Here is a 60,948-nt window from a genome sequence, read left to right as displayed (position 1 = left end):
TGAATGAGAAATATATACTTGAATTTCAAATATTTGAATTAACCCACGTAGTTGATTAGTGATTGGGGGACAAACTTTGAGTGTGCTTTGAACATAGGACCCATTTTTCATATCACAATACTATCGAGTGTCGTAGGTCACCAATGGCGACGAATTTACACTATGCGCCCCCATCCAATTCTTTGTAGTTGTGAAGACAAATATTTTGAACCACCGGCCGCGGTGGCTCCGCTGGATAAGGCCCTGCTGATCCTCAGCCCAGAGGTGAAGGGTTCAAAACCCAGGGGAGGCGCTAGGTGTATTAAGTGTGACTCGGGGGTGGTGGGTCCTCCTGCTTAAGTGTCACCTGGAGGTTTACTGGCGCGTCGACTCAGTTCTTCCTCCACATAGACATATATCCAATACACACACACACACACACACACACACACACACACATATATATATATATATATATATATATATTGTCTTTAAGGTCTTCTGAGTGATTTCACACTGTTTTGACTTTTAAATTGAGTTTAGCCTCCATTTAATTTAAAATAAATAAATGTGGATATTTTATAACGAGGGCAAACTGCACTCACAAATCGATAACGGTTAATAAACAATCTTAGCATGCAACAATCATAGATATACATAACATTAATTTTTATCGTATTTGTTGGGTGTAAGAACATTCCTTTTACATCTAAAGCAAATGTATCTGATTTTCTTTTTTAGCAATTATGGATCGTATTAGCACCCCATAAGAAAAAGAAATATTGATTAGTGTTTGACAATCGATTTGAGGTCCAGATGATTCCTTACTAGTCCATGAAATTAGTAGGGAATTTCATAAGTTGAGGTTTATCTTTTTGGGGATAGCCTTCTTGTCATGAAAAGAAAAATCTATTGATTTATGTCGACAAGGGACCCGATAGCTAGTAAGGGGGCTACCTCTAGAGCTGGACATATTTCATTAGTCCACCCCTCCGAGATTATGTTATTGAAAATTTTAATCTCATTCACATCATTATCATCTACCAATTTTCAACAAATGTCTTCTTTTTTGACATCGTGAGTTCATGAACTTAAAAATGTTGCATATCATCTAGTCGTCTTTGAATTTTCAAACATCTGCAGCATTATTTGCAAATGTCAATTAAATCGGTTAAGTATTTCTTTAACAAAATACATGTGCTTATTAAGATAGCTTTCTAAAGACTCACTTGCTAAGATATTTGATCTTGAATTAGTAACATGCCCAAATTAATTCTTCACATATCAGAACTTTGAGGGTGAATGTTCTTATATACTAAGAATATTTCGAACTATTTAAGATGGTTGGTTTCCAATCCTATGGAGGAAATATCATATGGCGGTTGCACGTTACTTGATCACTCAATTGCATCATGTTGAATGATGTACTGGATCCTTTCTTAAGATATCATAAAAGCGTAATTCAATATCACTAACATATGCCTAATAGATAGATAGAGTTGAGACATAGGCAACTAACTAAAAAATTCATCCCAATGGTTGGCGTAGTCCATCAGGGTTTCAGGGATTCTCAACTCATAAATTATAAGGTGCCTGTTTCAATCTTACAAAGTTCTCGACTACTCCAAGTTAGAGTCACTTGCTCAAGCCAAATTCTTGGACTTCACCGGTTTATGCGAGGCTGGCTCATATTCCTTAAATTTTTAAGTAGTCATGTCTCTGGGCTCGTTCCTCCCGATTAAAGAAAAAGTGGAAAATAGGGTTAGCTCACATTAGATCGGCCCCATTATATGCGGCAATGCCATGTCGTTGTTGGTTGTGGCTGTGCTTGATATAGCCATGTACGGCTTGCTACAGCTACATCACTGTATAGGCATACAGGACGAGAGAGTAAATGAGCCAAACGTGGTGGATGAGACACATTTGCCAAAGCCGGGGCGATTAATAAGTGTGCGAATTGACCTTTCTCAAACAAGACATTTCTCCCTTTGCCGTGTCTCCAGCTTTGCATTGGCCGGAAACAGAAGCCCCCATAATCAACATGTCAATGCTCCTCTCTTCTTGAATTTCACCGCGCATTACGCTCTATAGCCCCCGGACCTGAGGGCAATCGTTTCGCTTTAGTCTGGCTCCATGCGGAATGAATTGGTCCACATATTATACTCCCCGAGATAACGACGTGGAAAATTGAATGTGACATCCCAATCATTTTGCAGTACGCTGTCAAGTATGATATACTAAGTCAAGTGAATTGTTTGAATACTGATTTTGTAATGGAAAACACAGCGGACTGAAGGGTTTGTGACGTATCGTAGTTTCATGTGTTCATAGCAGTATGCACTATGCAGTAACATGCATAGATTAGAAAAACGTAAGTTTGACAAACATGTGAGATGATCTTATGAACCACCACCTGCTATCAATCGGCGCCGGGAAAAGTGGGTGTACAAATCTCCATGGCGACATCACAATTCACACCACATCCCGATTCCTGGTTTCAACAAAATCAGGGCGACACAAACCGACACGTACGAAGAAATGCCGAAGCTTCTTCCGATGTCGTTCTCAGGAAATGGTCTTTGATCTAGATCAGACAGATAGGAAACAGAGGGTTTGGGTTGTCAATTAAGCGATGTACTTTTTTGAACACTAAACAACCCTTTGATTGAAAAAGGTGGTACTGGGGTCACTGGTAATCGAGGTTTGTTGAAGTTCAGAGTGTGATTCCAAACACTCACTTTCAAGTGCATGAGAGCACAAGATTTCGAGAAAGAATATCAAATCAGCTAATTCATTTCGATTCGCCAGATAAAATCAATTGTACTAGGAATTTTATATCCTAAAGTAAGATAAAATTAGTCTCGCTGGTATTTGCCGAGAGAAGAAAAATACTTCACGTAATAAATATAGGTTTCATTTTGAATTATTGTGTGACATGTCTTGAATTAAAAATTTCACAGCAAGATAACAGGATTTTATGTTTTTTTGGTAAAGCAATACAGTGTCTTTTTTAACATATTCACAAGCCTGTGTAATTTTCATTTTAAGGGGGCAATGAGCCAGAGTACAATGTGAGCTCTCCAATTCTACCTCCTCTCTCTCTCTCTCTCTCTCTCTCTCACGCACACATACACACAGAGACAGACAAACCCACAGACGCAGAGTGAGAATGGACGGTGGACTTCCAATGCTGAATTGTCTGCTGCAGCATACATTGAGGAGCTTATGTTCGTATTCATCAGATCATTCTAATTCCTCGAAGTGGGTTTATGCTGTTTTTTGGAGAATCTTGCCTCGGAACTACCCTCCACCAAAGTAGAGATGCACTCATGAATCATCAGTTTCTGTCGCGTAAAGTTTCGTACATTTCGCTGTTTCTTGATCGATGTTGCTCTGCTGCAGGTGGGAATTTGGAGGGGGTGCCATTGACAGGGCCAAAGGGAACAAAAGAAACTGGTAACCGTTATGTGATTTGAGTGACTTAAAAAAGAACTGAGAGATCCTGTTCTAATCTGCCGTCGATTTTTGAGCTTTTTCATCTGGTTTCTGAATCAGGATTCTTGTTTGGGAAGATGGGTTCTGTGATTTCTGCGAGTGTGAGAAGGTGGGAGGTGGGTACACGAAGGGAAGGTTTGGACCAGAGGTCTTCTTCAAAATGTCTCATGAGGTCTACAGTTTCGGTGAAGGGTCGGACTTTAATCGAACTCCCCTCGCATTGTCATCTTTTCGTGTCTCTTTCCGGGGCAAGAAAGAGTGATTTCTTCCCATTCTTGTTGCAGATTGGTCGGGAAAGTGGCAGCAGACAACAGTCACAAGTGGGTGTCGAGAGATACCGGGAGCGAAAGCGATCCGAACTTGGTCTCCTCGTGGAACACGTCGATCGAGCCGGTAAGACAAGTAACGCAATTTCACTGTTTGAGTAACCACAGCAGATGCAAGTCTCAGTTTCTATAGTTCTCCTTCAATCTTCATTTGCATGAAAGTTTACTTCCTACATGGCAGCAACCGAGGGCATGGGAGGTTCAATTCGATACCGGCATTCAGGTCGGTGTTTCCCGGACTTAAAAAGCAAAACAAACCCAGTTTTTCTTTCTCCCTTTACAAATGCACCTGCAGCTAAATTGTTTGAATTGCAGACAATTGCCATTATTTCGGTACGAGAAGGCATAGTTCAGCTTGGATCATTGGATAAGGTCTTCTTCTCTCTTCCTTCTCTTTTCTTCTTGCCTTCCCTCCTGATCGTTGTCCATTATGGTCATTTGGTTTCTCCAGATAGCGGAAGATCTTAATTTGGTGATCGGCATACAGAGAAAATTCAGCTATCTCCAAAGCCTTCCCGGTGTTTTCTCGATACAGAGACCATACCTACCTCTCCAAAATCCCTACCTCCGGAAATCCCATATCTCCATCACTGAACACCACGAGACATTTTACTTGGAGGATGAGAAACGCCAATACATTCGCGCCAAAAGGTTGTTCGAGGAAGCACCGGACGGCAGCCCGGTCAAGTCCATCAATCTCGGTTGGAACACCCCGCAATACGGTCTCCAGGGCCCATCCATGTGGCCGATCCCACCTCTTCTGTCGAAGCTACCTCCGGTGATCCCGCCGTATAACCCCATCGAACCTCCCAATCCAGCTGTCCAAGACAGGAACAGTATCAGCAATGGGTGCCAGAGAGCAGAAGCGAATGAAAACCAAGTTCAGATTGGTGATGTGAAAGTGGAGCCTTCATGTCACCTGGATGCTATTAGCGAAGAAAAGCCAACGCCCCCGAACTGTGAATTTGACATGAAAGATCAGGTACTTGTTGGATTTGAGCCTGTTAGAGATGGAGAATAGTCGCCAAATCTTAATTAATTAGGATAGCCGAAACGCCACATAATTATGAAGTAGACATATAGACAGAGCACTTTCAGGCTCCGAGCAGTCAGTCGGTAGTACATTAGTAGTTCTGCAACCGTTGTCCATCTGTTTATAAAAAATGAAAGTACAGTTTTATATGATAAGCTCAGGCGTTATGTACGTATGCGAAGTCTGTTTCTGTGAAGCCAAATTATGCTTCTCGTACGTACTGAATGCTCTGCATATAGTATGACAAACTTTGGAGCCTTAGCTCGATTTAGCACCGCCTTGTTCTGGATCACGGTCAGCTAATCTCGTGGCTGATCGTATGACATCCACCGGCCAGGGTTGAGCCGAACAACTGGGTTGGCCCGATTCCCTTTTGTTCCATCCCTATCGTTGTGGGATACATGACCTCCACCATTATGTGATGGTCCCCCTGAACATGCTGATAGGAAAAGGACATGGCAAATTGTCAATAGGATGAAGTTGGGCGCAACGATTGAGAACTTGCCCGGGACACGCTGATTGGTCCCCATTCTCAAACCACTTGATTTTTTTTCCCTGCTGAATGAATTCGAGAGAGAGAGAAGTGCGATTCATGTTTTGAGACAGATGCAGAGTGACAGGTTGGAAAACAACGTTGTCTGAACTCGTGTCGAGTTCTGTAATCAGGCTGATTTTCTTGAAGGCTAGAAGTACCTTTCTCATACGTGCTACATAATCAGACCATGTTACTTCACTCCCCTTCGCGACATGATCTTTACAGGACCCCATCACATTGATCTTATGTAGGCATGGGGCCAAAAGTCTGCACGGCGGATAGGCTTTCTAAGTAGACTGTCTCAGAACCATCAATACATACAGGGTATAATAATAACGTAGCAGCAAATTTTGCTTGAATCTCTGTAAGGACTTGGAAAGCAGTAATCAACTTAAAAGAACGTGCATATTTTGCTCGAGAATGTAGGTGGATCCCGAGACTGGCACCTCGACTGTTAGTAATATATGCTTGCTCTCTCTTCAAACACTTAATTTTGAATCATCAGCAACTCACAATGATGTCCGTTATCAGAGAAAAAATGCTTGGTCTCTCTTAAGAGTTGTTTCAATGAAGGGTTGCGATCCGTTCAAGACAGACCAAAGAGATTAAACAGAGTAAAGCAGTTTTCCCATCATAAAAAGAAATTAACCCACCAGAGAACAGAATAATCAGAGGCGTGGACTGAAACAAAGCATTCAAATTCCATTAAAATAAGGGAACTATTCGAGAACCCCTTGCTGAATGAAGCCTAGATTTACAGAGGATGCTTCAGAAACTTGCAGCAGCAAAGTCTGCGAATCTCATGCTGCATAAAATAATTAAGTCTATTTACAGAACCAGTTCCTAGACATACTTTACGAACGATTTAAGAAAGGGGCTCTGTGGATCTGCAGTTTAATGAGAATGAGGAGAAGATGAGTCGCTGTGATTTTCTTGACTCTCCTTAAGAATCTCCATCTACAGCATACAATCCCAAGTTTTTTTTTACGCACTGCTCTTCTGTCCATCACTTCCAAAAGCCCAGTGAAATTTAGCAGGAGTGCGCTTCAATGCCTTGACTCCTAGTGGATTGTCTTTGCTCTGTCGCACAAAAACAAATTAGAAAGAACACAAAGGATTGTTAATGAAGGAGGCACTTTGAATTGACTTTTATATGTTCAGGTCAAGTCAGATGCATCCCCAAATTCAGGAAGCAATTCATGATGAAATTGAATTGACTTGGTCGTGCTTACCATCTGGCAGGTCCCAGCGTTTACATTGCAGACCGGGAAGTCTTGAGGGCAGCAACTATAGTGGTCTTCACAACAGGTGGCTGCCTCGAGAGGGCAGCATCCCCAGGCAAAGCAGTAGTTTGCATACTCATAGACACAGCAGCAGGTGTTGCTCTCAGGACAAGAGTAGTAATTGTCGCAGACAGTTGGGGGCTTCACTGGAGATGGAGGAGATGGGCCGGGATTAGGAGGATTTTGGCCTTTCTTGATGGGGTAGGAGGCCTCCATTGCTATACCACATTTGCCAGTGGGGCTATTGGCCACATTTCGTGCCATTTTGATGTACCCTTGCTCTCCCCAGCTACCGCCCCATGAGTTCTTCACTATCCAGTAATCAACTCCGTTTTCTGTGCCATATCCGACTGCAGTAACCCCATGATCCAGAGCTGTCCCACATTTGCCAGTAAATATACCCTGTAAAAGCCAGAGGGCACGGTTAGGGCCATAAGCCCTTTGAAAATCATCTGCGCTTGCTCCAAGAAATTTGTGTTCAACAGTAACTTTCCAAATTAGCTCTCACAATTTGAAAAGTAAACATTATCATGACTATCATGCCGTAGCAGTCACAAAAAAAGGGCATAGTAGACCTATTTTTTCGAAAAATTTTAGTTCATATGACCATCGAAAAAAGGCTTTGTTAGCTTAGCATGGTTGGTCTCATGCAAGGGCATTCACAAAAAAGGGCCCAGTAGACCTATCTTTTTGAAAATCTAGTTCATATGACCATCAAAAGGGACTATATCTGCCAGAATTTCATTACTCCACAGAAGCTCATCAATTCCTCTACGTGATAATTTTTCAGGTAACTAGAGTAGTTGACACTCAAGCTGCAGATGGATAGTTTTTAGAGAGAAATTGCAAGCAACACTCCTCCATGATTATTACGCCAAGGCTAAAGCTTCTTATGATTGAGCATGCAATATTTTTAGGTTGATGGACCAACTAAGGAAATAAGACTATAAAGTAAGGATATTACCGAATCATAAAACTGGAATTCCCGGCCTCCTGCTTCAATGGCCACACTGACTGGTTGATTAGCAACTGCCTTTTGCAATGCTTTCTCATCATTTTCTGGAACATCTTCATAATCGTCAATCGTCACAACCTTTGCGTTCTTCTGCAAAAAGATGGCATAGAGGGAATGACATGTTATTACCTTCGTGATCATTATTATGCCCATTAGACTATTAGATGATTAACTGCAACACAAACCCTGTATTGGTCACAAGTGCTATCTACAGCTCTATAGGGATAATCTTCCTCGGTATCAATGCCTCCGTTGTTGATAATGAATTCAAAGGCATAATCCATGAGCCCGCCATTACATCCTTCATTGTAGGATGTATCGCAGTCCACAAGTTCCTGCTCGGACAGAGAGATCAAATCACCAGTCACAAGCTTGTTTATCCCCTCCACAGCAGCAATTGTAGAGAACGCCCAGCAACTCCCTTCAGTCAAAAATAAACACCGAATCAAGCAGGTATAGATAGAAGAATCTCAAGCCCATATTTTCTCTGAGTTCCCTGTTACATTCATCAATAAGCCAGTACATCACCAATGCCTCCACGGAAATGTCTCATACTCACTATATTCATCTCTTTAGCAAATTACTTTGATATATAAAGGCATACCAATTTTATAACTCATGGAGATTAATTAGAAATAAAAATATAGAGAGAGCTTACAGTGTTTTCCTCTGGTTCTATTGGGAAAAAAAAAATCGAGTTTTCACATAATTATAAGATGTTTTTCCCTTTCCAGACTGCTAATAACATGAATTTCTTCATGAAATATTTAAGGAATTTAGCTTTGCCTCCACATGATTACTAAATAAGCTAACTTCTGGACACCCTTAATTTTTTGCATTTGGATGTCAAGTGTGAGTAGTTGTTTCTCAGCCCCACCATTAGCCTTTCCATCATCGGATTCTGCACTCAAGTTTGCTGGATAAGCTGCAAACTTGAAGCTACACCTTCCCTCCACACTTCATTTTCATTGTCCAAAGAAACAGATATGAAGAAGAATTAACAGGACATCAACTTGCTGCCAATTAATCTTCTTAAAGATAATCATGTCTCAATACATAGATAAAACACAATCGCCCCTTGCAAACAGGCGCTTCAAAGTTTGTCATCAATCGTTCGCTCATAAGCTTTTCGTCCATGGGATTTCTAACAATCCTAATGACCTTATGCACATGTATGTGTATCCACCACCACCTAAATCGATTTTGACTATTTTTTCTTCCCAAAATCCTTTCGCACTAGCAGCTACAATTGCGTCAAAACAAATTAAAAAAAAATTACACCAATTGGCTTTCTCTTTTTCCAAGTAAAGTACCATTTTCACTTCAAATCCATCAACAGTGACTTCAGAGAAGATTGTGCACGAATGGCATTTTATTTTGGGCCAAATTGGGGTATCTCAATAGCTTGATCCTCCTTATTTAACTTAAAATTTGGCGCATGTAGCGACAGCCCATGAAAGCTCCCTCAAGCTGTGAACTTTGTAGCCACAAAAATGACTTAGCAAAAATAGGAAAATTCAAATGAGAGCAAAAAGATTCGCATACTACACCTTCATATGCTTTCTAAATTTCTAGGAAAAAAGAGAACAAAAAGATTTTTTATTTCCCGTCTATATCCTCTCTTAGCAATTCATGCTATAATCGAAAATAGAGTGTACTTATTCTACACGATCGATACAAAGCAAGTTCAAATATATGAATAACAGCCGATAGATCTTCATGAATGAACCCTATCGAAGCCCATAAAGGGATGTAAATCACGCGATCAACACAACGAAAACGGAACGCAACCATGGAAATCGGTCCAAAACGATGGAAGCTACCATCAGACAACCAAACGCACGAAACTTCCTAACGAGCAAAAAGGGCTAATATTTAACGCAAAAAAAAAAAAAAAAAAAAAAAATTCCTCCCACAGAGTAAAATAGCAAATTACCAGTAACCGCATCCTTGACCACAACATCTAAATTTCCACCTCTTTTTTTTTTTTTTTTTTTTTTTTTTTTGTTTAATATCATCACGGATGCGTTACACAAACGTATCGCATCGAAAATATCAAAAAGAAAATCATTAAAAGTATCCGAAGCGTTACGAAAATCAAATCAAGCAAATACATATGCGATATTAAACGAAGAACTCACCGCAGCTTCCCTGGTCCTTGACGTCAACAACGGCGCCTTCCTTCCTCCAATCGACGGACGCCGGCAGCTCCTCCCCGGCGGCCACGGCGTACCGATCGCTGCGGGCCCTCCCGAGCCGCCGCCCCGACCGATCCATCCTGGCGCCCAGGTACATGGACCGGTACTCCTCGTTAGTGAGGTCGGCGAACTGGTTGAGGCCGACCGTGTAGGTCCGGTCCCCGCCGGCGTTGTGGTCGTCGATGAACCGGAGGTTGTCCTTGAAGACCTGGAAGCGCTTCTCCTTCTCGCCCAGGGCGTTGTAGGCCTTGCCGTGCTTGGCGAGCCAGCTCTCGTAGACGGCCATCACCTCGTCGTCGGACCTCCAGGAGGAGGAGGAGGAGGAGGACCGGTCGCCGTGGGCCCGATCGTAGCTGACGATGGACATGTCGAGGGCGGAGGCGATCGTCGTCAGGGCCAGCGCGAGGGCGAGGACGGCCACGGCGGCCGCCGCCGGCGGCGATTTGAGATCCATCTTCTTGGCTTCGGCGTATCCGATCGGAGAATCAGAGGAGCGAGAGAGAAATGTAGAGAGAGAAAATGGGAATGGAGGGGCGAGAAGGCGAGGAATCGCGGTTTTATAGAAGGCGATGTAGAGAGAGAATCGGAGAGGTAGAGAGAGAATATAGGGGAAATTGTAAATTTGTGGAAATGGGAGTGGACGAAGGAGACTATTACAGGGCCCCCCCAGCAAGGAATCGCAGAGGCGAGACGTGATTGGCTGGAGGCGGGGGGGAGAGAGTGGGCCCCACGGGGAACGGGAGGGGGAATGGTCGCACTGGATATTTTCTTCTCTTTCCATTTGCGGTGGCTTATAAATGATTTTTCCCCCTTTTATTAAATAATAATAGCTGTTCGAATTCGATTTGAATACTACTCGATTCTTTTCCAACTCGAGTTGACGTCGTGCTCGGCAGATATGACAATCCGGCACCTTTGCTAGTTACGCAATTGTATGTTTACGTGTTCCAATCGCATAATTTACGATCATTCATATCGATAAATTTATAAATATAATATTTCATTCACGTTTTATTTCTTGAACAGAATTTGTATGGTTAAGTTTGAATTCGATTGAGATGCAAAAAAGTACGCTTGTTTGACTGAAAATTTCATAATTTTAAAGGAAGATAGTCAAGTTTTCATTTATTTTGTGGTTTAATAAGAGTAATTTCCTTTTAATTTGAGGGGAAGTTGTGTTCCCTCCAATCTAAATTTGTTGATTTTCAGTTTATGAAAAACATTTTCTGAACAATGATTAGTTTTATGTTGTTCAAACACCAAAAACTTGGAAAATATCCACAAGTGGATAGCCGTGATAGTTCGAGATTTACTACCTCATTGCCGAGGGAACGGGTTCAAATCTGGGTCGGGTCGGGTTTGGGTCGGGTCCCTAAATGGTCCGACCCAAATCGACCCATTAACCCATTTATGACCCGTTTATTACAATGTAAAATTTTTGACCCATACCCGACCCAATCCATACCCAACCCAAACCCGACCCATTTAACTAAACTTAATTTATTATAGATATATATTTAAAAAAATGGTATTGCTAAAATAATTTTATACAACACAAATTTAATGGACAATTTTTATAATTTTTAAAATAATTATTTTTAAAAATCGAATTTTAATTATTTCTTTTTTAAAATAAATTATTTTTTTAAATATAATTTTTCTTTGTCCTTTTATTTTTCTTCTCCTTCTTTGGCCGGTCACCGACCACGACGACGGCTGGTGGTCGGACCCACGGAGTGCACTGCGTTGAGGAGAAGTTACTGACCATCAAAATGAAATGGTCATCAAAATGATTTAAAATCAGGAGACCTTCCCCAGACAATAACAGAGCTTCATTTAGACATTTCTGCAAACACACGGAGTGCACTGCGTTTAGGAGAAGTTACTGACCATTCTAAGGCCAGAACTCAGATCTAGACTTGTGACGCCGAAGAAGTCAACTCAGTTGGACATGGAACCCTCAAGAACCGGAGAAACCAAGCCCGGCTTGTCCTTTAAACGGAACAAGGTAGAGCTGAAGGGGCTCGTGTGGGTGACCGTTCAACGAGGAAGTCCCTACCCGGCTATGAGACGACGACTAGAGGGCGAGTTCGAGGTGAACCGCGACTCTGGCTAGCTCCAAGCCAAGATCCTTGGGAAAGAGCGACTCAAACTAAACAACCAAAGAGCACTCGCGAGATGCGGGCAACGACTTAACGGAGATACGACACCCAAAACGCCAAGAGCCCCTTCCGAGATAGTGACAGTGGAAATAGAAGACCAGGTTCATTCCATACACGAAAACGGGATGAACCGTGATCTCACCTCCTTCGACCCCGTCAAGCCCCGAGATCATCGGAAGACCGCACTGACGACGACGATGATGACGACGACCAGCGATTCCTTTAAAGAGCAACCAACCAACGATTCCTTCTCCTCGAGGACGACGCCCCCGTCCTCTCTGCTGGTCGCCTCCCCGACCAAAATTCTCACTTGACAATTGCTGCCGCAGCTGCTGCAACTTTGTCTCTACTGTACAAGCATCCTTCCTCGCTCGTCTCCGCGAGCGTGAAGAAAAAAATGGGGAAAGAAAGAAAAGGGGTAGTCAGGCGTAGAGAATCGAGGTCGCAAGACGTGGGTTAATCAGATGAACCCATCTTCAGACTTTAATGGGTTTGTAAATGGGTCTTAAATGGGTACCCATTTAAGACCCATTTATTTTAGTTCTTTTATTTTTAAAACCCATCAGGGTGTCTTAAGAAATGAGGCCGGCCCATTAACGACCCATTTATTGGGTCCATAAATGGGTTGCATAACCCATTTTTAACACCTCTAGCGTCAGGTAACCCTAGTGGTGAGATCCTAGGTCAGCTTTCTCGACAGCTTCCCTGTTATGATATCGTAATTATTTTCCAAAAATAATTTTTCTTCTAACAAATGGACCCCAAGCTTAAGTTATGATATCGTAATTCATTGATTCACGTAATATGTTCTCCCAATTTTTTTTTATGGAAATTGATTTTTTTGGGGGATATTGAAAGGGGCAAAGTCCAAATGTTACGCTAGGAGTTGCCTAACAAAATTAGATCTGACATACTCATCACTTATAAATAAAGAACTCAAACCCTCCGATAAGACGTCATTTGCATTGCAAGAGCGAATAACAAAATCTGCTAACTAGTCATGAGTTTTTTTTTTCATCAAAGTTGTGCAGAAGTCCGACATGTTGAAATTACAAAAAGTTTCAGGAAGGTGTTGCGCCGTACGCGGTCGTGATAAACGTTGTATCGAGAAGAGCGCAAAAAAAAACAAGTAGCATGGGAAACTCCGATGTAAGTATGGGCGACTCCAGCACGCACGATGAGTTGCTTTCGTGCGTGCTGGGACTCAATTATTTCGTGGCCGATTGCTGTCCGAAAGTAGGGGCCGAAGGAGCCGGGGGCCCTCCCCTCTTTCGTCTGTTTCTCAGTAATTTCTAATTTGGTCGGATTCTCTCCTCCTACCTCCTACCATGATGCGAATCCTCCCAAATTAATCAAATAAGCTGCACCATCTCGATCCTCTGTCCCTAAAAATGGCGATCGCGTAAATTAATCGACTAACCACCATCTTTCGTTCCCCCCCTCCCTAAAAAATACCATCTAGGTCGTTGGACCCACAAAAAATTGAAAAAAAAAAGTTTGTGGAACGGAGAAGGTGATGTGCGCATCTTTTCTATTCAACGAAAAATAAGACATTTCAAGCGAAGAGGAGTAATGATAACCACTGTTTAAAATAAATCTCAGCAACCAAATGTCCTCGGTACACTAATTAAGCCCTCCAACACCTAGTCCCAAAGTTTCTTTCTATTGCGGGCCAAAATTTACTTACAATTTATCGAGCATGACTTTTATCTCGCTTGATGTGATTGAGAATTCTCAGCTTGGCAATGTGTTGGAGCCCTCCATTTAACCCTTAAGTTTAATTTTGGCTTATGGTGAAAGTGTGAAAATACATGATATATAACGGGGAGGCCAATAGAGGATCTGAAAAAATTCGAAATTTTGAATCCACCGCTTTGATACAATGTAAAATACATGAGAATATTGCAAATCATTATAAAAATTAAAATTGATAGATAGATGCATGGTTTAATATGGGTACTCTTAACGTATTGGAGTGTAATCATCACTTGAATAATGGTTCTTCGGCATCTCTAAACCGCAATCACATTTGTCAACATTGTGAAGGTTAGCCATATAATCCATAAAGGGTGAAAAATATAGTGCAAAAGTAATCAAAAACCCTAAACTATATCTATTGTGGTACATTTACCCTCACTTTTTTGAGAAGACATCAAAAGTCTCGAATTTATACTTATGTGGAATATTAAGAAGCAAATATTATTGATATGGACGCCAAAAAGCAAATATTGTTAGCATAACGTAAGCTCAGAGTAAATGTGTTAAGGTGGGAATGACTTGAAAAATTTTCTGGTTTTTCCCTGAAAATATAAGAAAGGAAAAGTAGGGTCAGAAATAACGCAAAGACGAATTAATACGAGCAAGGCACCGATCGTGGCAATGGACGCTCCACAGAAATTATAGCCTTTGGTGGTGAGTGGGGCCCACACCACGGATTCCGACGAATCTTTTGGGCGTTTACGAAGAAAGTGTCTTTAGTAATTATCATTGATGGAGAAGGGGACAACTCCAGGATGGCCACTTCCTTGACCATGACCCTGTCTTAATTATTATTATTACTTTTTAATTTTTAATCACGGGTTCCTCTCAATTGCAACATCACATCGACCTTACCCGCACGCTAATTACACCTGACTTTTTCCCGATCACCCATAACCAAAAAGATAAAATAACAATAAAATGCTTTTACCCTTTTGGCAATAATCTGGAAAAAAAAATACGTGGCCAGGAGAAAAATAATCTGGAAAATGTCAATCGTCCGAGTGGGTTCAAGAAAAAAATAATAATAAATATTTTTGCTTCCCAGGCTACCCCCGATGACGTGGGCGCCTCTTTGTAATGTACCTTTTTCAGGACAATATTAACTTTTCATTTTTAACCAAAATTTAAAACAGTATTCGAATAATAGAAATTATACGAAAAAACGTATTAGGGTTTGCATGTTGAGTGATTACGGTCTTTGACAAAGTCAAAATGCATCCGCTGCGAGATTTAAAGTAAGCGAATAGTTATAAGGAAAAGTTCATTTAGAAAATTCTGTATTTTCATTTTTTTTTCTTTTTAAATAAGAAAGGTGAAAGACAATGCAAAATTAGATAGGACGCTGTGCATTGCTATTATAGAAATAAGTCTTTATCCAATTTTTGACTTGTGAAGAAGTGTCTCAATATCAAATGATGTTATATTTGGTACTTTTATTCCCCTCGTTTGTTAAGGCAACAAATTACATAAAATGCTTCCCTTTTCATTTGGAAAATGCTCCGAATAAAATTATGGAAATGATTACGCACCTCTATAAAGTCATGGGTGTGATTACACATTAGTATATCCTCTCTCACTCTATGCCCTCAAACTTTGTTTGGTAGCAATGATAAAAATCAGGATATAATAAAATTGATCATATATTGTGTTTGATTCTTGCCCAAAATATGATAAAGTCAAACAATAGGCAGATATAATATAGATAAAAGTATCTCATAAGAAGGTGGATAAATGTGGACATGATTTTTATGTTCATAATATAATATATTTCTCGAATAATAACTTCATAAATTAATAAAAAATTAAATGTGGATAACAATTGTATTCTAATATAAAAAAAATATAAAAAAATATTTTTCATTTTAATTTATTCCTTTTTAAATTTTTCGTATTTCTTTCTACTCTATAATATATATCTGTGTATATACATATATATAATAGCATCATTTTTTTAATATATATTTTAGGTATATTAGTATAGTTTATTATTTAATAATAATTTTTTCTAAGGAATGATGGAAGGGAATTAAAAGAAATAAAAATAGATGGAAAAATAGTAAAAGTATAATTTAATAAAGATGAAGTAGGATAACCAAGATTTTAAATGAACAAATTCATATTCGAAAGGGATCTTTCTAATTCTCCAAGAATGAGAGGCAATGAGATTTCTAAAAAAAAAACTCAGTCTCATTCTCCTTGGTATTTCTAGTTCATGTTGAAGTTTCACGATTCCTTCGTAATTCTCTAGTTTATGTTAAAACTCTGCAAAAATGATAAGAAAATCGAAACTCTTTTTCCATAATAACTCTCTAATTCACGTCAAAACTCCACAAAAGAAGTAAGAAAGTAAGAATTCCTTCTCCTCCCTAGCTTTGCAATTTAGGAGTTTCATGAAAGTGATAAGAGAGTCAACGCGCTATACTTTTCCCCAAAAAAAGAAGGTGAGTGATCATGTTTTCTCTCTTTTTCTAGATTTAGCACTTGTTGGCTAATCTACCTCATTAGTGTTGTTGCAGCTTGTTTACATCTCTTATTATAATCGAACCTATGGCACTAGAATGCTTCAATGAGCTCCTTTGCTATTTAAAATGTAAATCATACGATAATCATGGATAGGTTGTTTCGGATTACTTTTGTTTGTACGGATTTATAATTTCTGTAGCAATGAATCGTGGAAGATTCTTACAAATACCATTTGTGCATTTTTAGATTCATTTGCATTGATATATCATTCACACCAAATAATTGACATGATAGAAAATGAAATAGTTCGATTTTAATATCGCGATTCACCAAACGATGGATATGATATTAAAAAATTAATGAATTTTATATCATATCCTATCTAGTCATATTCTAATTAAAAATCAAAGTAATCAAACACAGCATCAATGCTTGCACCGATTTACATATCAAAGAATTCTTGATGAACGAAAGTCGAAAGACTTATTTCTTCACAATATATAGATTGGACAAGTCTGGACCTATTGTAGCCTAACAATGTGCACTGACAAATTCATTTAGCCTAGCAAGTCAATAAATCAACTTGAATCCGGTGCAATTGTTGAACCTAACCTTGCGTAACAAAGAAAGAATATGTAATTTATCATGCGAAAAACCAGATGCAAAGAGTTTGCTCCTAGACAAACGTATTGATTATAGAAAGTCAACAGTCTAGTAGCTTGTAGCAAAAGAGTTGGAATGTCGCACGTCTTGTACAGTCAATAATAATATTTTATGGAAGCATCAAGCCGTTCTTATCATATGTCGCTTGGCTTACTCAATGACGAAAGGAACGACTGGCCACGTTCGATTTGTCCAGAGTTCTTGTCCTATTTCGATTAGGAAAATTATTTTGTCTTGTCCCTTAAAAGTTACACGTGTGATTTTTGGATATGTCACACGATATTTCTATTCATCATGCGTCTAATGGGTTCTCGTTTTACTAAGAAATTAAACAATTTCACAATACTTTGCGCTTGGAGATTTATTTGAATAAATGGAAAATCCATGTTTGGGAACGCATAGAAAAGTTGCACCACGAGGAGGAATCAATGGATGGACTTGCATTTGAAGTAATCTTGCTCCTTAGATGACATTCCTTTTTCAATTATTAGGAATTGTAAAAGGCCTCGGCCTTCTAAGAAAGAACAAATTTCACTGCTGATTAAAGACGGCCATCAACCGGCGATGGTCTCGGCGATTGTGATAGAGTTAGGATTTTTTTTAATTGTTTAGTGATGTTAATTGAAATCTCAACATTAAGTATTGCTGGTACACCCAATTCCGCTTTTCGGGGGACCGTATACCATGTGGAATCCAATTTCACATTCTGATTTCTCTGGGGACATGAAAAATGTAGATAGTTAAATCTCAATGCTTAAGAACTCCAATTCTGTATCGAACTAAACAACGTCAAGATTATTATTATCGGGCTGTCAAAATAGGGCAAAATTCAGGGCTAAATTAAGCCGATGACACTAACTTATTAATGGTTTGATCATATATTTGCGTACTCAATCACACAACAGTAATTCTGCATCAAGCCCCGCTCTCTCTTATTTTAGATTTGATGAGCCTCTTTTTCATTTAAATTTTGGGGCCGAGCAGCTAATTCGAGCCCATCAACACGAGTCGAAAAGTAAATCTAACATGCGTTTAGTGAAGGGAAAACGTGTACGGATCTGCTAACTACTTGGGCTTTTTCACGAGGCCGATGTCCATGGCAGTAGTTTTCTCGTGCATCCTGCTGCGGAACTTTCGCCATCGTTGTTGTCTTGTCAGGGAGTCAGGATTGATTGGCCTCGCTGTACCAAGAAGAGTCGTCTTGCAACTCGCTGGCGATAACGTGGGGGCCTAAACGAGCCTTAGAAATTTGATGACTGGAGTGATTGGTTAGCAGAAGCGGCGTTGATCACGGACGACGTCCTCCCTCTCCGCCTGTCTCCATCTCCATCTCCACCGCCGCCCCTTTTCCACCCTCTGGTCTTGCGCCTCATCTCCAATTCCTCCTCCTCCTCCACCACCCCGCCCGTCCCTCTTTCCGCGGCCCGAGTCATGGTCTTTCCAAACCTGTGGCCTTCGCCTGTGGCTCGCCTTTCGCCATGTCTTCGCCGTTGCCCAGAACCTCCAACCTCTTCCTCCAGGGCCAGGGCCAATTTCAAATCCTCCATTACTCTCTTTAGTTAGTTCTCTTCTGTGCCAGTAGTGCTAGACTGTATAGAACATGCAATTTCTTCTCGTCCTTCGCCGGAGAAAAGTTAGGGACCCATCCCGTCTTTTGTCCCGTATCGAAAAGTCACAACAACTATCTTCTCTATAAATCCCAGTGTCAAGTGCTGATCTCTTTCCTTCGGAGACATCCGATAAAATTGGAATGAAACAGAAGATTAACATGACCTCTACACAAGGATAACTCGTACAAATCAAGAAATGGTCCAATTTTTCTTTTTCTTTTTTTAATTTTGTTTCACTTCAAGTTTCGTAGCAAGTGCTAACTTGAAAATTTAAGTTATTCAGATTCATTATGCTGGAAATTTAGTATGAGTTAAGAACTTTTTTTTTTTTTGGTTATTTTGTTAAATATTAAAGAAAGATTGTACAGGAAATGAAGTTTCCTCGATAAATTATTCTGGAAAATTAGTACGAGTTAAGAACATTTGTGTTTTTTTTTTTGGGTTAAATATTAAAAGATTACACAGGAAAATGAAGTTTCCTCTAACATGGGCTGTGAACCATAACAGAATTTACTTCATCACTTGCATGCATTTATTGGTGCAGTTATGTTCAAAATCTGGGATAATTACTAAGAAAGTTCTAAACCTATTATATAATTGCTAATTTAGTCTTAAATTTTCAATTTAGCTACACTTTTGATGATTTGTAAATATAGTACTTCTAGTTAAAATTGGCCAAAAATCACTAACATAGATGCCGAGTATGCTATGCAGTATGGTTGGTATTGACATAGACATTATTAATTTTTTTTTTGAATTTATTCTTTTCTTTTCTTTTCTTTTTCCTTTGTTTGCCCTCATTTCCCTCCATCGATCATCGGGCCTTGGCGATGGCTGGCAAAGGTCTCTAAGCATAGGCAAAGGCTCCAACGCTCTCATCAGATTTGGTGAGGGGAGCCCTTGTTGGCCAAGGGGGTGAGCTGATCCCCACATCAACCTCTAATAAGGCTCACCTTTATTGACAGGGTTGGACAACAACTCTTTTCAGCCCTACATCCAAAAACCCCAAAAAATTTAAAAAAGAAGAAGAAAAAAACATAAAAAATTCAAAATATTATTAATATATTATTTAAAAAGTGCCACGTTAATGCCAACTCCATGTTAGTAATTTTTGACTAAAATTAGTCGAATGGACTCAATTGGGAAAAAGTAGAAATGTTTATGACTCAATTGGCAAAATTAAAATATTTAAGACCCAATTGGTAAAAGTGCAATAGATTTAAAACTTTTTAGATAATTTTTCCTAATGAACTAATGTGGCTTCAAACTTATATTGCGCGGAATGAACCATAATTTTTCTCTATCAGGAAAATTGTCCAAAAAGTCCTAAACCTATTGTACCTTTATCAATTTAGTCATAAACCTTTTAATTTTGTCATTTTAGTCATAAAGCTTTTCATTTTTTTTCCAAATAAGTATATTTGACCAATTTTAGCTAAAAAATGCTGACATGGACGCCGGTAGTGCCACATAGGATTACCGTTGTTGATGTGGATAATTTTAAATAATATTTTATTTTTTTGAATCCTAATTATTTTTTTTCTTTTCTTTTTGCCTTTTTTGGTGGTCGGCCGGTTGGCCTCGCCTAGTCGAGCCTTGCTTGCCACAGGCTAGGCCTGACTCGATGAGGGCGAGCACTGGCAAGGGTCAGCCTCGCTTGGGCGAAGCCCCAACAAGGGCTCCCCTCGCCTAGCGTTGCCATTGCTCGGCTGACGCCTTGCAAAGCCGCCCTTGCGTGGCTTGCGTAAGGCCGGTCTTGTCGGGCCTTGGCTGGGCTCGCCCTCACTTGGCCGAGCCTCACTTGTGGCAGGTGAGGCTAGCTAACTGGCCACTAGAAAAGTGAAAGAAGAAGGGTAAAAAGAAAAGAAAGAAAAGAACGAGAAAAAAAAAATTAAAAATTAGAAAAATTAAAATATTATTAAAAATTGTATACGTCGGCGTTGTCCTACGTAGCACCGCTAGTGTCCACATCAACATTTTCCGGTCAATAATGACTTTTTGGATATTTTTCCTTATTCTATCTCTCAATCTTCTGATGGTCCATAGATACAATTTTTGGTAAATTAACCGTGACATTCCCTCCATTTAGTCCCAATTTAGCACATTTATCGCATATACCATCTATAGATTTTGTCCGATTTGGCACGGTGTCATTATTTGGCCCAATTTTTAATTAGTTTTCGTTTTACTCACTCTCTCCAAGCTATGACATTGAAATAGAGATTGAGTGCATTTCGAAGAGGATGCGCAATCAGATGTCGAATTGCGAGAAAGACTCAACAGAAGCAGATGGATGGAACCCTACCGACGACACTATTTCCTTGTTAACGCGACAAGATCAGAGATGGAGAGAGACGGAGAAATAGAAGGTGTGAGCTCACCGACATTGTTCTGGAAAATAATTTCTTTTCATAAATAGTCTTTTTCTATTTTTATTTTTTGGAAAATTTCTGAGTAAAAAAATGTGTTTGATAATTATGCAAAATTTTTATTCTCGAAATAAAAAAAAAGAGTTTGGTATGATTCACAATTTTTTTTTTTGTAATGTATAATTTTTTAAAATTTTTAATAATTTTCTTAGAATTTTCTTTTTCTCCTCTTTTCTTCTTCTTGCTCCTCCTCTAGCTGGTGGTGGCAGCGAATAGCAAGTGGTGGTGGCGTCTGGCAAACGGCGGCAACCGATGGTGACATATGGCGGGTTGTGAGTGGTGAGGAAGAAAAAGAAAAGGAAAAAGAAAAGAAAGAAAATGACTTATTTCTAGAAATTATTTCCGGGAATAAGAAATCGCTTTTTTCTACATTTTGTTTTTGTTCCAAATCTATTTATCGACTACTTTTTTATTCTAAGGAATAGAAAAATTAGTTGACATTACCAAATGAATTAATTTTTTATTTATTTATTTCGAGAAACAAAATAAGAGAGATTAGGAGAAATAAGAACGTTATCAAATGGAGCTTGAGTGCTTTGGAAATGATTAAGGAAAACTGGAAAGTCTACTCGCTTTCCCTTCTAGTGGTGGAAGATCACCACCGATAGGAACGCTACAGAGTGACTTCGTGTATCTTTAATCATTGGCTTTTGTCTAGATAGCAATTTTTAGACTTGATGTTTAGGCTCTTTCAGACGATTAAGGAAAACTGGAAAGTCTACTCTCTTTCCCCTCTAGCGGTGGAAGATCACCACCGACAGGAACGCTACAGAGTGATTTCGGGTATCTTTAATCATTGGCTTTTGTCTAGATAGCAATTTTTAGACTTGATGTTTAGGCTCTTTCAGTCCACAAATTATTCGAAGCCTACCTTGGACGAATTAATCTAATTATCTTTTTCGACCGATGCGGGTATGTGGCACGCACATACATTGAGGTCGAGTTACTTTTTTTTTTGGGTAACCGAGGACTCCACTACGGGCCCTCCATGCCTGGACGGCACCGAAAGGCCGGACTCCTATACCTCAGGGGAGACTAGCATAGGATCACAACACCATGACCCCCCCACTTATAATGCTAGCAACTGCGGGTTTCGAACTCTTGACCTTGGCGATGAAGGAGAGACTCTCAACTAACACAGATACCTATGGTTAGGTGAGGTCGAGTTATATTCGTGTCTCCTTCAACAAAGTTTTTCATAATCGCTCGACATGATTTTCACTTGAGATAATTACTAAAAAAAATTTAAACCTAGTGTATGGATATAGATTCAATCTTAAACTTAGTCTTTCTAAATAATTTAAGCCGAAAATCACTGAAATGGATGGCACGACTGATATTGACAAGGATAATTTTTGTAATTTAAACATATCTATTTTTTTTTCTTTTTTGCATTTTTTCTTTTTCTTTATAAAAATGAAAAAGTTGTTAATGTTAACATCAACCATGTCACAGAGGATAACTGGTGTTTGCGTCAACAATTTCCGGACAAAATCGGATGGAAAGACTACATTAAAAAATTGTCAAAATATTTATAACTAAATTGGTCAAATTGAAAATTTTAGAATTGAATTAGTTTCCACATGATAGGTTTAATTGATTTTTTTTTAAATATATATTTCTCTATATTAGGTCCTGTTAGATGGAAAAATGACTTAATTTTTTCCTTTTAAATTAGTTGTCAAGAGCAGCATGACATAACATAAAAAGCCCCAAAAAAATAAAATGAAAGGGCCCTACATGTACATGCATCGAATGATTTGTGTCCCAGTCCTAGTCACGTTTAACAATGATGAGTTGATGACCAATTGGTCGAGCACAATGCCGTGGTTGTGGCAATGCAATCGATGCCGAAAGATAAGCAGTTTCACTCTCCCACTTATAAAGTCGAATCTAGTGTTAGTGCTAGATTATCTGGTACGTGCAATTTTCTTCTTTGCCATCTTCTAATTTTATTTTTTTTAAAATAGAGAATGTGTTTCACGTCATTTGGCTTTTCAAGTGGGTGATTATGTCAATCGCATTTGTGGAACTGAAAGTAATCCCTGCAGGAAAAAAATAGAGCAAGTAATGCCATATTTATCCCATTTTAAAAACTCACGACAGCTTCCTTCTATATAAAAACAAACGTGTTAGGTGATAAGGTTGTCTCTACAGAAACGTCAGATAAAATTGGAACGATCTATAGAGAAGATTAATAGTGCCCCTGCACAAGAATGATGTGCACAAATCAAGAAATGGTCCAACCTAAGATAAGTTAATGATATATTTACCTTCGTCTTAATTTTCATACATCAACACAAGATGAGTAAAATCAAAACTTAGCATCCAATCTCCAAAGCAAATTGCTATAAAAGGCAAAAAAAAAAAAAAAAAAAAAAACAATGCCAAATACCCTCTCAGTCTATACATACATTATCATATGAGGATTTATTGAAAAGATCCATAACTGGACATAAGTTTTGAATCTTTCACCTATAAAAATCAAAGTTACAGCAAAATCATTTAAGTTCAATGACCGCAGATTGCATCCGATAGCAATCATAGATCCACCATGTCACTTACTATACTGATAAGCAGTGCAGATGGAGACCCCAAGCTCCATGAACGTGCGGTACAAGAGAGAAAATGGTAAACCTGTTGAGGCAGCCTGAAATCTTCCCTTTCTGTCATTAGGTTCCTAGTTTTTGAATTCGTCGATCTTCATAGACAAGAAAATGCAATGTTGTTTGCTCATGCCTGCTTATTTGATTACTATAATTGAGGGTGGCCCATGCGCGCATCTAGAAGGCACTGTGCTAGGCGCGTGGACCTCACATGCCATGGTGAACATTAGTATCTCTTCTCTTCTCTCACTCTATGCTCTCAATACTTGCACTGATTTACGTATGGAAGGATTCTCGGTGGATGAAAGCCGAAAGACTTATTTTCTTTACAATATTTAGATTGGATGAGTACGGGTCAATTACAGTCGAGACTATGTTTATCAATAAATTTATTTCAGCCTAACAAGTCAAGAAGTTAACTTGAATCAACCGTGACTGTTGAGCCTAACCTTGCTTAACCAAGAAATGATACGTTATCTTCTCATGTAAAAACCAAATGCAAGAATTTGCTCTTAGACAAATATGTTGACACATTAGAAAATCAAAAGTCTTGTAGCTTGTACTACAGCAAAAGAGTTGGAATCTCACACGTCTTGTATAGTAAATAATATCTCATGGCAGCATCAAGCCGTCCTGGTCAAACGTAAATTGAGTCACGGAAGGACGAATCGTCAGGTAAGTGGCCAATTGCCAGCATTTCTATGTGTCCGAAATTTTTGTCAGATTTCGTTAGGAAAACTATTTTGTCTTGTCCCTTAAAATGACACGTGTAATTTTCAGTGCCTCCCACAAACTTTTATTTATTTTTCTTTGGTTACTTGATATTTTTAGATATAACATACGGGATAATATCACAAATAGTCTTTAAACTTTGGTCTAAGGGACAATATGACCTTGAACTTTGAATATATTTAATGTGATACCTAAATTTTAATTCGACGTGGATGTTGTTCTTGGATTATCTATATATATATAATGTAATTCTTGAATTAAATGATAATGTTCAATGTTATCATTTCATTAATTAAAGATCATGGATAACAATGATTTTTTTTTAATGTAGTTTGAGAGTTAAAATGAACATGTACAAAAATTCAGGAATCACATTGAACAAATTAAAAATTCAGTAAATCATATTTCACATTGGTTTGAAATTTAGAGACATTTTATGTCATTTTCTAATGTTATTGGAAATCTATTTCATTTGTCTAAAAGGGTTCTCGTTTTAGTAAGGAATTAAAAAAATCACAGCATATTGGGCGTGGTAATTTATTTGAAATAAATGGGAAATTCGTGTTTGGGAACGTATAGAAAGGTTGCCTCATGAACTTTCCCTCCTCTCTAAAGCTGGAGTTTTTTTTTTTTTTTTTTGTCAGTTCTACTCTATGCCTACTTTACACTCACTCTTAGACTTTTGCTCTGCCTCTTGCAGGGCGTGGGAGTCGAAACCCACTCTTGAAACTTACTCGTCCCCACCCCATCCCTCCCTGAGAATGTGAGGATTTGAACTCCTCACCTCCCCCTTCCATGTTGGAAGGGTGGCCACTAAGGCGAATCCCAGTGGTTCTCTAAAGTTGGAGTTACTTTTGTCACATTTGCAGTCTCACATTAAATGGTTGCTGAAGCCTCGTTTTTCCATGACGAGAAATCGACGGATGGACTTGCAATTCAAGTAATCGAGTTCCTTGGATGACATTCCTTTTCAATTATTTGAATTGTAAAAAGTCCTGGCCTTCTAAGAAGGAAGACTTTTCACCGGTGATAGCAGACGGCTAGCGGCCGGTGACTCGCAGTGGTCTTGATAGATTTTTGATAGTTTGCTGATGTTGAGGAAGGCAAAATTACCAAAAAATAATAAATTAAAAAAATCAATTCAGTGCTAAATTTTCAAGTTTTCTAATTTAGTTGTAAATTTTTTTGATATATTGTTAATTTATGCATTCGAATCAATTTTGATCGAAAATAACTGATATACAACCGACACTAAAGTGAATATTTTTATAATATTTTTATAACTTATTTATTTATTTTTCATTGTGACAGGGGAGGAATGTGACCGCATTGCCCATATCTAGTGAGGGCTTGCAGGCCCTTGTTCATCTTAGTTGGCCACAATGAAAAAAGAAAGAATAGAAAAGAAAATTTATTTTTTGAAAAATAATAATAATTATTCACATCAATGCTAATTGTTCTATATGATATGGCACTAGAATGTACAAAAGCTATTCCCGGACAAAATTAGCTAGAATAACAAAATTATTAAATTGTCAAATGATGTAGGATTAAATGGCCAAATTTAAAGGTTTATAACAAAATTTGCATATGTACAATTGGTTACAATTTTTTTGCTAATTTTCCCATGTTAGCAATGTGGGATTGGAATCTCACTACTAAGTGTTTGCTAGAACACCCAATTTCGCTTTTTGTGGAATCCTCGTACAATATGAAATTCAATTTCACACTTTGATTTCTCTACAGACATGAAAAATGTAGAAATTGTAATTTAACTACTTAAGAAATCCAATTCTGTATCGTACTAAAACCAGGTTGAGATTTTTTTTTTTTTACGGCTTGTCAAAATAGCGCTCAGTTTAGGGCTAAATTTAACTGTTGCTTGCTAGAGGACTCACTTATTTTTGATTTTATAATATATTTGTGCACCCACTTAGACAACGTCCGTTTCTCTCTTTCCACGTGAGGATGCTTCCTTCCTTTTTTCCTTTTTTGTGGGCCAGCAGCTAATTCGAACCCATCAAAATAAGTTCAGAAAGAAAGTCATAGCACACCTACCGCGCTTGAGAGAGCGCTTTTTTGCATATGTTCTCTGCTTTTTTGCCAACCCAAGATAACTTAATGATGTATTTACCTTCATCTTAATTTTCATGCATCGACACAAGATAATTAAAATAAAAAATTAGCATCCAGACGTCAAAACAAAAGGCTACAAAATAGTAAAAAAAAATAAAAATTGCCTGACACCCTCTTAGCCGATACAGACATGATCGTATGATGGATTTACTGAAAAGATCCAGAACTGGACATAAATTTTGAATCTTTTACCTATAAAATCAAGGTTGCTGCAAAATCATTTAAGTCTTTTTTTTGTCAGACAAAATCATTTAAGTTCAATGATCACGGATTGAGGAAAATTGTCTAAAAAGTTCTAAACCTATTACACTATTATCAATTCAATCATAACCTTTTTGCTTATTGTTAATTAAGTCTATCCGACAAATTTTGGATGGAAACTATTGACATGGACGGCTGATGTTAATGTGGTAATTTTAATAATATTTTGAATTTTTTTTTCTCTTTCCTTTTTTTTTTTTTTTTTTGAGCTAGGGTTGGCTAGGTTTTTAGCCAACCCTCGCCGACCACAAACGAGGGCTAGTTGACCCTCACCGGCCCCGGGCGAGGCCCCGACCGAGGTTGCCCCCTCACCTGGGGCCAACTAGGGCTGCTGAGCCCTTGCCTGGCTAGATCTGGTGAGGGCATCGCTGCCCTTGTCAATTATAGGTGAGGGCTCGCATGCCCTCACTTTGGCCGGCAAGGGCGTTGCAACTCTCGCCCAGGGCCGACAAGGGTCGATTGCCCCTCGCCTGTGGCTAGCAAGGATTGTTGGCCCTCACCTGTGGCTGATGAGGGTGGCTAGCCACACTCATCGGCAAAACTCCAAACCCCTCGAAAAAAACAAAGAAAAGTAAAAATAACCATAAAATTTCAAAAATTCTTAAAATATCATTAAAATATTATAAAAAATGTACCACATTAGTGTCGGCCATCCACGTTAGTAAATTTCTAGTCAAAATTCATAGGATGGACTCAATTGACAAAAAGTGAAAATATTTATGACTAGGGGTGAGTAGTGGTCTAGGGTCGACCCTGGACCAACCCTGGACCGGCCCAACCCTGCCGGTCCTGGTCCGGTTCCCAAGGGGACATGGTCGGTCCTTGGTCCTGAAATTCCAAGACCAACACTGTGCGGGTTGGTCCTCGGTTCTAAGAGTTTTGGGTACCCTGGACCAACCCCGCATATTATATTATATTATTTATAATTCTTTTATATATTCAAACCTAAGTAAAATGTCTGTTATATTATATTATATTGAGATGTTCTATTAATAGCACTAATAGTAATTTCAGTTTAAAACTTTTGTTGAGTATTAATTATGTGTCGTTTGTTTTGTTTTCAGGTGTATAGAAGTTCAAGTGAATTAACAAGATGTGAAGTTATATATTCATGGTTTATATTAAGTATTTTGAACTTTTTATGGTTTAATTGTATTTTACTAATGAATTTTAGCTGCACTTTGCTTTTCAATTCGTGTCAAAAGGTAGAAGTTTTTGAAGAGTAGAGTAGTACTGCCGTTGCTCCGATGATTTGCTAGTTAAGTGGTGTGAAGCTCATTTTTTGGTTGAGTGAACTTTACATGATCAAATGCTAGTCAAGTGATGTGAAGCTCATTTTTTGGTTGAGTGGACTCTACGTGATCAAATGCAGGAAAACGCTTTTGCATATGATGTTATGAATATTAAAGATAGATGATTACAAAAACTTTCCATCTTGTCCCATATCTCGATGAGCAGTTAATAGGTATGAAATTTATATTATTGTGTCATCTTAAATTTGCTAAATATGTATTGGTATTTATAGTTTAGTTGCACAATGCCGCATTGTCGATGGATATGTAATTTGAATTTGTAGGTTTGCTTTTTTAAGGAGTATAAAAAATAAGACGAAAAAAATTATCGATTGGTCCCGGGTTGACCCTGGAACCGGACCGAACCCATTGGGTCGGTCCGGTCCTTGGTCCCAAGCTCAATAGAGTCGGTCCTCGGTCCTAAAAATTGAGGACCGACACTGTACGAGTTGGTCCTAGGGTTAGGGGGTGGCCCGGACCAACCCGGACCATGCTCACCCCTATTTATGACTGATTGGCAAATTTGAAAAGTTTATGATTGAATTGGTAAAAGTGTAATATAATTAAGGCTTTTTGGATAACTTTCTTCCATGGATTGCATCCGACATCAATCATACATCCACCATGTCATTTATTATACTGATAACCAGTGCAGATGCAATATAACTGCATGAACGTGTGATACAAGCGAGACAATGGTAAACCTGTTGAAGCATCTTGAAATCCTTTCTTCCATTAGGTGCCTAGTTTTTTGAGTTCATCGTCTTCAAACGAGAACACGAAACGGTGTTCATATCCGGAAGGCGCTACTGCAGAAGGGGTGTGGACCTCATGCACCACCTGTCAAATCACGTGTGGAGCTAATAATTTTCATTATACCTCTCATGAAAAATCCTTTTCATGAGATGAAGTTTCCTCGATAAATTATTCTGGAAATTTAGTCGAGTTAAGAACGTTTGTTTTTGTTTTTTTTTTTGGTTAAATATTAAAGAAAGGTTACACAGGAAAATGAAGTTTCCTCTAACATGGGCTGTGAACCATAACAGAATTTACTTCATCACTTTCATGCATTTATTGGTGCAGTAATGTTCAAAATCTCGGATAATTACTAAGAAAGTCTTAAACCTATTATATAATTGCTAATTCAGTCTTAAATTTTCAATTTAGCTAAACTTTTGATGATTTATTAATATAGTTCTTCTAGTTAAAATTGACCAAAAATTACTAACATAGATGCCGAGTATACTACGCAGTATGGTTGGTATCGACATAGATATTTTTAATTTTTTTTTAAATTTCTTCTTTTCTTTTATTTTTTCCCTTTATTTCCCCTCATTTCCCTCCATTGATCACCGGGCCTCGGCGATGGCCGGCGGAGATCTCTCGCCATAGGCAAAGGCTCCAACGCCCTCGTTGGATTTGGTGAGGGAAGCCCTTGTTGGCCAAGGGGGCGAGCTGATCCCCGCATCAACCTCTTATAAGGCTGACCTTCATTGATAGGGTTGGACGGCAACTCTTGCCAACCCTACATCCAAAAATCCAAAAAAATAAAATAAATAATAAATAAAAAGAGGAGAAAAAAGCAATAAAAATTTCAAAATATTATTATGATATTATTTAAAAAGTGTCATGTTAATGCCAACGGTCCATGTTAGTAATTTCTGGCTAAAATTGGTCAAATGGACTCAACTGGGAAGGAGTGGAAATGTTTATGACTTAATTGGCAAAATTAAAAGATTTATGACTTAGTTGGTAAAAGTACAATAGATTTAGGACTTTTTTTTTAGATAATTTTTACTTTTGTCCAAAAAGTCCTAAACCTATTATACATTTTATCAATTTAGTTATAAACCTTTTAATTTTGCCATTTCAGTCCTAAACCTTTTCATTTTTTGCCAAATGAGTCTCTCCGGCTAATTTTAGCTAAAAAATGTTGACGTGGATGCCGGTAGTGCCACATAGGATTGCTAGCACTTATATGAATAATTTTAAATAATATATATTTTTAATTTTAATTATTTTTCTTTTCTTTTTGGCTTTTTCGTTTCCTTTTTTGGTGGTCGGCTGGCTAGCCTCGCCTAGTCGGGCCTTGCTTGCCACAAGCGAGGGCTGACTCGATGAGGGCGAGCCTCAGCAAGGGTTAGCCTTGCTTGGGCGAGCCCCAGAGAGGGCTCCCCTCGCCTAGTGTTGCCATTGCCCGGCCGACGCCTTGCAAAGCCGCCCTCGCCTAGCTTGCACAAGGCCAGCCTCGATGGGCCTTGGCTGGGCGAGGGCTTAGTCGGCCGAGGCTCACCCTCACTTGACCGGGGCTTGCCCTCACTTGGCCAAGCCTCACTTGTGGTAGGTGAGGCTAGCTGACCGGCCACCAGAAAAGTAAAAGAAGAAGGGCAAAAAGAAAAGTAAGAGAAAAAAATTAAAAATTCAAAAAAATAAAATATTATTAAAAATTGTCTACGTCGGCATTGATAGTCCTACATAGCACCACTGGTGTACACATCAGCATTTTTTGGCCACAATTGATCGAATGGATTTAATTGGCAAGAAGTGAAAACATTTAAAACTGAATTAGTAAAATTAAAAGGTTTAAGACTAAATTGACAAAATTACAATAGATTTAGGATTTTTGGATAATTTTCCTTTCTCTTTCTCTCTATGATGGTCCATAGATACAATTTTTGGTAAATTAACCGTGACATTCCCTCCATTTAGTCCCAATTTAGCACATTAATTGTATATACCATCTACAAATTTTGTCCAATTTGGCATGGTGCCATTATTTGGCCCAATTTTTAATTAGTTTTCGTTTTACTCACTCTCTCCAAGCTATGACATTGAAATAGAGACTGAGTGCATTTCGAAGAGGACGCGCGACCAGACGTCGAATTGCGAGAAAGACTCAACGAAGCGAGACGGATGGAACCCTGCGACGACACCGTTTCCACGTTAATGTGACAAGATCAGAGATGGAGAGAGATGGAGAAATAGAAGGTGTGAGCTCACCGAGCATGGGAGATGGAGAGAGTGAAGATTTGTTTGGTAACATTTCTTGTTAGTGAAATAATTTCTTTTTAGAAATAATCTTTTTCTATTTTTATTATTTGGAATAATTTCTGAGTAAAAGAACATGTTTGATAATTAAGCAAAATTTCTATTCTCGGAATAAAAAAAAAAAAAGAAAGCGTTTGGTACGATCTGCAATTTTTTTTTTTTTTTGTAATGTACAATTTTTTTAATTTATTAATAATTTTTTTAGATTTTTCTTTTTCCCCTCTCTTCTTCTTCTTGCTCCTCCTCTAGTTGGTGATGGCAGCGAATAGTGAGCGTGGCGGTGTCCAGCAAACGGCGGCGACCAACGGCAACAGACGGCAGGTTGCGAGTGGTGAGGAAGAAGAAGAAAAGGAAAAATAAAAGAAATAAAATGACTTATTTCTAGAAATTATTTTCGGGAATAAGAAACCATTTTTTTCTATCTTTTGTTTTTGTTCCAAATCTATTCCTTAACTACTTTTTTATTCCAATGAATAGAAAAATTAATTGACATTACCAAATGAATTTCTTATTTATTTATTTATTTCGAGAAACAAAATAACATAAATTAGGAAAAAAAAGAACATTACCAAATGGAGCTTGAGTGCTTTGGAAACGATTAAGGAAAACTGGAAAGTCTACTCGCTTTCCCTTCTAGTGGTGGAAGATCACCACCGACAGGAACGCTACAGAGTGATTTCGTGTATCTTTAATCATTGGCTTTTGTCGAGATAGCAATTTTTAGACTTGATGTTTAGGCTCTTTCAGTCCACAAATTAATCGAAGCCTACCTTGGATGAATTAATCTAATTAGTCTTTTTTGACCGATGCGGGTATGTGGCACGCACATACATTAGGTCAAGTTACATTCATGTCTCCTCCAACAAAGTTTTTCATAATTGCTCGACACGATATTCACTTGGGATAATTACTAAAAAACTTGAAGGCTGGAAAGAACAATTCCTATCTAAAGGGGGCAAGGAGACACTCATTAAATCGGTAATACAGGCGATCCCTTAATATGCAATGTTTATTTTCAAAATTCCTATGTCCTTATGTACATCTATAGAGAAGAAAGTTGCTAGGTTTTGGTGGCAGAACAATCATCATCACTCTAGCATCTATTGGAAACGTTGGGATGTACTTAAGGCTAGGAAAGATTTAGGAGGCATTGGTTTTCGTGATCTTATCACTTTTAATAGAGCACTACTAGGAAAACAGGCGTGGCGTCTCTTACAAAACCCGTCATCTTTATGGAGTCAACTCTTTAAGGGTCTATACCATCACTCCACAGAGTTCTGGCATGCCAACAAAGGGTCGAGACCCTCTTGGGGATGGTTGAGTCTATTGAGTGGCCGAGATTCAATTATGCAAAATCTACAATGGTTAGTTGGAGATGGGAAACAGATCTCAATCCGTGATGATAAGTGGCTGAATATTGGTCCTATTGGCGGTCCTGCACCAAGAGGAGAACCACTAAGGGTTGCTGATCTTATTAATTTGGAGAGCAACTACTAGAATGAACCCTTACTACGTAGAAGTTTTGCTAATCAAATAGTCAAAGAAATTCTGACAATCCCCATCCGAACAGATTGTACAGAGGATAGACTTATTTGGAAAGGATCTCAGAATGGTTATTATACTATCAAGAATGGCTACCATTCCCTACGATCTACTGCAGATGTCAAGGTACAAGATATTGCATCCTCCTCTTACCACCCACCCCGACAGCTTTGGGACAAGATTTGGCAAATGAAAACCCCCCTCGAAGATACGCATCTTTATGTGGTCCTTATGCCACAACGCTCTATCAACAAAGGACAATCTTTATCGCAGGAAAATAATCATTGATCCTACGTGCCAGATTTGTCATCATCACACCCCAGAGACTACGGAACATATCTTACTGCATTGCCCATGGACGCGCAAGATTTGGTCTCATTCGGCAGTTAAACTAAATCCAACAGACTTTAACACAAATCGCATGGATGCTTGGTTAGCATATTTGATATGCAAGAAGAAGGCCATACCTGATTTGGAAACCCTGGCACATATCCTTTGGCACCTTTGGAAATCCCGAAACCTTTTTGTATTTCGCAGGGCTGTTCTTGATCCACAACAGGTTATTTTGGTGGCTTTTGCCTCTGCCCAATTTGCTTGTCGATCCCATGAAGTGTGGACGCGCTCTTCCCCCAACCTCCTGACCTCAGAGCGCCTATGGAAGCCTCCGGATCCTGTCGAGATAAAGATTAATATAGATGGAGCCTTTTCTTCCACATCAAAGGAGGGATCTGTGGCTTCTATTTGGCGTGATCACTCTGGTCAACTAATCAATGGATCTACACAAACTGTTCTAGCAACTATGGCGTTGCAAGTAGAAGCTCAAGCCCTTACCGTCACCTTACACAATCTGCTGCAAAAGAAAATGGAAAGGAAGCAACTCACTGTGGAATCTGACTGCTGGGTGCTTGTCCATGCTCTGCGTAATCCATGCTCGACATCATGGGAAGCTCGCTCTCTCATCTCTAAAGCTGTGGCACTCATCCCTTGCTTCTCTAGGTTACGCATACTGTTCTGCAGGAGGGAAGCGAATAGAGTAGCCCACTGGGGTGCAAAGGCCCATGAACACTAAAGTCTAGCCCATAATTGGATCCTTTCTCCTCCACCGCCCCTGTTGGATTTGCTTTGTACTGACATTATGCCCTATGGTGGCACTTTTGGTTGATATAAGTCTTGTAGCTTGTACTACAGCAAAAGAGTTGGAATCTCACACGTCTTGTATAGTAAATAATATCTCATGGCAGCATCAGGCCGTCCTGGTCAAATGTAAATTCGGTCATGGAAGGACGAATCGTCAGGTAAGTGGCCAATTGCCAGCATTTCTATGTGTCCGAAATCTTTCGTTAGGAAAACTATTTTGTCTTGTCCCTTAAAATGACGTGTAATTTTCGGTGCCTCCCACAAACTTTTATTTATTTTTCTTTGGTTACATGATACTTTTAGATACAACATACGGGTAATATCACAAATAGTCTTTAAACTTTGGTCTAAGGGACAATATAATCTTGAACTTTCAATTTATTTAATATAATCTCTGAACTTTAATTCGACGTGGATGTTGTTCTTGGATTTTCTATATATACAATGTAATTCTTAAATTAAATGATAATGTTCAATGTTATCATTTTATTAATTAAAGATCATGGACAACAATGATTTTTTTTTTTTTTTTTTTTATGTAGTTTGAGAGTTAAAATGAACATGTACAAAAATTCATGAATCACATTGAACAAATTAAAAATTTAGTAAATCATATTGCACATTGACTTGAAATTTAGAGACCTTTTATATCGTCTTCTAATGTTATTGGAAATCTATTTCATGTGTCTAAAGGGTTCTCGTTTTAGTAAGGAATTAAAAATATCACAGCATATTGGGCGTGGTAATTTATTTAAAATAACTGGGAAATTCGTGTTTGGGAACGTATAGAAAGGTTGCCTCATGAACTTTCCCTCCTCTCTCTCTCTCTCTCTCTAAAGCTGGAGTTACTTATGTCACATTTGCCGTCTCACATTAAATGGTTGCTGAAGCCTCGTTTTTCCATGACGAGAAATCGACGGATGGACTCGAAATTCAAGTAATCTTGTTCCTTGGATGACATTCCTTTTCAATTATTTGAATTGTAAAAAGTCCCGGCCTTCTAAGAAGGAAGACTTTTCACCGGTGATAGCAGACGGCTAGCGGCCGGTGACTCGCAGTGGTCTCGATAGATTTTTGATAGTTTGCTAATGTTAGGAAGGCAAAATTACCAAAAAAATAATAAATTTTACAAAATCAATTCGGTGCTAAATTTTCAAGTTTTCTAATTTAGTTGTAATTTTTTTGATATATTGTCAATTTATGCATTCGAATCAATTTTAATTGAAAATCACTGACATACAATCGGCACTAAAGTGAACATTTTTATAATTATTTTTATAATTTATTTATTTATTTTTCATTGTGACGGGCTAGGGATGTGACCGCATTGCCCATATATAGTGAGGGCTTGCAGGCCCTTGTTCATCTTAGTCGGTCACAATGAAAAAGAAAGAAAAAAATCATTTTTTGAAAAATAATAATTATTATTTACATCAATGCTAATTGTTCTATGTGGTATGGCACTAGCATATGTACAATTGATTTACGATTTTTTTGGTAATTTTCCCATGTTAGCAATGCGGGATTGGAATCTCACTACTAAGTGTTTGCTAGAACACCCAATTTCGCTTTTTTGTGGAATCCTTGTACAATATGAAATTCAATTTCACACTTTGATTTCTCTACGGACATGAAAAATGTAGAAATTATAATTTAACTACTTAAGAAATCCAATTATGTATCGTACTAAGACAAGGTTGAGATTTTTTTTTACGGGTTGTCAAAATAGCGCTCAGTTTAGGGCTAAATTGTTGCTCGCTAGAGGACTCACTTATTTTTTATTTTATAATATATTTGTGCACCGACTTAGACAACATAATTTTGCTAAACCCCCACTCCCTTCTTCGTTGTACGAGCTGGCCCCTCCCCCGTCTCTCTCTCTTTCCATGTGAGGATGCTCCCTTCCTTTTTTTTTTTTTTTTTTTTTTTTGGGGCCAGCCGCTAATCTGAACCCATCAAAATAAGTCCAAAAAGAAAGTCATAGCACACCTACCGCGCTTGAGAATTCGTCGTTGATGAAAACGAAATCCTACGTAACCCAATTACTTGCTCCGCAATCCCGGAACATCGGATGTCGCATTTCATAATGGAAAGATAGAAATCGATCCAAAGTCTTGTCATGGAGATGGCACCACTCAGAAGATTCAGCATATCATCAAAGGTCTTTCCCGTTGTAGGACGGTAATATACGTTCAGTGAAGGAGATATTTTTGTACGGATTGGCTAGCGTCATTGAGCTTTTCACAAGGCCTATGCTCACGGTGACGATTTTGTGATGCATCGTCTTGTTGGAACTTTCGTCATTGTTGTATCCAGCGATAGTAATCTTGTAATCTCATAGGGTGTACCCCTCCAATTCTTCCCTCTCTCTGCCCGTTTCCATCTTCACCGCTAGAGCTGGCAAAATGGGTCATAAATCTATATTATGATCAATTTTTAGTTAAGTGGATCATACATGAGTCAAGTGAAAATTAAATATAGGTCAGAAATGGATCAAGTGAATATTAAATATGGGTCAAAAATGGGTCAAGTGAAAATTAAATATGAATAAGAAGTAAGTTTGAGAAAGTAAAACACAAAAAGAAATGAATCACCGCCACCCTCCCCTCTCCTTTGCTCTTCTCGCACCGTCGTTACCTCCTCTTGTCCCTTCCTTGCCCCTCATCTCCAATTTCTCCTCCTCCTCCTCCTCCTCCTCCACCCTCCCGTCCCTCTCTATTCGCGGCACAAGTCACGGTCTTTCCGAACTGTGACCTTCATCTCTGGCTCGCCTATCACCATCTCGTCGCTGCTACCCGACCCTTCGACCTCTTCCTTGAGGCCTGGGCCCAAAAATCACATCCTCCATTGTGCTAGTGCTAGATTGTCTGTTACATGCAATTTCTTCTTCGCCTTCTTGTCTATATGAAAGATGAAATTGAGGCTACTCTAATATGACCGACATCTTCCAGTGGACTGATAGAGAGGCTGCGTTTTATGTCTAATGGTTTTCCGAGTGGGTGTTTATGTACATCACATCAGCTGGACGGAAAGTAATACTTGGAGGAGGAAAGCAGGGCAAGTCATCCCATCTTTGTCCCTCGTCGGATCCTCTCCACAACTTTCTTCTCTATAAAAGCCAACAAGCCAACGTGGTCGGTCATCGTATTGTCTGTTTGGAAGCACCCAATAAAATTGGGACGATAGGAAGAAAATTAGCATGGCCCCGCACGAGGATGACATGCTTTGAGAAATGATCCATTTTTTTATTTTGTTTTTATACTTAGCAACATTACTTTCTTTCGTTAGTTCTCTTCTAAGCGAATTAATTAGACCAGTTACTTTTTTTTTTTTTCACTTCACGGTTATTAGCAAATGCTAACATGAAAATTTAAGTCATTAGGATAAAATATTTTCAATAATTTTCCAGTCAAAATCTTAATATGAATTCAAAAATTATCTGCATGTTCTCATGAAAAAACGAATTTACTTCCTTATATCGTAGCGAAAGAGCTACCTCGACAAAACTCCTATAATACCCATCTTTTGCCGTGCGTTACATCGTATGGTCATACGGATTCCTACAAAAACAATGAACTATTGGTCCATAGATACAATTTTTGATAAATTACCTCTCGAGCTCAGTAGACACGAGATTGAAACTCAAACCGAATCCATTGCGAAGAGCAACCATGATCCAATGTCGAACTGCGAGCAAGGCTCAACGGAAGCAGACAGACCAAAAAAATAACCTCACCGACGACATCGTTTCCACGTCAATGTGATACGATGGGAGATGGAGAGAGACAGAGAAATAGAAGGTGTGGTGAGCTCACCGAGTTTGATGGAGAGAACCCATGGCGAGAGTGATCGAAAAGGAAGCGCGAGATTGCGATGCTCAAGCGTCGATGGAAATGGAAAGAGCGGGTGCTCCGGAAACAAAGACTAGGAAATCTGGCAAGCGTACTCGTTTTTGCTTCTGCTGGTGGAAGATCACCTACAGCAGCACTGGGAGTGATTTTGCGTTTCTTCAATCACAGGCTTCTGTAAGCTCTTCACAACAAGCGATCCATGTTGTAAGGAGCCTTGCTCTCTCGTTCTCTCTTTTTCTCTCTCCACCGTCTTTTGCAACCGCATGCATGACAAAATTTTTATTTTTCTATTTCTTGAAACGGATTTGGGACAGAAATCCATAACGTAATTTCATTTTTCTATTTTTGGAATAGTTTTCTATTCTAGATATAGATTTGAAATAGAAATCAGAAGTTAAAATTTTTAACTTTTTTATTTTTGGAACAAAAGTGAAAAATGAAAACTTTTTTCATCATTTACCTTCGTCATCGCCTGAGCTGGCCATTGGACGTTGATACTTGCCATTGGTTGCTGGTCGCCGGACGCCGAACGCCCACCACCGATCGCCGTGACGTCGGACGTTGGCCACCTAGCAATAAACAGAAGCCGTCGCCTCTCCTAGAAATAGAAATTTTATTCTATTATAAAATGAATTTCTATTTTAGAAACAAAAATCCTAAGTCATTATCAAATACGTTTCTTTGTTGAAAAACTCATTTAATGAATAGAAATTAAAAAATCAAATTTTGATTAAAAATTGACTTATATTTCAAAATTTTGTCAGGCACACCCTTAATTATTGTTCTTTCCATGTTGTCAATGATGAGTTGATGACCATTGGTCGAGCACAATGTTGTGGTTGTGGCAATGCCTTCGATGCTTAAAGATAAGTAGTTTCACTCTCCCCTTATTGGTTGAATCTCGTGCCAGCTAAATGTCAGATCGTCCGGTAAATGCACTTTTCTTCTTTGCTTTCTTTATAGTTTTATTTCAAAAACACAAGAGAATGTGTTTTACGTCTTTTTATTTTGATTTTTCAAGTGGGTGTTTTTGTCAATCACATCAATTGGGTTGAAAATATTCCAACTTAAAGAAAAGCTGAATAAGTTATCTCATCATTATCTCATATTGGAAACTCATAACAGCTTTCTCTTCTATAAACCCAACGTGTTGGATGGCATGGCTTTCTAAATAATTTAAGCTGAAAAACGCTGAAATGGATGGCATGGCTGGTATTGACAAGAATAAATTTTGTAATTTAAAAATCTATTTTTTTTCTTTTTTGCTTTTTTTTTTCTTTTTCTTTATAAAAATGAAAAAGTTGTTAATGTTAACATCAACCATGCCACGAAGGATAACTGGTGTTTGCATCAACAATTTTCGAACAAAATCGGATAGAAAGACAATACTGAAAAATTGTCAAAAGATTTATAACTAAATTGGTCAAATTAAAAATTTTAGAATTGAATTAGTTTCCACACGATAGGTTTAATGCTTTTTTTTTTTTCATAATTTCTCTATATTAGGTCCTATTAGATAGAAAAATGAGTTAATTTTTTCCTTTTAAATTAGTTGTCAAGAGCAGCATGACATAACATAAAAAGCGACCCCCTCCCCCCCAAAAAAAAAAAAAAAAGAAAAGAAAAAGAAAAGGAAAGGGCCCTACATGTACATGCATCTAATGATTTGTGTCCCAGTCCTCGTCATGTTTAACTATAATTGACAATGATGAGTTGATGACCAATTGGTCGAGCACAATGCTGTGGTTGTGGCAATGCAATCGATGCCGAAAGATAAGCAGTTTCACTCTCCCACTTATAAAGTCGAATCTAGTGCTAGTACTAGATTATCTGGTACGTGCAATTTTCTTCTTTGCCATCTTCTACTTTTATTTTATTTTTTAAAATAGAGAATGTGTTTCACGTCATTTGACTTTTCAAATGGGTGATTATGTCAATCGCATTTGTGGAACGGAAGGTAATCCCTGCAGGAAAAAAAAATAGAGCAAGTAATGCCATATTTATCCCATATTAAAAACTCACGACAGCTTCCTTCCATATAAAAACAAACGTGTTAGGTGATAAGGTTGTCTCTACAAAAACGTTAAATAAAATTGGAACATATATAGAGAAGATTAATACTGCCCCTGCACAAGAATGATGTGCACAAATCGAGAAATGGTCCAACCTAAGATAACTTGATGATATATTTACCTTCATCTTTAATTTTCATACATCAACACTAGATAAGTAAAATCAAAACTTAGCATCCAATTGCCAAAGCAAATTGCTATAAAAGGAAAAAAAATAAAAACACTGCCAAATGCCCTCTTAGTCTATACATACATTATCATATGAGGATTTATTGAAAAGATCCATAATTGGACATAAGTTTTGAATCTTTCACCTATAAAAATCAAAGTTACGGCAAAATCATTTAAGTTCAATGACCGCAGATTGCATCCGATAGCAATCATAGATCCACCATGTCACTTACTATACTGATAAGCAGTGCAGATGGAGACCCCACACTCCATGAACATGCGGTACAAGAGAGACAATGGTAAACCTGTTGAGGCTGCCTGAAATCTTCCCTTTCTGTCATTACGTTCCTACTTTTTCAATTCGTAGTTTTTGAATTCGTCGATCTTCATAAACAAGAAAATGCAATGGTGTTTGCTCATGCCTGCTTATTTGATTACTATCATTGAGGGTGGCCTATGCGTGCATCTAGAAGGCACTGCACTAGGCGCGTGGACCTCACGCGCCACAGTGAATATTAGTATCTCTTCTCTTCTCTTCTATGCTCTCAATATTTGCACTGATTTACGTATGGAATGATTTTCGGTGGATGAAAACCGAAAGACTTATTTTCTTTACAATATATAGATTGGATGAGTCCGGGTCAATTATAGTTGAGACAATGTGTATCAGTAAATTTTTTTCAGCCTATGAAGTCAAGAAATTAACTCGAACCAACCGTGATTTTTGAACCTAACCTTGCTTCACAAAGAAATAATACGTTATCTTCTCATGTAAAAATCGAATGCAAGAATTTGCTCTCAGACAAATATGTTGACACAATAGAAAATCAAAAGTCTTGTAGCTTGTACTACAGCAAAAGAGTTGGAATCTCACACGTCTTGTATAGTAAATAATATCTCTTGGCAGCATCAAGCCGTCCTGGTCAAACGTAAATTGGGCCACGGAAGGACGCATCGTCAGGTAAGTGGCCAATTGCCAGCATTTCTAGTGTCGGAAATTTTTGTCAGATTTCGTTATGAAAACTATTGTCTTGTCCCTTAAAATGATACGCGTAATTTTCGGTGCCTCCCACAAACTTTTATTTATTTTGCTTTGGTTACATGATATTTTTAGATACAACATACGGGATAATATCACAAATAGTCTTTAAACTTTGGTCTAAGGGACAATATGACCTTGAACTTTCAATTTATTTAATATAATCTCTGAACTTTAATTCGACCTCGATGTTGTTCTTGGATTTTCTATATATACAATGTAATTCTTAAATTAAATGATAATGTTTAATGTTATCATTTTATTAATTAAAGATCATGGACAACAATGAAATTTTTTTATGTAGTTTGAGAGTTAAAATGAACATGTACAAAAATTCAGGAATCACATTGAACAAATTAAAAATTCAATAAATCATATTGCACATTGGTTTGAAATTTAGAGACCTTTTATGTCATTTTCTAATGTCATTGGAAATCTATTTCATTTGTCTAAAAGGGTTCTCGTTTTAGTAAGGAATTAAAAAAATCACAGCATATTGGGCGTGGTAATTTATATAAAATAAATGGGAAATTCATGTTTGGGAACGTATAGAAAAGGTTGCCTCATGAACTTTCCCCTCTCTCTCTCTAAAGCTGGAGTTACTTATGTCACAATTGCAGTCTCACATTAAATGGTTGCTGAAGCCTCGTTTTTCCATGACGAGAAATCGACGGATGGACTCGCAATTCAAGTAATCTTGTTCCTTGGATGACGTTCCTTTTCAATTATTTGAATTGTAAAAGTCCCGGCCTTCTAAGAAGGAAGACTTTTCACCGGTGATAGTAGACGGCTAGCGGCCGGTGACTCGTAGTGGTCTCGATAGATTTTTGATAGTTTGCTGATGTTAGGAAGGCAAAATTACCAAAAAAATAATAAATTTTAAAAAAATTAATTCGGTGCTAAATTTTCAAGTTTTCTAATTTAGTTGTAAATTTTTTGATATATTGTCAATTTATGCATTCAAATCAATTTTGATCGAAAATCATTGATATACAATCGACATTACAGTGAATATTTTTATAATTTTTTTATAATTTATTTATTTATTTATTTTTCATTGTGACAGGCTAGGGATGTGACCGCATTGCCCATATCTAGTGAGGGCTTGCAGGCCCTTGTTCATCTTAGTCGGTCACAATGAAAAAAAGAAAGAAAAAAATCATTTTTTGAAAAATAATAATTATTATTTACATCAATGCTAATTGTTCTATGTGGTATGGCACCAGCATATGTACAATTGATTTACGATTTTTTTGGTAATTTTCCCATGTTAGCAATGCGGGATTGGAATCTCACTACTAAGTGTTTGCTAGAACACCCAATTTCGCTTTTTGTGGAATCCTTGTACAATATGATATTCAATTTCACACTTTGATTTCTCTACGGACATGAAAAATGTAGAAATTATAATTTAACTACTTAAGAAATCCAATTATGTATCGTACTAAGACAAGGTTGAGATTTTTTTTTTACGGGTTGTCAAAATAGCGCTCAGTTTAGGGCTAAACTGTTGCTCGCTAGAGGACTCACTTATTTTTTATTTTATAATATATTTGTGCACCGACTTAGACAACATAATTTTGCTAAACCCCACTCCCTTCTTCGTTGTACGAGCTGGCCCCTCCCCGTCTCTCTCTTTTTCCATGTGAGGATGCTCCCTTCCTTTTTTTTTTTTTTTTTTTTTTTTTTTGGGCCAGCCGCTAATCTGAACCCATCAAAATAAGTCCAAAAAGAAAGTCATAGCACACCTACCGCGCTTGAGAATTCGTCGTTGATGAAAACGAAATCCTACGTAACCCAATTACTTGCTCCGCAATCCCGGAACATCGGATGTCGCATTTCATAATGGAAAGATAGAAATCGATCCAAAGTCCTGTCATGGAGATGGCACCACTCAGAAGATTCAGCATATCATCAAAGGTCTTTCCCGTTGTAGGACGGTAATATACGTTCAGTGAAGGAGATATTTTTGTACGGATTGGCTAGCGTCATTGAGCTTTTCACAAGGCCTATGCTCACGGTGACGATTTTGTGATGCATCGTCTTGTTGGAACTTTCGTCATTGTTGTATCCAGCGATAGTAATCTTGTAATCTCATAGGGTGTACCCCTCCAATTCTTCCCTCTCTCTGCCCGTTTCCATCTTCACCGCTAGAGCTGACAAAATGGGTCATAAACTCATATTATGACTCAGTTTTAGTTAAATGGGTTATATATAGATTAAGTGAAAGTTAAATATAGATCAGAAATGAATCAAGTAAAAGTTAAATATGAATCATAAATAAATCAAGTGAAAGTCAAATATGGATCGAAATGAGTTAAGTAAAAGTTAAATATGAGTCGGAAATGGGTCTGAAAAAGTAAAACACAAAAAGAAATGAATCACCGCTACCCTCCCCTCCTCCTCTACTCTTCTCGCACCGTCATTACCTCCTCTTGTCCCTTCCTTGCCCCTCATCTCCAATTTCTCCTCCTCCTCCACCCTCCCGTCCCTCTCTATTCGCGGCACAAGTGACGGTCTTTCCGAACCGTGACCTTCATCTCTGGCTCGTCTGTCACCATCTCGTCACCGCTGCCCAACCCTTCAACCTCTTCCTTAGGCCTGGGCCCAAAAATCACATCCTCCATTGTGCTAGTGCTAGATTGTCTGTTACATGCAATTTCTTCTTCGCCTTCTTGTCTATATGAAAGACGAAATTGAGGCTACTCTAATATGACCGACATCTTCCAGTGGACTGATAGAGAGGCTGCGTTTTATGTCTAATGGTTTTCCGAGTGGGTGTTTATGTACATCACATCAGCTGGACGGAAAGTAATACTTGGAGGAGGAAAGCAGGGCAAGTCATCCCATCTCTGTCCCTCGTCGGATCCTCACGACAACTTTCTTCTCTATAAAAGCGGGAGAATTACCAAAAAAGTCCTAAACCTATTGTAATTGTGCTAATTCAGTTCTAAACTTTTTTTTTGTCCAATTTAGTCCTAAACTTTTTATAATTATGCCAATTCAGCCCATCCGGCCAAAATTGGCCGGCCGGCGCGACGTGGACACCGGTGGGGACAGCTGGCCGGCGAGGTAAATTTTTAATATTTTTGATTATATATTTTTTCGAATTTTTAAATATTTTTAATTTTAATTTTTTTTTTTGGCCTTCTTCTCCTTCCTCTGGTCGGACGCCGGCCGAGGTGAGGGCCGGCGAGGCTCGCCCCACCGGCCAATGGCGGGCGAGCCTCGCCCGGCGACGGCGAGGTGGCCGTCGCTAGATCCGGCGAGGCTCGACCTCGCCATGGTGGGGCGAGACCGAGCCTCACCGGATCCGGCGACGGCGGCCTCGCCGTCGCCGGGGCGAGGCCAAGCCTCGCTAGATCCGGCAAACTCGGCCCTCGCCGGCCACTGGCGAGGGTGAGGCCCTGCTGTGCTGCGTGGTGTAGTCGAGGAACCCGCGGAGGAGCTCGATCTCGTCCTCGTCGGTCCGAGGGGCTGGAACGGGGTTTTAGAGACGGTCACGGCCGGGAGGGCCGCTTGAGCTCGGAGGGGGAGATCATGCCGACGATCGGGGACGGGGAGGCAGCGGAGGTGGCGATGGCGACGGCAGCCTTGCCGGCCACTTTGGGCAAGGCCGACCCTCGCCCTAGCCGGTGGTCGGCGGCGGCCATCGCCGGATCTGGCGAGGCTCGGCCTCGCCCGCCATGGCGAGGTCGGCGTCGCTAGATCCGGCGATGGCCGCCTCGCCGTCGCTGGGCGAGGCTCGCCTCCGCCAGTGGCCGGCGGGGCAAGCCTCGCCAGTGGCCGGCGAGGCTGACCTCGCCGGCCCTCACCTCTGGCCGGCGTCCGGCTAGAGAAAGGAGAAGAAGGCAAAAAAAAAAAAAATATATATATATATATTTAAAAATTTGAAAAAAATAAAATAAAATAAAATAAATATTAAAAAATTACCTCGCCGGCCAGCTGTCCTCGACAACGCGTCCACGTCAACGCCCGGCCAGCCAATTTTGGCCGGATGGACTGAATTAGCACAATTATAAAAGGTTTAGGACTAAATTGAACAAAAACAAAGTTTAGGATTGAATTGGCACAATTGTAATAGGTTTAGGATTTTTTTGGTAATTCTTCTCTATAAAAGCCAACAAGCCAACGTGGTCGGTCATCGTATTGTCTGTTTGGAAGCATCCGATAAAATTGGGACGATAGGAAGAAAATTAGCATGGCCCCGCACAAGGATGACATGCACAAATCGAGAAATAATCCAATTTTTTATTTTATTTTTATACTTAGCAACATTACTTTCTTTCATTAGTTCTCTTCTAAGCGAATTAATTAGACCAGTTACTTTTTTTCACTTCACGGTTATTAGCAAATGCTAACATGAAAATTTAGGTCATTAGGATAAAATATTTTCAATAATCTTCCAGTCAAAATCTTAATACGAATTCAAAAAATTATCTGCATGTTCTCATGAAAAAACGAATTTACTTCCTTATACCGTAGCGAAAGAGCTACCTCGACAAAACTCCTATAATACCCATCTTTTGCCGTGCATTACATCGTATGGTCATACGGATTCCTACAAAAACAATGAACTAATGGTCCATAGATACAATTTTTGATAAATTACCTCTTGAGCTCAGCAGACACGAGATTGAAACTCAAACCGAGTTCATTGCGAAGAGCAACCATGATCCAATGTCGAACTGCGAGAAAGGCTCAACGGAAGCAGACAGACCAAAAAAATAACCCCACCGATGACATCGTTTCCACGTCAATGTGATACGATGGGAGATGGAGAGAGACAGAGAAATAGAAGGTTTGGCGAGCTCACCGAGTTTGATGGAGAGAACTCATGGCGAGAGTGATCGAAAAGGAAGCGCGAGATTGCGATGCTCAAGCGTCGATGGAAAAGGTAAGGGCGGGTGCTCCGGAAACAAAGACTAGGAAATCTGGCAAGCGTACTCGCTTTTTCTTCTGCTGGTGGAAGATCACCTACAGCAGCACTGAGAGTGATTTTGCGTTTCTTCAATCACAGGCTTCTGTAAGCTCTTCACAACAAGCGATCCATGTTGTAAGGAGCCTTGCTCTCTCGTTCTCTCTTTTTCTCTCTCCACCGTCTTTTGCAACCGCATGCATGACAAAATTTTTATTTTTCTATTTCTTGAAACGGATTTGGGACAGAAATTCATAACACAATTTCATTTTTCTATTTTTGAAATAATTTTCTATTCCAGATATAGATTTAAAATATAAATCAGAAGTTAAAATTTTTAACTTTTTTATTTTTGGAACAAAAGTGAAAAATGAAAACTTATTTCATCATTTACCTTCTTCATCGCCTGAGCTGGCCATTGGACGTTGATGCTTGCCATTGGTTGCTGGTCGCCGGACGCCGAATGCCCACCACCGATCAACGTGACGTCGGACGTTGGCCACCTACCGATAAACGGAAGCCGTCGCCTCTCCTAGAAATAGAAATTTTATTCTATCATAAAATGAATTTCTATTTTAGAAACAGAAATCTTAAATCATTATCAAATACGTTTGTTTCTTTGTTGAGAAACTCATTTAATGAATAGAAATTAAAAAATCAAATTTTGATTAAAAATTGACTTATATTTCAAAAATTTTGTCAGGCACCCTTAATTATTGTTCTTTCCATGTTGTCAATGATGAGTTGATGACCATTGATCGAGCACAATGTTGTGGTTGTGGCAATGCCTTCGATGCTTAAAGATAAGTAGTTTCACTCTCCCCTTGTTGGTTGAATCTCGTGCCAGCTAAATGTCAGATCGTCCGGTAAATGCACTTTTCTTCTTTGCTTTCTTATAGGTTTATTTCAAAAACCCAAGAGAACGTGTTTTACGTCTTTTTTATTTTGATTTTTCAAGTGGGTGTTTTTGTCAATCACATTGATTGGGTTGAAAATAATCCAACTTAAAGAAAAGCTGAATAAGTTATCTCAGCATTATCTCATATTGGAAACTCATAACAGCTTTCTTTTCTATAAAAACCGACGTGTTTGGTGATAAAATTGTCTCTTCAGGACGTCCAATAGAATTGGAACGATACTGAGAAAATTAACATGATCCATGTGTAAGGATGACATGCACAAATCGAGAAATGGTCTAAATTTAATTTTCCCATTTATCCATCATTAAGGGAGCGCTTTTTTGCATCTGTTCTCTGCTTTTTTGCCAACCCAAGATAACTTAATGATGTATTTACCTTCATCTTAATTTTCATGCATCGACACAAGATAATTAAAATAAAAAATTAGCATCCAGACGTCAAAACAAAAGGCTCCAAAATAGTAAAAAAAAAAAAAAAAAAAATGCCTGACACCCTCTTAGCCGATACAGACATTATCGTATGATGGATTTACTGAAAAGATCCAAAACTGGACATAAATTTTGAATCTTTTACCTATAAAATCAAGGTTGCTGCAAAATCATTTAAGTCTTTTTTTTTTTGTCAGACAAAATCATTTAAGTTCAATGATCACGGATTGAGGAAAATTGTCTAAAAAGTTCTAAACCTATTACACTATTATCAATTCAATCATAACCTTTTTGCTTATTGTTAATTGAGTCTATCCGACAAATTTTGGATGGAAACTATTGACATGGACGGCCGATGTTAATGTGGTAATTTTAATAATATTTTGAATTTTTTTTCTCTTTCCTTTTTTTTTTTTTTTGAGCTAGGGTTGGCTAGGGTTTTTAGCCAACCCTTGCTGACCACAAACGAGGACTAGTTGACCCTCACCGGCCCTGGGCGAGGGCCTTGACCGAGGTTGCCCCCCTCACCTGGGGCCAACTAGGGCTGCTGAGCCCTTGCCTGGCTAGATCTGGTGAGGGCATCGCTACCCTTGTCAATTATAGGTGAGGGCTCGCATGCCCTCACTTTGGCCGGCAAGGGCGTTGCAACTCTCGCCCGGGGCCGACAAGGGTTGATTGCCCCTCGCCCGTGGCTGGCAAGGATTGTTGGCCCTCACTTGTGGCTGATGAGGGTGGCTAGCCACACTCATCGGCAAAACTCCAAACCCCTAAAAAAAAAAGAAAAGTAAAAATAACCATAAAATTTCAAAAATTCTTAAAATATCATTAAAATATTATAAAAAATGTACCACATTAGTATCGGCCATCCACGTTAGTAAATTTCTAGTCAAAATTCATATGATGGACTCAATTGACAAAAAGTGAAAATATTTATGACTGATTGTCAAATTTGAAAAGTTTATGATTGAATTGGTAAAAGTGTAATATAATTAAGGCTTTTTGGATAATTTTCTTCCATGGATTGCATCCGACATCAATCATACATCCACCATGTCATTTATTATACTGATAACCAGTGTAGATGCAATATAACTGCATGAACGTGTGATACAAGCGAGACAATGGTAAACCTGTTGAAGCATCTTGAAATCCTTTCTTCCATTAGGTGCCTAGTTTTTGAGTTCATCGTCTTCGAAACGAGAACACGAAACGGTGTTCATATCCGGAAGGCGCTACTGCAGAAGGGGTGTGGACCTCATGCACCACCTGTCAAATCACGTGTGGAGCTAATAATTTTCATTATACATCTCATGAAAAATCCTTTTCATGAGATGAAGTTTCCTCGATAAATTATTCTGGAAATTTAGTACGAGTTAAGAACGTTTGTTTTTTTTTTTTTTTTTTTGGTTAAATATTAAAGAAAGGTTACACAGGAAAATGAAGTTTCCTCTAACATGGGCTGTGAACCATAACAGAATTTACTTCATCACTTTCATGCATTTATTGGTGCAGTAATGTTCAAAATCTCGGATAATTACTAAGAAAGTCTTAAACCTATTATATAATTGCTAATTCAGTCTTAAATTTTCAATTTAGCTAAACTTTTGATGATTTATTAATATAGTTCTTCTAGTTAAAATTGACCAAAAATTACTAACATAGATGCCGAGTATACTACGCAGTATGGTTGGTATCGACATAGATATTTTTAATTTTTTTTTAATTTCTTCTTTTCTTTTATTTTTCCCTTTATTTCCCCTCATTTCCCTCCATTGATCACTGGGCCTCGGTGATGGCCGGCGGAGGTCTCTCGCCATAGGCAAAGGCTCCAATGCCCTCGTTGGATTTGGTGAGGGAAGCCCTTGTTGGCCAAGGGGGCGAGCTGATCCCCACATCAACCTCTAATAAGGCTGACCTTCATTGATAGGGTTGGACGGCAACTCTTGCCAACCCTACATCAAAAAATCCAAAAAAATAAAATAAATAATAAATAAAAAGAGGAGAAAAAAAGCCATAAAAATTTCAAAATATTATTATGATATTATTTAAAAAGTGTCACGTTAATGCCAACGGTCCATGTTAGTAATTTCTGGCTAAAATTGGTCAAATGGACTCAATCGGGAAGAAGTGGAAATGTTTATGACTTAATTGGCAAAATTAAAAGATTTATGACTTAATTGGTAAAAGTACAATAGATTTAGGACTTTTTAGATAATTTTTATTTTTGTCCAAAAGTCCTAAACCTATTATACATTTTATCAATTTAGTCATAAACCTTTTAATTTTGCCATTTCAGTCCTAAACCTTTTCATTTTTTTGCCAAATGAGTCTCTCCGGCCAATTTTAGCTAAAAATGTTGACGTGGATGCCGGTAGTGCCACATAGGATTGCTAGCACTTATATGAATAATTTTAAATAATATATATTTTTAATTTTAATTATTTTTTCTTTTCTTTTTGGCTTTTTTCTTTTCCTTTTTTGGTGGTCGGCTGGCTAGCCTCGCCTAGTCGGGCCTTGCTTGCCACAAGCGAGGGCTGACTCAACGAGGGCGAGCCTCGGCAAGGGTTAGCCTTGCTTGGGCGAGCCCCGGAGGGCTCCCCTCGCCTAGTGTTGCCATTGCCCGGCCGACGCCTTGCAAAGCTGCCCTCGCCTAGCTTGCACAAGGCCAGCCTCGATGGGCCTTGGCCGGGCGAGGGCTCGGTCGGCCGAGGCTCACCCTCACTTGGCCGGGGCTTGCCCTCACTTGGCCAAGCCTCACTTGTGGCAGGTGAGGCCAGCTGACTGGCCACCAGAAAAGTAAAAGAAGAAGGGCAAAAAGAAAAGTAAGAGAAAAAAATTAAAAATTCAAAAAAAAAAAGTAAAATATTATTAAAAATTGTCTACGTCGCGTGTGAGTCAAATACATAGCACCATTGGTGTCCACATCAGTATTTTTGGCCACAATTGATCGAATGGATTTACTTGGCAAGAAGTGAAAACATTTAAAACTGAATTAGTAAAATTAAAAGGTTTAAGACTAAATTGACAAAATTACAATAGATTTAGGATTTTTGGATAATTTTCCTTTCTCTTTCTCTCTATGATGGTCCATAGATACAATTTTTGGTAAATTAACCGTGACATTCCCTCCATTTAGTCCCAATTTAGCACATTAATTGTATATACCATCTACAGATTTTGTCCAATTTGGCACGGTGCCATTATTTGGCCCAATTTTTAATTAGTTTTCGTTTTACTCATTCTCTCCAAGCTATGACATTGAAATAGAGACTGAGTACATTGCGAAGAGGACGCCAGCGACCAGACGTCGAATTGCGAGAAAGACTCAACGAAGCGGACGGATGGAACCCTATCGACGACACCGTTTCCACGTTCATGTGACAAGATCAGAGATGGAGAGAGACGGAGAAATAGAAGGCGTGAGCTCACCGAGCATGGGAGATGGAGAGAGTGAAGATTTGTTTGGTAACATTTCTTGTTAGTGAAATAATTTCTTTTTAGAAATAATCTTTTTCTATTTTTATTATTTGGAATAATTTCTGAGTAAAAGAACATGTTTGATAATTAAGCAAAATTTCTATTCTCGGAATAAATAAAAAAAAAAGCGTTTGGTACGATCTGCAATTTTTTTTTTTTTTTGTAATGTACAATTTTTTTAATTTATTAATAATTTATTAATAATTTTTTAGATTTTTCTTTTTTCTCTCTCTTCTTCTTCTTGCTCCTCCTCTAGTTAGTGGTGGCAGCGAATAGTGAGCGTGGCGGTGTCCAGCAAACGGCGGCGACCAACGGCAACACGACAGGTTGCGAGTGGTGAGGAAGAAGAAGAAAAGGAAAAAATAAAAAAATAAAATGACTTATTTCTAGAAATTATTTTCGGGAATAAAAACCATTTTTTCTATCTTTTGTTTTTGTTCCAAATCTATTCCTTAACTACTTTTTTATTCCAATGAATAGAAAAATTAATTGACATTACCAAATGAATTTCTTTTTTATTTATTTATTTCGAGAAACAAAATAACATAAATTAGGAAAAAAAGAACATTACCAAATGGAGCTTGAGTGCTTTGGAAACGATTAAGGAAAACTGGAAAGTCTACTCGCTTTCCTTCTAGTGGTGGAAGATCACCACCGACAGGAACGCTACAGAGTGATTTCGTGTATCTTTAATCATTGGCTTTTGTCTAGATAGCAATTTTTAGACTTGATGTTTAGGCTCTTTCAGTCCACAAATTAATCGAAGCCTACCTTGGATGAATTAATCTAATTAGTCTTTTTCGACCGATGTGGGTATGTGGCACGCACATACATTAGGTCAAGTTACATTCATGTCTCCTCCAACAAAGTTTTTCATAATTGCTCGACACGATTTTCACTTGGGATAATTACTAAAAAAATTAAACTATTATATAGATATAAATTCAATCTTAAACTTAATATTTCTAAATAATTTAAGCCGAAAATCACTGAAATGGATGGCACGGCTGGTATTGACAAAGATAATTTTTATAATTTAAAAATTTATATATTTTTCTTTTTCTTTATAAAAATGAAAAAATTGTTCGTGTTAACATCGGCCATGCCACGGACGATAACTGGTATTCGCGTCAACAATTTCCGGACAAAATTGGATGGAAAGACTACATTAAAAAATCGTCAAAAGATTTATAACTAAATTGGCCAAATTGAAAATTTTAGAATTGAATTAGTTTCCACGTGATGGGTTTAATGTTTTTTTTTTTAATAATTTCTCTATAGATGGAAATTTTTTTAGAATTGAATTAGTTTCCTATTAGATGGAAAAATGAGTTAATTTTTTTCCTTTTAAATTATTTGTCAAGGGCAACATGACATAACATAAAAAGCCCCAAAAAAATAAAATGAAAGGGCCCTACATGTACATGCATCGAATGATTTGTGTCCCAGTCCTAGTCACGTTTAATTATAATTGACAATGATGAGTTGATGACCAATTGGTCGAGCACAATGCTGTGGTTGTGGCAATGCAATCGATGCCGAAAGATAAGCAGTTTCACTCTCCCACTTATAAAGTCGAATCTAGTGTTAGTGCTAGATTATCTGGTACGTGCAATTTTCTTCTTTGCCATCTTCTAATTTTATTTATTAAAAAAAAAAAAAGAGAACGTGTTTCACGTCATTTGACTTTTCAAATGGGTGATTATGTCAATCGCATTTGTGAAACGGAAAGTAATCCCTGCAGGAAAAATAGAGCAAGTAATGCCATACTTATCCCATATTAAAAACTCACGACAGCTTCCTTCCATATAAAAACAAACGTGTTAGGGATAAGGTTGTCTCTACAAAAACTTTAAATAAAATTGGAACGATATACAGAGAAGATTAATAGTGCCCCTGCACAAGAATGATATGCACAAATCGAGAAATGATCCGACCTAAGATAACTTAATGATATATTTACCTTCATCTTAATTTTCATACATCAACACTCGATGAGTAAAATCAAAACTTAGCATCCAATCGCCAAAGCAAATTGCTATAAAAGGGGAAAAAAAAAACACTGCCAAATGCCCTCTCCGTCTATACATACATTATCATATGAGGATTTATTGAAAAGATCCATAATTGGACATAAGTTTTGAATCTTTCACCTAACAAAAGTTACGGCAAAATCATTTTAGTTCAATGACTACAGATTGCATCCGATAGCAATCATAGATCCACCATGTCACTTACTATACTGATAAGCAGTGCAGATGGAGACCCCAAGCTCCATGAACAATGGTAAACCTGTACAAGAGAGACAATGGTAAACCTGTTGAGGCAGCCTGAAATCTTCCCTTTCTGTCATTAGGTTCCTAGTTCTTGAATTCATCGATCTTCATAAACAAGAAAATGCAATGGTGTTTGCTCATGCCTGCTTATTTGATTACTATCGTTGAGGGTGGCCCATGCGCGCATCTAGAAGGCACTGCACTAGGCACGTGGACCTCACGCGCCACGGTGAACATTAGTATCTCTTCTCTTCTCACTCTATGCTCTCAATACTTGCACTGATTTACATATGGAAGGATTCTCGGTGGATGAAAGCCGAAAGACTTATTTTCTTTACAATATTTAGATTGGATAAGTCTGGGTCAATTACAGTCGAGATAATGTGTATCAATAAATTTATTTCAGCCTATCAAGTCAAGAAACTAACTTGAACCAACCATGATTTTGAGCTTAACAAAGAAATAATACGTTATCTTCTCACGTAAAAACCAAATGCAAGAATTTGCTCTTAGACAAATATGTTGACACATTGGGCGATGAAATCTCGTGTTAGTTGGCTTAAATGGGGGACAAGAACACAAAATTCTTCCACAACACTACTATTCAGAGGAGACACCGGAATCAAATCACTATGCTACGGGATGAAGATCTTACTTGGGTTTGAGATCAAGAAACATTGAAGAATATGACTAACCTTTTCTTCCAAAGGTTATACACCTCGACAGGTCACCGAGATTATCGACCAATCCTAATGCAATGTCCACCAAAAGTAACAGAGGATATGAACATGGCTCTTATAGCTTATGTTACCCGAGAAGAAGTAAAACAAGCTATATTTCAATTGGGTTCAACAAAAGCGCCAGGACCTGATGGCCTAAATGGGATATTCTACCAGCACCATTGGGATATTCTTCAGGAAGACATCTTTAATTCGGTACAGGACTTCTTTCTCTCTGGTGCTATGCATCCTGAACTAAACTGAACTTCCATATCTTTGATTCCCAAAACACCGAACCCATAACGACTAGATCAATTCTGCCCAATTAGTCTTTGTAACTTTATTTACAAAATTATCTCAAAGATTCTGGCGAATCATTTGAAACCTATCCTACCTGATTTAATTTCTATTGAACAATCTGCCTTTGTAAGTGGTAGACAAATTCAGGACAACATCTTAGTCGTTCGAGAGGTCTTGCATCAGCTTAGAATTCGGAAGGCAAAGAAATTCTTTCAGGCCGTTCTGAAACTGGACATGCAGAAGGCATATGACAGCGTTGAATGAGACTTTCTTCGGGATTATCTCATACATCTGGGCTTTCACTCATAATGGGTTAAATGGATAATGCAATGCATTACCACGGCTTCTCTCAGTGTTAAATTTAAAGGTGAAAATCTTCATTATTTTAATCCATCAAGAGGTGTCGACGGGGTGACCCTATTTCTCCTTATCTTTTCATCTTGGTGGCGGATGTGCTGTCAACACTTATCCATCGCGCGAAGGACATTAATAATCTTCACGGCATTACTTTAAACAAGTGGTGTCCGACTCTATCCCATATCTTTTTTGCTGATGATGCTATCTTTTTCCTTGACGGGAAAATTCAGGAATGTTAGAATTTGGCCAACATTCTGAATCAATATTGCCTAGCAACAGGTCAGGCGGTAAACAAGAATAAATTTGGTATCGGCTTCAGTAAAACCTGCCCTACTCGCCTTTAGGAAAACCTAGCCCGAGAACTCAGGTACCGGTGTTAACGAAGATTGGCAAATACCTTGGGATTCCCTTGGATTGGGGTAAATTAAGAAAGGAGATGTTCGCCTGGCTATTGAGTCAAGTAAATTCAAAACTTGAAGGCTGGAAAGAGCAATTCCTATCTAAAGGGGGCAAGGAGACACTCATTAAATCGGTAATACAGGGCGATCCCTTAATATGCAATGTTTATTTTCAAAATTCCTATGTCCTTATGTACATCTATAGAGAAGAAAGTTGCTAGGTTTTGGTGGCAGAACAATCATCATCACTCTAGCATCTATTGGAAACGTTGGGATGTACTTAAGGCTAGGAAAGATTTAGGAGGCATTGGTTTTCGTGACCTTATCACTTTTAATAGAGCACTATTAGGAAAACAGGCGTGGCGTCTCTTACAAAACCAGTCATCTTTATGGAGTCAACTCTTTAAGGGTCTATACCATCACTCCACAGAGTTCTAGCATGCCAACAAAGGGTTGAGATCCTCTTGGGGATGGTTGAGTCTATTGAGTGGCCGAGATTCAATTATGCAAAATCTACAATGGTCAGTTGGAGATGGGAAACAGATCTCAATCTGTGATGATAAGTGGCTGAATATTGGTCCTATTGGCAGTCCTGCACCAAGAGGAGAACCACTAAGGGTTGCTGATCTTATTAATTTGGAGAGCAACTACTAGAATGAACCCTTACTGCGTAGAAGTTTTGCTGATCAAATAGTCGAAGAAATTCTGACAATCCCCATCCGAACAGATTGTACAGAGGATAGACTTATTTGGAAATGATCTCAAAATGGTTATTATACTATCAAGAATGGCTACCATTCCCTACGATCTACTGCAGATGTCAAGGTACAAGATATTGCATCCTCCTCTTACCACCCACCTCGACAGCTTTGGGACAAGATTTGGCAAATGAAAACCCCCCTCGAAGATACGCATCTTTATGTGGTCCTTATACCACAACGCTCTATCAACAAAGGACAATGTTTATCGCAGGAAAATAATCACCGATCCTACGTGCCAGATTTGTCATCATCACACCCCGGAGACTACGGAACATATCTTTCCGCATTGCCCATGGACGCGCAAGATTTGGTCTCATTCGGCGATTAAACTAAATCCAACAGACTTTAACACAAATCGCATGGATGCTTGGTTAGCAGATTTGATATGCAAGAAGAAGGCCATACCTGATTTGGAAACCCTGGCACATATCCTTTGGCACCTCTGGAAATCCCGAAACTTTTTTGTATTTCGCAGGGCTGTTCTTGATCCACAACAGGTTATTTTGGTGGCTTTTGCCTCTGCCCAATCTGCTTGTCGATCCCATGAAGTGTGGACGCGCTCTTCCCCCAACCTCCCCGACCTCGAGTGCCTATGGAAGCCTCCCGGATCCTGTCGAGATAAAGATTAATATAGATGGAGCCTTTTCTTCCACATCAAAGGAGGGATCTGTGGCTTCTATTTGGCGTGATCACTCCGGTAAACTAATCAATGGATCTACACAAACTGTTCTAGCAACTATGGCATTGCAGTAGAAGCTCAAGCCCTTACCGTCACCTTACACGATCTGCTGCAAAAGAAAATGGAAAGGAAGCAACTCACTGTGAAATCTGACTGCTAGGTGCTTGTCCATGCTCTACGGAATCCATGCTCGACATCATGGGAAGCTCGCTCTCTCATCTCGAAGCTGCGGCACTCATCCCTTGCTTCTCTAGGTTACGCATACTGTTCTGCAGGAGGGAAGCAAATAGAGTAGCCCACTGGGTGCAAAGGCCCATGAACACTAAAGTCTAGCCCATAATTGGATCCTTTCTCCTCCACCGCCCCTGTTGGATTTGCTTTGTACTGACATTATGCCCTATGGTGGCACTTTTGGTTGATATAAGTCTTGTAGCTTGAACTACAGCAAAGAGTTGGAATCTCACACGTCTTGTATAGTAAATAATATCTCATGGCAGCATCAGGCCGTCCTGGTCAAACGTAAATTGGGTCACGGAAGGACGAATCGTCAGGTAAGTGGCCAATTGCCAGCATTGCTATGTGTCCGAAATCTTTCGTTAGGAAAACTATTTTTGTCTTGTCCCTTAAAATGACGTGTAATTTTCGGTGCCTCCCACAAACTTTTATTTATTTTTCTTTGGTTACATGATACTTTTAGATACAACATACGGGTAATATCACAAATAGTCTTTAAACTTTGGTCTAAGGGACAATATAACCTTGAACTTTCAATTTATTTAATATAATCTCTGAACTTTAATTCGACGTTGATGTTGTTCTTGGATTTTCTATATATACAATGTAATTCTTGAATTAAATGATAATGTTCAATGTTATCATTTTATTATTTAAAGATCATGGACAACAATGATTTTTTTTTTTTATGTAGTTTGAGAGTTAAAATGAACATGTACAAAAATTCAGGAATCACATTGAACAAATTAAAAATTCAGTAAATCATATTGCACATTGACTTGAAATTTAGAGACCTTTTATATTGTCTTCTAATGTTATTGGAAATCTATTTCATGTGTCTAAAGGGTTCTCGTTTTAGTAAGGAATTAAAAAATATCACAGCATATTGGGCGTGGTAATTTATTTAAAATAACTGGGAAATTCGTGTTTGGGAACGTATAGAAAGGTTGCCTCATGAACTTTCCCTCCTCTCTCTCTCTCTCTCTCTCTAAAGCTGGAGTTACTTATGTCACATTTGCCGTCTCACATTAAATGGTTGCTGAAGCCTCGTTTTTCCATGACGAGAAATCGACGGATGGACTCGCAATTCAAGTAATCTTGTTCCTTGTATGACATTCCTTTTCAATTATTTGAATTGTAAAAGTCCCAGCCTTCTAAGAAGGAAGACTTTTCACCGGTGATAGCAGACGGCTAGCGGCCGGTGACTCACAGTGGTCTCGATAGATTTTTGATAGTTTGCTAATGTTAGGAAGGCAAAATTACCAAAAGAAATAATAAATTTTACAAAATCAATTCGGTGCTAAATTTTCAAGTTTTCTAATTTAGTTGTAATTTTTTTGATATATTGTCAATTTATGCATTCGAATCAATTTTAATTGAAAATCACGACATACAATCGGCATTAAAGTGAACATTTTTATAATTATTTTTATAATTTATTTATTTATTTTTCATTGTGACAGGTGAGGGATGTGACCGCATTGCCCATATCTAGTGAGGGCTTGCAGGCCCTTGTTCATCTTAGTTGGCCACAATGAAAAAAGAAAGAAAAAGAAAAAAAAATCATTTTTTGAAAAATAATAATAATTATTTACATCAATGCCAATTGTTCTATGTGGTATGGCACCAGCATGTACATAAGCTATTTTCGGACAAAATTAGCTGGAATAACAAAATTATTAAATTGTCAAATGATGTAGGACTAAATGGCCAAATTTAAAGGTTTATAACTAAATTTGCATATGTATAATTGGTTTATGATTTTTTTGGTAATTTTCCCATGTTAGCAATGCGGATTGGAATCTCACTACTAAAGTGTTTGCTAGAACACCCGATTTCGCTTTTGTGGAATCCTTGTACAATATGAAATTCAATTTCACACTTTGATTTCTCTACAGACATGAAAAATGTAGAAATTGTAATTTAACTACTTAAGAAATCCAATTCTGTATTGTACTAAAACAAGGTTGAGATTTTTTTTCCGGGTTGTCAAAATAGCGCTCAGTTTAGGGCTAAATTTAACTGTTGCTCGCTAGAGGACTCACTTATTTTTTATTTTATAATATATTTGTGCACCCACTTAGACAACATAATTTTGCTAAACCCCCACTCCCTTCTTCGTTGTACGAGCTGGCCCCTCCCCGTCCCTCTCTCTCTTTCCATGTGAGGATGCTCCCTTCCTTTTTTTTTTTTTTTTTTGGGCCAGCCGCTAATCTGAACCCATCAAAATAAGTCCAAAAAGAAAGTCATAGCACACCTACCGCGCTTGAGAATTCGTCGTTGATGAAAACGAAATCCTACGTAACCCAATTACTTGCTCCGCAATCCCGGAACATCGGATGTCGCATTTCATAATGGAAAGATAGAAATCGATCGAAAGTCTTGTCATGGAGATGGCACCACTCAGAAGATTCAGCATATCATCAAAGGTCTTTCCCGTTGTAGGACGGTAATATACGTTCAGTGAAGGAGATATTTTTGTACGGATTGGCTAGCGTCATTGAGCTTTTCACAAGGCCTATGCTCACGGTGACGATTTTGTGATGCATCGTCTTGTTGGAACTTTCGTCATTGTTTGTATCCAGCGATAGTAATCTTGTAATCTCATAGGGTGTACCCCTCCAATTCTTCCCTCTCTCTACCCGTTTCCATCTTCACCGCTAGAGCTGACAAAATGGGTCATAAACTCATATTATGACCCATTTTTTAGTTAAATATGTTATATATTGATTAAGTGAAAGTTAAATATAAGTCAGAAATGAATCAAATGAAAATTAAATATGAATCATAAATAAATCAAGTGAAAGTTAAATATGGATCAGAAATGAGTTAAATAAAAGTTAAATATGAGTCAGAAATAAGTCTGAAAAAGTAAAACAAAAGAAATGAATCATCGCTACCCTCCCCTCCTCCTCTGCTCTTCTCGCACTGTCTCTCTCACCGTCGTTACCTCCTCTTGTCCCTTCCTTGCCCTCATCTCCAATTTCTCCTCCTCCTCTTCCTCCTCCACCCTCCCGTCCCTCTCTATTTGCAGCACAAGTCACGGTCTTTCCGAACCGTGACCTTCATCTCTGGCTTGCCTGTCACCGTCTCGTCGCCGCTGCCTGACCCTTCAACCTCTTCCTTAAGGCCTGGGCCCAAAATCACATTCTCCATTGTACTAGTGCTAGATTGTCTGTTACATGCAATTTCTTCTTCGCCTTCTTGTCTATATGAAAGACGAAATTGAGGCTACTCTAATATGACCGACATCTTCCAGTGGACTGATAGAGAGGCTGCGTTTTATGTCTAATGGTTTTCCGAGTGGGTGTTTATGTACATCAAATCGGCTGGACGGAAAGTAATACTTGGAGGAGGAAAGCAGGGCAAGTCATCCCATTTGTCCCTCGTCGGATCCTCACGACAACTTTCTTCTCTATAAAAGCCAACAAGCCAACGTGGTCGGTCATCGTACTGTCTGTTTGGAAGCATCCAATAAAATTGGGACGATAGGAAGAAAATTAGCATGGCCGCGGCACGAGGATGACATGCTTTGAGAAATGATCCAATTTTTATTTTTATTTTTATACTTAGCAACATTACTTTCTTTCGTTGGTTCTCTTCTAAGCGAATTAATTAGACCAGTTACTTTTTTTTTTTTTTTTTTTCACTTCACGGTTATTAGCAAATGCTAACATGAAAATTTAAGTCATTAGGATAAAATATTTTCAATAATTTTCCAGTCAAAATCTTAATATGAATTCAAAAATTATCTGCATGTTCTCATGAAAACGAATTTACTTCCTTATACCGTAGCGAAAGAGCTACCTCGACAAAACTCCTATAATACCCATCTTTTGCCGTGCATTACATCGTATGGTCATACGGATTCCTACAAAAACAATGAACTAATGGTCCATAGATACAATTTTTGATAAATTACCTCTTGAGCTCAGCAGACACGAGATTGAAACTCAAACCGAGTTCATTGCGAGGAGCAACCATGATCCAATGTCGAACTGCGAGAAAGGCTCAACGGAAGCAGACTGACCAAAAAAATAACTCCACCGACGACATCGTTTCCACGTCAATGTGATACGATGGGAGATGGAGAGAGACAGAGAAATAGAAGGTTTGGCGAGCTCACCGAGTTTGATGGAGAGAACCCATGGCGAGAGTGATCGAAAAGGAAGCGCGAGATTGCGATGCTCAAGCGTCGATGGAAAAGGTAAGAGCGGGTGCTCCGGAAACAAAGACTTGGAAATCTGGCAAGCGTACTCGCTTTTGCTTCTGCTGGTGGAAGATCACCTACAGCAGCACTGAGTGATTTTGCGTTTCTTCAATCACAGGCTTCTGTAAGCTCTTCACAACAAGCGATCCAAGTTGTAAGAAGCCCGTTCTCTCGTTCTCTTTTCTCTCTCCACCGTCTTTTGCAACCGCATGCATGACAAAATTTTTATTTTTCTATTTCTTGAAACGGATTTGGGACAGAAATCCATAACGCAATTTCGTTTTTCTATTTTTGGAATAATTTTCTATTCTAGATATAGATTTGAAATAGAAATCAGAAGTTAAAATTTTTAACTTTTTTTATTTTTGGAACAAAAGTGAAAATGAAAACTTTTTCATCATTTACCTTCGTCATCGCCCGAGCTGGCCATTG

The 60,948-nt window shown here is 38.5% G+C and overlaps 2 protein-coding genes, 1 long non-coding RNA gene and 8 other non-coding genes across 11 annotated transcripts; 9 read left to right on the top strand and 2 right to left on the bottom strand.

Annotated features, from left to right (window-relative positions):
• The first annotated feature begins 3,047 nt into the window (after positions 1-3,047).
• On the top strand, positions 3,048-5,035 carry LOC104449301. Its single transcript, XM_010063418.3, has 7 exons — positions 3,048-3,294; positions 3,382-3,435; positions 3,535-3,666; positions 3,759-3,867; positions 3,982-4,023; positions 4,116-4,172; positions 4,252-5,035. The coding sequence occupies exons 1-7, from the start codon at positions 3,149-3,151 to the stop codon at positions 4,819-4,821; spliced, it is 1,110 nt and encodes a 369-aa protein (XP_010061720.1). The 5' UTR covers positions 3,048-3,148; the 3' UTR covers positions 4,822-5,035.
• Positions 5,036-6,045: 1,010 nt separating this feature from the next.
• On the bottom strand, positions 6,046-10,426 carry LOC104449302 (low-temperature-induced cysteine proteinase). Its single transcript, XM_010063419.3, has 5 exons — positions 9,808-10,426; positions 7,852-8,087; positions 7,616-7,756; positions 6,601-7,053; positions 6,046-6,448 (listed from the first exon to the last, which is right to left on the bottom strand). Exons 1-5 carry the CDS (start codon positions 10,316-10,318, stop codon positions 6,353-6,355), a joined length of 1,437 nt encoding a protein of 478 aa, XP_010061721.1. The 5' UTR covers positions 10,319-10,426; the 3' UTR covers positions 6,046-6,352.
• An 8,206-nt stretch (positions 10,427-18,632) lies between these two features.
• Positions 18,633-18,734, top strand: LOC120295179. Its single transcript, XR_005552537.1, has one exon. It is a non-coding gene; the product is annotated as a U6 spliceosomal RNA (small nuclear RNA).
• Positions 18,735-23,099: 4,365 nt separating this feature from the next.
• LOC120295186 lies at positions 23,100-23,204 on the top strand. Its single transcript, XR_005552544.1, has one exon. It is a non-coding gene; the product is annotated as a U6 spliceosomal RNA (small nuclear RNA).
• A 13,651-nt stretch (positions 23,205-36,855) lies between these two features.
• Positions 36,856-36,953, top strand: LOC120295185. Its single transcript, XR_005552543.1, has one exon. It is a non-coding gene; the product is annotated as a U6 spliceosomal RNA (small nuclear RNA).
• Positions 36,954-39,622: 2,669 nt separating this feature from the next.
• LOC120295183 lies at positions 39,623-39,729 on the top strand. The gene has a single exon (XR_005552541.1). It is a non-coding gene; the product is annotated as a U6 spliceosomal RNA (small nuclear RNA).
• Positions 39,730-44,990: 5,261 nt separating this feature from the next.
• LOC120295180 lies at positions 44,991-45,092 on the top strand. The gene has a single exon (XR_005552538.1). It is a non-coding gene; the product is annotated as a U6 spliceosomal RNA (small nuclear RNA).
• Positions 45,093-46,860: 1,768 nt separating this feature from the next.
• Positions 46,861-46,962, top strand: LOC120295181. Its single transcript, XR_005552539.1, has one exon. It is a non-coding gene; the product is annotated as a U6 spliceosomal RNA (small nuclear RNA).
• A 5,454-nt stretch (positions 46,963-52,416) lies between these two features.
• On the top strand, positions 52,417-52,524 carry LOC120295182. Its single transcript, XR_005552540.1, has one exon. It is a non-coding gene; the product is annotated as a U6 spliceosomal RNA (small nuclear RNA).
• Positions 52,525-52,538: 14 nt separating this feature from the next.
• On the bottom strand, positions 52,539-55,962 carry LOC120294799. The gene is made up of 2 exons (XR_005552112.1): positions 55,799-55,962; positions 52,539-52,874 (listed from the first exon to the last, which is right to left on the bottom strand). It is a non-coding gene; the product is annotated as an uncharacterized LOC120294799 (long non-coding RNA).
• A 3,799-nt stretch (positions 55,963-59,761) lies between these two features.
• LOC120295187 lies at positions 59,762-59,860 on the top strand. The gene has a single exon (XR_005552545.1). It is a non-coding gene; the product is annotated as a U6 spliceosomal RNA (small nuclear RNA).
• The last annotated feature ends 1,088 nt before the right edge of the window (positions 59,861-60,948 follow it).

This window comes from Eucalyptus grandis, chromosome 6, assembly GCF_016545825.1.
Source record: "Eucalyptus grandis isolate ANBG69807.140 chromosome 6, ASM1654582v1, whole genome shotgun sequence".
NCBI lineage: Eukaryota > Viridiplantae > Streptophyta > Magnoliopsida > Myrtales > Myrtaceae > Eucalyptus > Eucalyptus grandis.
This window is presented reverse-complemented; position numbering and strand designations above follow the sequence as displayed.

What these genes read in the sequence shown, in the direction of transcription:
- LOC104449302 (XM_010063419.3), bottom strand. Translation starts at nt 10,318, where the DNA reads ATGGATCTCAAATCGCCGCCGGCGGCGGCCGCCGTGGCCGTCCTCGCC. An exon ending in CAAGGACCAGGGAAGCTGCG is followed by an intron (nt 8,088 to 9,807) that starts GTGAGTTCTTCG and finishes TTTTGACTGAAG; the next exon opens with GGAGTTGCTGGGCGTTCTCT. An exon ending in GCACTTGTGACCAATACAGG is followed by an intron (nt 7,757 to 7,851) that starts GTTTGTGTTGCA and finishes ATCTTTTTGCAG; the next exon opens with AAGAACGCAAAGGTTGTGAC.
- LOC104449301 (XM_010063418.3), top strand. Translation starts at nt 3,149, where the DNA reads ATGGACGGTGGACTTCCAATGCTGAATTGTCTGCTGCAGCATACATTG. An exon ending in CGGAACTACCCTCCACCAAA is followed by an intron (nt 3,295 to 3,381) that starts GTAGAGATGCAC and finishes GCTCTGCTGCAG; the next exon opens with GTGGGAATTTGGAGGGGGTG. An exon ending in AAAGGGAACAAAAGAAACTG is followed by an intron (nt 3,436 to 3,534) that starts GTAACCGTTATG and finishes TTTCTGAATCAG; the next exon opens with GATTCTTGTTTGGGAAGATG.